Source organism: Cavia porcellus, unplaced genomic scaffold, assembly GCF_034190915.1.
Source record: "Cavia porcellus strain 051 isolate PalLab524CR breed Dunkin Hartley unplaced genomic scaffold, mCavPor4.1 scaffold_1, whole genome shotgun sequence".
Taxonomy (NCBI): domain Eukaryota; kingdom Metazoa; phylum Chordata; class Mammalia; order Rodentia; family Caviidae; genus Cavia; species Cavia porcellus.
In genome coordinates this window covers 142,538,239-142,610,327 of record NW_026947484.1, presented here as the reverse complement: position 1 = coordinate 142,610,327, position 72,089 = coordinate 142,538,239, and the positions used below count along the sequence as shown (strand labels likewise).

The window sequence follows — 72,089 nt, the reverse complement described above, 5'->3', positions numbered from 1 at the left end:
TAGAGTCTCTAGTTTTATTGCTCGCTCTGGCTTTGGTTTTCCATTATGAAACTCAAAACTCTAAGCCATCTTGGTCTACTAGCATTTCAAAGAAACATTGTTACTGAATTTTTTCTCCAGCCTGGTTAGTTATAAGATATTGACCAAAGTTTGGAGGGTAGGGAGTTCAAGAGCAAAGTTTCAGTTGATTCAGTTTCCACCTCCTAATGAGCTTTCTCTTCCTGGCTTAAAAACCACTGAGTAGAGCAAGGGAAGAAGGACCCAGCTTGTAAGAGGAAAGAGAAGAGGGAGTGAGACAGAATTAATGATCTCTGTCTTGTCCTCATATTGCAGAGAGAGAGAGACAGAGCACTCAGGGCTGCCTTCTCTTTGTTATGAGGACACTAATTTCAATATGAACCTCCCGGGGTTCCATCTCCAAACACCACTGCATCGGGATGAAGTCTGCAACAGAAGAATTTGGAAAGAACGCAAACCTGCTGTATATTACAACAGCTGCTGAGGCTGTTGAGGTGTGGTTGCTGCTGTGGTAATTACTGGTTTGGGAAGATTTTTGTTTTGTTTTGCTCTCAGTCACCCCGGTAAAAGACTGTTTCTAAGTTTCTTTCACTTTTCAGAAAGACTTGTTTCAACCTAGTTTCAAACCAGGGACTTACACATGTGAGACGAATATGATAACCACTACATTACAAAGAATTCTAACCTGAGGTTTCTAAGTCTCCTCCATGAAAATCTTGCTACTGCTCAGAACATTCTAATACAAGAAGACAAACTGCATCCTGATTTGGCACAGAAAACAGAATAAGCAACAACAAGATTCCCAGGAAACACCAGTGATCCCTCACTGGTATGCACACTTCAGGTTCTGTGCTCACTCGAAAAGCCAAGAGCCAGAGCCCCACTCTCTGAGGGCTGGACAAACATTTGAAGGAATATGTGACTTTCAAGGGTTGGCAGTGCTTGCCATCAGTATTTTGTTGGGGTGCTCTCAATTCAGAATGAGTACTCTGATTTAGATGCATTGGGAGTAAGTTGTCTTTAAAAAATACTTATGGAAGCTGTGCCTAGTGGTGCTGTAATCCCAGCACTGGGGAGGCTGAGGTAGAAGGATCATTGCAAATTCCAGACAAGCCTGGCCTACAAAGTGAGCTTAAAGTCAGACTGAAACCCCATAGGGAGACCCTGTCTCAAAAAGACCAAAACGGAACAAAACAAAACAACTTATGGTTGAAATATTGACAAATTGTATTGGTGTTTTGGTGAAATGCAATTAGGAAAAAAAATTCCTGTCTCGGTTTTCGTTGGAGAATTAAACTGAATAACCCAGAGAGCACGTTTTGACCCGAAAGTCATGAGTCTTTAAAAGTTAGGAATTCTGATCTATGATTATGGTTCTCTTGTTGAGCAGCCAAGCTTGGGCCAGGCTGCATCACATACTGGAGCTCAAGAAGGAAATCAGCCTCACACTGACATTGCACTTCTTTGGCTCTCAGTGCCCTCTGCCTGGCCCTGGACACTCAGCAGCTCCATCTGCATGTAGCATCCCAATCTGCAGATTCCCACATCTCTTTCTAAACTACAACCTATTCTTTCTCTTCTGGACTCCCAATTCACAGGCCAGTGCTCCTGCGCACCTCAGTTAGGAACGCTAAAGCTCAGCAGGTCAGTGGGTGCCTGTCATCAGGTCCCACCATCCTCTACATCCACACCCAGCTCAGCATCTCCAGGAGCTGGACACTGATCTCAGTAGTTCTGCCAGTCACTCTGATCCGTGTGTGTGTGTGTGTGTGTGTGTGTGTGTGTGTGTGTGTGTCTTGTTGCTGGTGTTCTAAGGGCAGAACTGAGGAGCTGTTTGTCCCTGAACCATGCCCACACAAGCGCTGAAGAAAGCTCTTATTTTCCAGAGGAGAAAAAAGTAAAACCTTGTTTGGACCCTGAAGGGGGGGGCGTCTTTGACCTGTTTGTTAGGGGAACCTGATGACCACTAACCTAGGGAAGCCTCCAGGTTACCTTGGGTAACAGGATTGAAGACACCTCTCACTTTTTGGTGGGGGCTCAGAGGGGCGGTGGGTGGGGTGGGAAAGGAACCAAAACCTCAGGACTCTTGTTTCCGCCCGGTTTCTAAGCGGGTACCTTTCGCGCGTTCCGGGATCCTGATGACCTCTACACTGCGGAAACCACCCTGAGGCATCCAGGTGTCTTCCGCAAGGTCTGCTTTGCGCTGTGTGCCCTCGGTGTCCAACACAGGAGACTCCGGTCTAAAATTTTATGGGGAGAGGGAGTACCGGAAAGCGGAGAGGCGGGGGGCAAGGAGAGTGCGGCTCGCGATGGGCTGCACCGCGGCCCAGCACAGGGAAGGCCCGGGCCCAGGCTCCGGCTTCGGACCGGCCCCTCCCGCAGGGTTTCGGGTCAGGAGCGCAGCACCCTGCTCCACGGGGCTCCCGGGCTGACGCCGCGGCTCCCAGAGGCGCAGGAGCCCGGGTTTGGGGCGCTGAGACCCTGGTTCCCCTGCCTGTAAGGTTTGGGCCCCAGGCCACTCTTCCTCCATGGCCCCGCCCCCCGCGCCTGTGCCTCCTCCTCCTCAGGCCAGGTCGCTGGAGTTTCTCTGCTCTAAAATAATACCAAGAACCAGCCCTAGCAGTGCCTTCCACTGGCGATCTTTGCTGCCTTCCTTTGCGGACCAGGCCAAGAGGCTAAAGATCCAGGAACAACTGACTCGGATTTCCAAATGGTCCAGTCTACTCCTGGGATTTTGAGAGTCCTTCTCAAAGGACAGCTTTTGTTTTATCCTTTGCAATGCTCGACTAGTCTTTTATTTGCTTTTTAAGCTTTATTCAATGGGTCCTGACTTTGATGCCTCTCCCCACCCCTATTCCAGGATTGAACCCAAGGCCTTTACACAAAACTCTATTCCCTGGCCTTTTCAGTTTTTAAGACTGAAAAACTCGCTAAATTTCTCAGAGCGGGTATTAGCTAATTTCTTGCCTCAGCCTCCCAGAGCCCAGGGTTGTTAGAGTTGTGTGCCACTGCTGAGAGTTTAGTAGTCAGAATTTAGCCTAGGGTAGATAAAGTGGTAAAGGTGGTTTTCATCAAAAGCTTGTATCAGGGTCAGTTGTCAGGGTCATCTCACAACAGGAAGAAAGCCATCCATCTCCTCTTGGATCCCTTTGCAGTAAATGTTAAGACTTCGAAGTGTGTTCTGTTTTTTGCCAACCCAGTGTCCTTTGCCACGAAGTTCACATTCTCCCCAACTTGAGGGCTCCCAATTGGTAGTTTATTTTACAATTGGGTAACCTGACTGACACATGAGGTTCTTTATTTGGAATGTGAAAGTCCTGGGCCTTTACTTCCAGAGAAAGACAATGGCCCCTAAGTAAGGGTCTGTGAGCTGCTTAGGACTCATTTGGCTGAGACCTTGTTTTAGTTCTTTCTGAAGATCTTGCTCCTGGTATATAATGCAGTCCAACCTTGCACATCACAATCTTTTGAATGAAACCCTTAGGTTTCTACTAGTTTATAGCTAGCTTATGTTCCCAGACAGAAGAGCACCAGCAGGGGATTCACTTTCATGAGTCTCTTCAGGGCATCCTACTACCTACCACGCGTGAAAGTGTGAGAGTTTAAAAAACCTTGAAGGGACAGGAAGCTCAGAAGTCACATGCCCACAGGTCACACAGGGGAGGTCAGAGAGGGCAAGGAGTGGAGTCTGGTTTTGGGGCTTCAGGAAATTTGCCTTTATGGGATCCAGGGAATTATACAAACAGATTTCTCCTGATAGGACTTTAATTGGTGGGTTTTAAGCAAGCAGGCACAAATTTCAAGAGGTCATTCTACGACTGAGATGTAGTTCCTTTAAGTTTCTGAGAAATGTCTGGTTTATGTAAATAAATATTGGGAAAGGAGTGAAGCCTGTAAGTGGGAGAGCTGTCTCTAAATTTTTATCTCTGGCTACCACTGGAGCCATTAGTGTGGGTTTTGTTAGAGTTTTCTGGTGCAATAGAGAAACAGAAAAAAGAAGAGTGTGAAAGAGGCCATTTATTTGAGGACATGGAGAGAGGAGAAGAGCCCACAACTGTAAGGGTTTGCCTTTCTCCTGCTGGCAGGATACAGAGGGTTAGATGACCTCTGCTTGGAAGTGGTACATGGAACTGGCATTGATGACGTGTGAGGAACTGATTGGCATTTTCTTGGCATACAAAGGGAAAACCATTTTGGGCTTCAGGGGAAGAAAGAAGGAGTGGCCATCAGGGCAAGTATTTCCACTTTGGCCTTCCATCATGTTAGATCATTACCATAACTGTACAATAATTTATACCAGAGCAAGAACCTTTGAGGTATAGTACCAGAAACTATTGAGAGTGACTGCCCTCGTTTTGTCATGATAAAGCTAACTTATATCTTAAGATGGATGTTAAGGCAACATAAAATTCTAAGCACTCAGGCAGGGAATTACTTCAGTGTCTCAAACCCTTTCTTGCCTGGTAAGTGCAAGGTTGTGAGTTCAATCTCCATTTCCCACAAATAAATAGATAAGTAAATAAATAAAAAATTCTAATCATTCTACACGTGTCCTAAACTTGTGCACGCTGCACATCACTGTGAGTGCTTTGTGAAGGGTCGTTGGCTCTCATGTGGAAAATGTCTGTTCAGAAACTGAGTATGTCATTGGACAAGGTTCTAGAATCTTCCTAAACCCATCATATTAGATAAAGTAATTTTCAGATTCACTGACTCCTTTCAACATTAAAGTACTTGCCGGTTTCATTTTTTAAAAATTTTAATAAAAAACTTAGTTTATCCAGACATGGTAGGACATGCCTATAGTCTCAGGGCTGGTATGCCTGAGGCACAGGAACTGCCCTGAGTTTCAGACCAACCTGTGTGTATAGTGAGTTTCAGGGCAGCCTGGACTATCTAAGGAAACATCTCAAAAGAAAAAGAAAGGAAAGAAAGAAAGAAAGAAAGCCTGTTTACAAATTAGGCAGAGGAACAGACTAGCAAAAATAACTAAGAATTTAATAATTAGAACAAATACTACAACAAAAAGTATTTCAAATGTATAAATTGCTTATCTTGGGATTTTGCTGTTTTTCAGGTTCGAGTTGCTTATTGTGACTAAAACAGAAAAAAGTGAAACTGTGGGTAAGGGGACTTCCATAAAGTAAGGCAAAGGTCATCACTTAGTCATCCAGGAGACCTCAGTGGTTCATCCAGGGCAGCATTGAAGACCTGATATTGCTCATCCCCAAGCATTCTCAGATCTATTAGAGTGTTGGTAATTGCCTTCCCTACTTTCACTCAGTGTGGAAACCATGTGGGTACAGAATCTGAATGTGCCCGTACATCTGTTTCATAAGAATGAAATACCTTCATCTCTTTCTGGTTTAATGATGTTCAGTTCTCATCCTATGATCATGGAAGTGTGCCAAGAGACTATCAGCTAATAGAAGATGATCTACAATATACCTCATATATTTATGATCTTAGTAAGTGTGCAAGGATACACACCTATAACTGTGAGACAAGTGAAAGTACAGAGAAGAGAAATACCAAGACAGTTATTTGGGAACCAAGAAGACAGTTATTTGTGAAGCAACCAGAGTTCAAACGGCAGAGCAGATAGAGATTGGAGGAGCTGGCAAGATGGCAGCTGTGTGATTCTGGATACTCCAAGAGGGCAATGTTGAGAAAGACTAAATATACCAAGACTTCACTAGGTAAACTGCAGGAAGGAAAGGAAATAGAACAGAGATCTTTCAGGCCATGGAGCAAATTTGAAGCAAATGAGGAAGAAAGGGAGAGAAGTTTGACTGGAAACATGTATAACTTCTGGCCATGGAGGAACCATTATGGATTCACTGGGGCAAAATCAGCCAACAGAGTCTCAAGTGTCCCCGGAACAAGTCTACCTAAGTCTCTCCATTGCATTTAGGTATTGGCAGGAAGCAGCTCTTGGGCGTCAGTGGTGATTTTAATCCATAGTGCCTGAGGTCCCATCAGTTAAGTTCCAGATAGTAGTAGAAAGATCTGTAAGATAAATTAACCCAGCTCTCACATTTGCTTAACTAAGAATAGATGGAAGAGTTCATCAGAATGCAAGCTTTTGGCAAGTACAGGGATTAGAAAAAAGAGCAATTGTATAAATGAGCTCTAAGGGGCAGTAAAGAATAAGTGGATTCAGTTGCCACAGGTCTTATTTTTATTCCGTGGACTAGAAGAAGAGTTCGATTTCATGCCAATCTCCTGAGGGGAAGCATCTTGTGGACAGCATCTCATTAAAAAAACACTATTCTTTATCTGATAAATATGGCAGGCTTCCTGCTTAAGCCTAAGTGGTAGATGAGCATATGGGCAGTGGGTGAGACAGAAGGGATGGCTCAGATTATGGAATCCCAGGTGACTAGAAAACCAGAGGAAACAGAAGGCATCACAAAACAGTACAACATGTTCTGAAAATAGAAGGTATATATATAAAGAAATTGGGTTGCTAAGAACCATGTCTACCCTATTTTTAAAGCCAAAGGAGATTGGATTGAGAAGGAATACTGAGAAGTGAAGCAAAGGCCTCACTGTGCCTTTCTGAGAACACTAGGTTGAGTCCAAAAGGATTGGAAAATGCAAAAATCTGTTGTACGTCAGCTGAAATAATAATGTGTATTCTTAAAACACAAGAAATAGACACTGTCTCAGTTACTGTGGTAGACTAACAACTGGTGGTCAGCCTGAAACACCCCACTGGACTGAATTAGTGTGGCACTGGTGTGGATGGCCCCTCAGGATTGTTGCCATCAACATAAATAGGAGAACTGGAAAGGAGGCAGTGTGATGTTGTTGGTTCTCCTGTTGTGGGTGGTTTTTCTGGAGGAGCTTGTTGAACTTCTTTCCTGATATGAACTTGGCTGTTCTCATTGCCAGAGGAGCTCAGAACCTTGTTATCACTGAGAATGGCTTCAGGTCACTTTGGGAAAGCTCTGCTCCTTATTCTGAGCATCACTGCCCAGCTCCAGTGCAAAACCCTTAACCTAACTGGCACAGATCCTTCACCCCACAGACATAGACTTTGTAGTTTCCACTGCTAACTTTTGGGCCTTGTCAGCACATATCTGTGAAACAGATTTGCACGCGACACTGTCATGGGCTCTAGGATTTCAGATGGACTTGTGATCGTCATTAGCTCCAGGTCTTCATCTTGACTCATGCAGGATATTGCCATAGGATCCAGGGCCTCAGCGGGATATTTTGGATTCTCAGTGTGTGGACAGATTTCCTGAATTTTTTGTGTTTGATTCATTGGGTGACTACTATAAAATAATCAAGATCCCAGAAATTCAACACAAGAACAGACTATAAAAAGCTGTTAGAGAAAAGAAAATATTAAAAGCTGTTAAGGAAAAATCTATAAAGGAAAACCTGTCAGCATCACCACAGACTTCTCAACACAAACAATTAAATCAAGAAGAGCTTGGAGTAAAGTATTTCAAGTCCTGAAAGGAAACAACTTGCAACCCAGATTGATGTATCATGCAAAACTATCTTTCAAAATTAATGAAAAAGCAAGATACTTCCATGACAAAAAACAACTGAAGGAATTCATGACCACCAAACCAACCCTGTAAAAAATACTGAAAGACATTCTTGAGATTAAAAAAAAAAAAAAAAGACCATGGTTCCAATAATAGGGAAGACAGTAGAATGGAGGGGAAAATTAGGCAGTGAATAGCAGAAAAATAGCATGGCAGAGATCAGCCAGTGCATGTTGGCCATAACTATTAATATAGATGGCCTTAATTCTCCAACAAAAACAAACACAGTCAGCGTGGATCAGGAGATAAGATCCATCAATGTGCTTCACACAAGAAATGCCTTTGACTTGAAAGGGGGTTCATAGACTGAAAGTCAAAGGGGAGAGAACAATACTCTCTGGGACAGGGACTCCGAAAGAAATGGAGGTAGCTTGCCCATCGGCTGCAGACTGCATAAGAAAGCCATGGCACTTTTATACAGTGGAAAGCTACTGAGCTATAACGACAGATAACCTTGAGGCTCTTTGTAGATAAATGGATACAACTTGAGATCATGATCATGAATGAAATGGTTCAGAGTCACATGGGTGAATATTGTGTTGTTTCCCTAGTATGAAGAACTAGAAGGGTTGGTGGGATACAAAATGCACAGTACATACTGTGAAAGTGAAAGGGGAGGAAGTATCTAAAAAAAGTCAGTAGTCATTATTAATCTATTATGGTGATTTGAAACCCTTATTTTTCTCATTGTTCTATTTAGTTTGTATTTTTCTGTTTTGGTTTGTCTAATCTTATTGTATTTAATGGTATGGGCAGCTATTTCAAAGATAACAAAATATGGTAGCCATTATTGATTTCCTATTAGCTTGTTTTGAAGCCTTGTATTGCTTTCATTGTTTTGACTGCGTTTATTCCATTTTGTTTTGTTTGTATCACCTCTGATGGGATAGGCAACTACTTTGAAGATAACAAGTTGCAGTATGGTACCCACTATGGTTTCCCTATTATTTTGTTTTGAAGTCCTGTACTGCTGTCATTGTTTTTATTGGTTTTCTTCTGTACCCTTTTGTTATGCCTTTATGTTATATCTATTTTATTATGCTTGATGTTATGGGCAATTGTTTTGACAATACCAAGAGGCATTACAATAGCCATTATTGATTTTCTTGTGTTTTGCTTGAAAATCATGTACCATGTTCATTGCTTTGTTTTGATTGGCTACATTCTGCTTTATTTCATTTGGTTTTACTCTCTTCAATTGAAAATGATATGAAAAAAGTCAGGAACTGAACCTTAAGAGCATCTTTCTGCTCCTTTTTTTCCTCTAATGGACTGACCTAGCAATCACCCACCCTTAATCCCAACACCTTTATTCCCAGCATTGTACCTCCTATCAATCATACACTCAGCCACCTCCAAAATTCTCTGCGACCCTATGAGGTTTTCGGATGGCCGGGTATCCAGACACAAACCATAGCAGATATTAACTAATTGTGTATGCATGCCATTATTGGATCGATGATTTTTATATTGTTTGATATCCTGTAAATGTAATACTCCCAATAACCATATGAAGTAAATTTTATTACAGGTTGAGAAATTTCTTGTTTAAATACTTGAGACTCTAAACTGCTTGTATAAAGCAAAAACAAAATAAAAGATAATAAAAAATAAAAAATACCCCAAAATTAAGGCAGTAAAAAATAGGAATACTGTAGACTGATGTAAAAAAATAGGCAAGTATTATAGTAGGGTCCTACATGCTACTTGATTTGAATCTTTGGAGTCAGATATTTTTAAGGTGCCAGAATTTGCTGTTGTTTTAGGAAAACAATACAGAGCACAGTCTTAATATTACAGAAACTCCTGGAAAAAGATTATGGCTATATCCAGTCATCCAATGTATTGGGATCTGTAAACATAGCCCTGCTGCTTTGCCCTAGCCACTTTTGGCTCATGAAAGGGGAGAGAGCACATCACTTGAAGTGGTTATATGGAAGGACAGACATTCTCCCGGACTACAGATTTTCCTGTTGCCTCCCCTTCCAGTTCTATGAAAGCTCCTGAGGGTAGCTCCTTGTTTTGCCCTCCTTTCAAACTGAGCTCTTAATGCTGGGGTAAGAGAGGATTGCAAGGCCTTTCTAGGAACTCTGTCTCCTTGGAGAGCTGTAATGAGACAGGAGATACTGCGACAATTTCTCAACACTGCAGCGCTGATAGCTGAGACATAAGTCTAGTCACACCTATACTGACACTGAGATCTAAGGCAAAGGTGGAGGACAGGACCACTTCTGGTATCTGTGGTTAGGCTAGCTCACTATAGCCACATAAAGACCCCAGGAAGTACCTGCACTTCGCTGAACCCAATGCAAAAGAGTGATGCCTGAATCCCAGGCAATAGAGCTTAGTGCCCAGGCATAGGATGGTGATGTGCCAGGGATATCCATGGAATGTTGGAGAGTGGTGCAGGAGCTGGGGACATTTAGGAAAACCTCCCAAAAATGTAGTTCCAATAAAGATGATCTAAAAGCTAGGCAATGAAACTGTTTCAAAAAGTAAGACATGTGTATGATTTAAAGACTCATAGAAATCCTACAGTTGTGTTGTTGTTCCTCTACTAGGATAATGTCAAATGGGAAAGAGAAATTCTTCTTTATTTTTCAAGAAAGACAGAGATGGTAGAAACTAATTCTGTTTTCTGGGACCATCACTCCAGATGCCACACCTCAGTGCCAGTGATGCATGGACTGCAAGTAAGGGAAAAGTGTCTTTGTCCTTCTGCCATCTCTCAAGGCAGGGATGGGTTGAACGATGTGCTCCTGGGTAGCTGAGTTCAAGAATAAATATAAAACTCCCATTGAACCCTTGGCATAGATCTAGAACAGGTGAAAGATCAGAAGAGTAATGGATGTGAAGTCTTGCCCCAATTTGGGACAGGGACAGAAAGAGTCAAGAAAGCTGGCTCTCAAAGTTAGGAACAGAGGTATGAAAGGGGTCAGCCCCCTCCCTATTTCACACCTGACTGTTCATACTGCAGAGGGCAGTAAATAGGGCCTGCATTTCCAAGGCAGGTACAATGAAGCAAATATTACTTCAAGCTGGATGATCTTTGATGAGTACCTCAACATTGCTGGACCTCAGTACTCTCAGCCGAAAAATTATAACACTACCGCATTAATAGGAGACCATTGTGCCAGTGATACAGCATCAAAAAACATTTATGATGGCCAAAAATGTAAGCATAGTATGTGCTTTATAAATTCCTGTTTTCTCTTGAGCGCCATAACTGTAGGGGAAGTATTTTGTTGCTTTGCTCCTCTGGGTGAAATGAGAAATAGAAATAGTACCAGGTCAAACCGTTACATATGCCTAAAGAGTCAATTTAAGGAAAAAGGTCAGAGGTTGTCAGGACCTATAGATGTTTCTTTGTATGGCCACATAAAGTTTGATTTGTAAAGTTGCCTGACAATTGAAATACTATTCCCATGAAGGAAATTAATGAGAAAGCTGAGCAGGAGAAAATGAAGGTTTTGTTTGTGTTATGGATTAAGAACTGGTGTTCACTTAACGCCAGCTGGAGTACATCAGTATGGCCTTGGGTGAAGATGCTCCACCTGAGGAAAGTTGCCAGGATAAATAGGTGGAGAAGAAGGGAGGTGTAGAGAGTTGAGGTGTTAAGGAGGCCTTGTGGGTTCACCTACGAGTTGCTGTCTGATCTGTTGGTTCTCCTGGAGAAGCCTTGGTCATCACATCGAGCATTGCTTCCTGGCTTTGGAGGGGAACACATGTGCTTCTTGGTCTCCAGGATGAGATCTCATGCTGCTTTCTGGCATATACCCAACTGTGCTTGTCGCTGGAGGAGCTCGGGGCCTCCATGTCACTGAGGATGTCTGTGGTGCCTTTCAGGATAGCCCTGGTCTTTGTCCTGAGTGTGACTTCTCAGCTCTAGCATAGAACCCTCATCCCAGTAGCACAGCTGCTTATCCTGCTGGCATAGACTTTCTGGCTTCCACCGCTGACCCTTGGGTCTTCCCAGCATGGATCTGTAAAAGAGACTGGCATGACTCCTTCTTGTAGGCTCTGGACCTCCAGTTGGACTCCTGGAGGCATTGTCTGGAGCTCTTGATTTTTATCTGGACTCATGTGGGACATTGCTGTGGGGTTTAGGGGCTTGACTAAATAATCTATGTCTTTGGTGTTGCAGATAGATTTCTTGCGTTTTCCTGTGTTAACTTCCAGTGACCATTATAAAAAATTATAAGTTCTATGTCATAGAACCCCTAACTACAAAAGCTTCAAACTTTTCCTCCTATTTGTCCAGAGTGTCATAGCCTATGACCTCTAGATAAACAAAAACTACCTGAGACCCTCGGAACCTGTGCCTGGCAGGCACCAAAAGTAATTATGAATAATTATGAAAGCCGACAAGAGCCAAACACTGTATCCACTTCTAAAACATAAACAGAAAAACTTCCCATTTGTCATAGAAATACTTAATTTATCTTATTTTTCTAATTTATATAAATGGCCAGTGATATCCACAAATCAATTTGAGAAGTTTATCTTTTGAATTTTGAGGGACCTATTTTTGTCTATATTTCAAGGAAATATAAATGATACCTATTTCTCAGAAAACAATTTATAGTATACAATGAAATAATTCCTTCAAATTACTGAGCATTGTGAGGGAACTAATTATATAAAGTAACATCATTTAAAGTGGAAAAGAAGTAATAGTATCTACTGAAAATGTTTATTACCAAAGGAAATAATTAGCATGCTTAGCTATTTAGAGGGGATTCCTTGCTGAAAATCTGAGTAAATCTGTGAACTTTTTTAGTTTCCCGGGACCTTTTCAGGACATACTGCTTGTGTTGTCATGGAACTTTATCCTATTTAAAAAATTCGTTTTATTAAGAAATAATCTAGTTAACATACTACATACCGTTATCTTGTAATATATCAACTGGCACTCTTAATGTTTTTTTGAAATACTGTACATTTCTACATTTTTTCTGTTTTCTTTGTTGAAATAAAGAAATTCATTTTATTTTAAAGTAGGTAAAACAAAACATTACAAAACAGAAGAAAGGAGAAGATCAGAAGAAATCAATGTAAGTGACAGGATTTCAAAGCAAGACAACAGGATATCAACAGTGGCTACCATAATGCCTCTTATTTTCTTCTAAATAATAGTCTATATCGTCAAACACAATGAATTAGTACAAAACAAAATAGTATAAAACTGGTCAAAATAGGATAATAAAAGCATTACAGGCATTCAAAACCAGACAATAAGAAAATCAACAGTGGCTACTGTAATGTCTCTTGTTCGCTTCAAAATAGCTGTTCAAATCTTCATATTTGTTGAAATTTTAAAAATTCATTTTAAAGTCTCTTTTTTGGCCATTTTTTTAAAAGAAAGAACTAACTTTTTGTTCTGGCAATTATTTCAATGATTTTTAAATCTTAGTTTATGGAGTTGTCAGATGCCTCCATTTCATTCTCTGGAGAACCCTAATTAATATTAACCACATATTAATTAACATGTCATGGTAGTGTAATGACATAAATATCTTTTTCTTTTTTCTTCAGTCTGATTTGGATAACTGCAAACTCATTTTATGTGGGGAGTGGTTGAGCCAGGGCTGAGCTTAAGATAGGCAAACTCCTTGGAAGTAGAACAAGGCCGGTCCAGTAGGTGTCTGGCCTTGGTGTTCTTCCCTATTAACCATAGCACAGATAGCTCTGAGAATGTTTCACTTCCAGTGTCCTCAGCAAAACACTGAGACCTTGCACTTTGGGCCTCACTGGGTACTGCTTCTTTTTTTGACTGTGTATAAATAAAGACACCGAATGTGCTGGGTTGTCACTGTCTCTCCATCAGAGAGGTCAGGTCCCACACAGTCTCAGCATCCTTTTAGTGTGTGTTTAGTGTTTTTCTTACTCTCCCATCACCCTCACTCAGGATCTGGCTGGTTGTGCAGGTCATGACAATTTTATCATTTAGGGTCTCCGTATACTAAGATAGCAGATCACTGGACATCAGGAATCCAGTTTTCTTTCTGTTCGAGGATTGCTTTTAGGTAGAATAATTTCTTGAAGTCAGAGCTCTTAAGGGAGAATCATTGTGTATAAAGATCATTTTGTTAGACATTCCACTTTTGCAGAAATGGACACCTACTAGGCCTACAGGATTTCATCTATTATTAAACAGATAAAAATCACTTTTCAAGACTGCATAGTTAAACATCAGAAAATACCAAAACATTTAGATCAAATAGCCAGTCAAACAAAGGTGCATAGACTAGCTTAATGTCATGTACTTACCAGAGGCATCAGGTGGATCCCTGTTAACTACTCCTCAACAGAGATCATCTCCTGATGTTCATTTAGTAGCATAAAAACCAAAATTGCACATTGATGCCACTAATGAGAGAAAGTAATTGACAGTTTATTAATGGGGGATAAAAGAAGGCTTCCACTTAAGTCAGGAGAGCAATACTTCCTTTATTAGGATATCACAGATGTATAGAAGCTTTTTGTGCTAACAAGAATAGAAAGAAAAAGATTCTTTGAGTTCAAAACTAAATAGGAACATAAAGTGATACCCCTCCTATGGAAGGCAAATTTACAGGGTTTATCATTTAAGTTAAAAAAGGAATGATGATGATACGGCAGGAGCACTTCCAGGGCTCCATCCTATAAAAATGCTTGTACAGATAGCAAAAGATTCTTGTAGGAAAACGATAATTGCAGCATTATTTGAAATTATAAAATCATGGAACCAAATTGATTTCAAAAGAACACATAAATGGTGAGATAATAGTACAACAAAGGAAGAAACTCCTTTGTTGAAAATAATTCAGAAGATAATAAGGATCCTGACTCTACTACTAACAATATAGATGGAGCAATTACTAAAACTAGACACAGTCTCTAGGTATTATTGTTTACATACTACGAATAATATCTTCACATCCTAAAGTCGTGCTTAGATTACACTGCCTTTTCCCATTCCCTGTTACAAGGACTTCCTTATCTCCTCCACTATCTTTTTTCTTAGGACTTTGGTTGAGGTAATGGTGGGGGTGGGGACAACAAGTAACCACTAGATCATGTGAGCTGGTTAAGTAAGATATGTTTTTTAGATCTAACCTCTGAGGAAGTGACCAAACTCGTTGCCATCCCTGGGTGGGCTCAGACCACCAATCTTTCCATTAACAGCCAAATGTGCAAACCAGTTGCACCACAGGGACACTGCTGCCAGCTCCTTATCATTCTAATGGCCAGTAAACTCTCACTGACTGCTAACCAGTACCACTATCTATTGCAAGGCAACAGGACAAACTGGAAATCCTTGAAAAATTAACCTGAGCAATTACAGAGACAGTTGAGCTGTTGGTCCCGTTTGAAATTCTTACATGGAGTGATAGGTAAATGTCTTGACCTTTGTCTCAGAACCCAGACACCCCACAGACACCTGGTCCCAGGCCCACATTTGAGTGACAAGTGCCTAAGGCAAGCTGAATGGCCAGGGCGCTAGGTTGGGATGTGCTGAATTAGTACATTTCAGAGGCTACACTACTCAGACCATGTATAAACAGAAAGAACTCTTTAGTGCCAATCTGCAATCCCTTATCTACAATGAACAACCCAGGAAGCTAGCCTGCTATAAATCAGACTTGTGGGAAATCAGACTGTTACCTAATTTTAAAAAAGAGATAGATAGATAGATTCAGGAAAGTTAACAACTTCCCTAACAAGCAACTAAAAATAGCAGAACTTGATCAATAACTGACAGCACACCCTTTGTCCTCCTTGCCATTTAGGAACAACAAGGGAATGCCAACTGTGCACTCCTAACTAAAGGCATGGAATACCCCACGTTGTTTACCAGTAGTGGGGGCTGAGCCCAGAATTAGCTCAACTATAGGGTCCTCACCTCACAGCATTTAACAAGGCACATCTGAAGCCTCCTGTTTTTCTATTAGAAAGCTTTCCTGCTTCCATCTGCATTACTCTGTCAAATGCAAGCACAGGTGCCTCCTCCCTCACCTCAAGCCCAGTACACATTGCTTTGTTTTTCTGACCAGCTGCTCTTCCTTTATTTCCACGCTTTGCCACCTTTAAGCTACTCCTTCGGAGAATTCTTAGTGGAAAATACCGTGGATGAAAGGGTTTATTTTTGAAATTATTTTGATATACAAATAGGAAACACTTTAAAAGGGTGAAGAGAGAAAAGAAAAGATTACCACAAAGGCAAATTTTCACCTCACGAGCTTCTCCAACCCCTGAAAAGCCAAGAAGAAAAACGCCCTTCCAAAGTGATCACCATCCACAACGATGTTGTTAAATAGGGATCTGGATCAATTTCACAAAGCCCATGAATCCCTTCATAGCAAATCCTGTTGCTGTTACCTTGGCAATGTTCCACAATTCTTTTCTGTCTGATTTGGTGCATTTTAACCAGCCTAATGGAGTCCTTCACAAACTGCAGACTTGGTTCAACAAACTGCAATACCTGATCCATGATTACCTGTTCGCCATTATAGGAACATGTAGCAGATAAAAGGTTTTGTGAAAAGGAAATCAATCTTACAAAGATTTTATTCCTCCCAGCCCCATCGCACCCCCGCCCCCACATCCATTGGAACAGGTCACAGAGGGCACTGCACCCGAAGCAGAGTGGAAGCTCTGCGCACTCAGCCAGATTGCAATCCAGGGCTCTGCGTGGTTCCCCCTGGAGCAGGAGGAAGCAGGGCCGAACTGTAACCAGGAGGATAAAGGAACAGAAGCCAGGTTGAATTTAGGACCAGCCAGCGCAACCCACCTGGAAACGCGCAGGCACACTTCGCTGTGTATCCTGAGGATTGAGAATTGTTTTGTGAAAGAAAGACACAAGAACATCAGCCAGCCCGTAAACAAAGCAGGTAAATATTGAGTATATTTTCTCATAAAAATGTTAAAGGAAACACTCCCTTGTCAGCAGGGTTATGGCACGTTTTAGTCAATGAGTACGCCGCTGGTTTGTTGCTTGCCAAGATTTGGTGAGTTTTAGTTTCACTTTTTAAACCCTGCACCCATTGTGCCCGTTCTGTGGTTGGACAGCAAAGTTTTACCTTGGCTACCCACAGTTTGGTCAAATGGAAACCCCGCAGAGCACCTCCTAGTACCCGGTCTCATTAACTTCAGACTGACCAACAGACCCCATTTCTACGCATGCGCAGTAAACACCCGCTAAGGTACCAGGCCTACATTCCTGCAGCTTCCACTATTGTGATGGGGTAATAACTGTAAGCACTGTTTACTGGAGGTGAACCAGTTGGGAGCTTTTTTATAAGCTTAGTGGGGTATTTTACAGTGACGTCTATTAGGATAAAGCCTAACATGCAATAAAACCTAAACCTAGTGCTGTCCTCCAACCCATCTCTTTCCAATTTTTATTACATTAGTAATTCTTTGTTTTGACACCAGGTCTTACTAAGCAGTTCAGATTGGCTCTGAACTCCTGACAATCCTCTTGCCTCAGTCTCTCAAGTGCTGGGATTATAGGCATGCATGGCTGACACTGGTACATTTTTAACTCATAATTCTCATTCAGTGCACAGAAGGATAAATTTTGACAAGTGTCACTGATACAGTATCCTAACCTACTATACATCCAGTATGAGTTCACGTTCTCTAAAATGGAAGAATGAATTTTAGGAACAACAGAGGTTAAGAGCAGAATATATTTATGGACAGAAACAAAGCTTCTGACTGAGAGATAGAAAGGGGTCCGGAGGAGGTTGCCAAGGACCCTGTTTTTCCAGGGACTTTTATAGAGTAAAATCATGAGGTTAGATGGGTCAAAGATGGCAGAAATGGAAATTTGCAAGATGGACATAAGGCAGGACAGAATTGTGATCAACCAATAAGATTAGTTACTATGATAAAATGATTAAACTAGGAGCAAATGGGGGAGCAAGTCACATAGTACTCTTTGTCGCATTTGTTTAGTGATCATAAATTTCTTCAGTTGTTCTTTTTCATGGAAGTACCTTTTTTTCCTCCATCAATTTCAATATAACTTTACAGGGTACATCAGTCTGGATTGGAGGTTGTTTTTTCTCTAAGCTTGAAACACTTAACTCTAAGCTCTCTTTTAACTATAGGATTGTTGTGTGAAGTCTACTTGGATTCTGATAGGCTTTCCTTTGTAGGCGATCTAACAGCTTTTGATATTCTGCTCTTATGCTGAATTTCTGGAATCTTGATTGTTATATGTGTTGGTGTAGTTTTATTTTAGTTATGGCTATTTGGAGGTATATATACTTCATTTATTTGTATGTAAAATTCTTTATTGACACTTGAGAAGTTTTCTACCATTATTTCTGCGAAGAGTTTTAGGTTTTTTAATGACACTTGTACTGTCTTCCGCTTTCTCATTGATCTTTGTCAATCTTATGTTATTTTTCTTTGATTCATCTTGTAACTGTTGGATTGATTTTTCATAATCACTTGTTATTTTTAATATATCCTTCTTTTCATCATAACTAGGTGCAATTCTGTCTTTAGGATCTGAAATTCTATCCTCTCCTTCATTCAATCTGCTGCATATACTTTCAGTGGAGGTTTTAATCTCTTGGATTTCGGTTTGGATCTGTTTCATAGATTCCATTTCTTTCCTATGTTGGGTATTTTTTTGTTTCCATCATTTTTCTAAGTTCATCTATTTTTTAACCTGTGTCTTCTCTAATATTTTTGATTTTGCTTTAGAAATTATTTTCTTTATAGCCTTTTCCACTTATTTTTTCACCTCTGTTGCTATCATTTCAGAAATTTTCCGTGTTTAGCTTCCAGTTTCATCCATCCATTGAGTTCCAGGCTTGTCCTGGGTAGGGTGGGGAGCTAGGGTTGCATTTTCTTGTGTGTCTTGTCATTTTCCATTTTCTCTTTTTTGTTTTATTTTGTTTTCTATGTGGATGCTTGCCAATTTCTTATTATTATAGCTTTATCAGTAGTATTGAGGCTTCCTTAGGAGACGGCTGTTCTTTAGGGATGTCCTTTAGATATACATAGTTCATCATAACTATTCCCAATTTGTAAAGAATGTAAAATTTCTATTTGAGTTAGCTCCTAATCCTTTTGGTACTGGGCTGTGGTAATCATTATGACCTCGTACAGTCACAGTGTTATCATACAGGGGAGAGAAAATATTAGAAACATGTATGACATCCTGCTAAAGTAGTACAGTTAGATTTAGCAATAGTTTCAAGTACAGCTGTGGTTTCAAGTACAGCTGTGGTTTCAGGTACAGCATTACTATGATAACCTTTAACCTGCTAGCCAGGAGCAAACTCTAAGGTTAAATAGCAAATCAACCATACACCATACACCTGATTGCAGTGATTTTTCCCTTCGTAAAATGATATTTCTCTTCTGTGAGGGGAGGCTAAAATAGATAGGGGAAGGGCTAAAGTGATGAATGATCACTTTACAGATCACTTACAGTCAGATACAGAAGAGTCAAGGCTGGAGGTCAAAGGATTATCATTGATAAGGAGGCCACATATGTTCACTGGAAGAACAATAGTCTCTTCAATAAATGGTGTTGGAAAAACTGACTCTTCATATGCTGAAAATTAAACTAGACCCATACCTATCTCCATGTACTAAACTAAAATCTAAATGGATCAAAGATCTGAATATTAAAACAGAAACACTAAATCTGTTGGATAACAAATTAAGTAAAAATCTTGAAGACGGGGGCTGGGGGTTTAGCTCAGTGGCATAAGCACCTGCCTTGAAAGCAGGCAGTCGTGAGTTAGATCCCCGGTACCGATAAAAAGGAAAAAGACAAAAAATCTTGAAGACAGGGGTAGGTAGAGAATTCATGAACAGGACTCAAACCGCACATGAAATACTTCCCAGAATCAATAACTGGGATCATGTCTTATTAAAGAGTTTCTGCATGTCAAAAGAAATCTCCAGCATAGTGACAAGAAAACTCCTAAACTGGGAAAAAATCTTAGTGAAATCTCCCTCAGACAAAGCACTTCTGTCTAAAACAGATAAAGTTAAAAAAAAATCAGACGCCTAAAATTCAAAGACCTAATTCAAAAATTGGCATCTGAGATGAATACACAGTTCTCAGATGAAAAACTACAAATGGCAAATAAATACATGAAAAAATATTCACCATCATTAGTCATTAGAGAAATGCAAATTAAAACCACACTGAGATCCCATCTCCAGAAAGAATGGCCAGGATCAGCAAAACCACCAACAGCAAATGCTGGAGAGGTTGTGGGAAAAAGGAACTCTCCTGCACTGTTGGTGGGATTGTAGACTGGTGCAACCATTGTGTTGGTCATTCTGGCGAAAAAGCTGGGATTGGAAGTCCCATTTGTTCCAGCTATTCCACTTCTAGGCACATTCCCAGAAGAACTGAAAACATCATACCACGGTGATACATGTGCACCCATGTTTATAGTAGCACAAATTGTAATAGCCACATCTTGGAAACAACCTAAGTGTCCGTCAACTGAGGAATGGATAAAAAAGTTGAGGTATTTTTATGCAATGGAGTCCTACTCAGCTATAAAGAATGATCACATTGAGATATTTATAAATAAATGGACACAAGTTGAGACCATACTCATAAGTGAAATAAATCAAACTCACATGTATAAATACCATACAGTGTGCCCAATGTAAGAAACGGTAACAGTGCACAAGATTTGATGGTAATCATGATTCTACATTACATTGTTCTGAAGCCCTATAATGTTTCCATTCATTAGTTGGAATGATTTTACTCTGTTTTGATTATATTGTCTGTGATGGTATGAACAACTGTTTTGAAGAAAACAAGACATTATGACAGCCATTGTTGATTTGATATCATCTTGCTTTGAGTTCCTACCATGCTTTTGTCCTTCAGTTTCCATTGGTCCTGTCATGTTGTATCTTATTGGATTTTAATATGTGTGAGAGTATAAACAAGTTTTTTATGGAAAAAGAGATAATATTGTAGGCATTGTTCATTTTCTGTTATTTGGTTCTGAATGCCCTGTAATACTTTGATTCTCTTGAATGGTTTTTCACTATTTTGTTAGGTTTGTAAAGGCATGCTCAACTTTTTCAAAGAAAGAGACACTATGGTAACTACTGTTCATATCAGGTTGTCTTGCAGTGAAGTACTATGTTGCTTACATTGTTCTGCTTCAATCTGCTTTGTTCTGTTCTCTTTTGTCTTAATCGCTTTAAAATGAAATTTAAAAAATAAAAAATAGGGGCTGGGGATTTAGCTCAGCGGCATAAGCGCCTGTCTTGCAAGCAGGCAGTCGTGAGTTTGATCCCTGGTACCGATAAAAACGAAAAGACAAAAAATAAAAAATAAGAATTATCACCAGAGTTTTGAAAAACAGGAGGGAAAGGATAAAATAGAATGCAACAGAGTAATCAGAAAGGGCAGAGACAATGGTTACTCACTTGAAAGTTTAAATTCAAGAAGTAGTTGAGGACAAAGAGAAAGGGGATCAATGGAAGAAAATTAAAAATAAAAGTAAGTCTGGGAGGAGCCAACCAACAAGCCAACTAGCCAGCCTTTCTGTTAAACTGTGCAAGCCACGTGGGGCCCAGGAAGAGAGAAGTCAGACAGCTCCTCCCATAAGCTTACTGTAGGAGGGGCTGAGAATCACCAACTGCCCCCACCACTCTCCCTAAGAAACCAGCTGGTTCAGAGGACAGACTGTGTTGATAGCAACTGAGGTACAAAACACAACTGAATATTTCTGCTGTTTGGGTGACCTTGCAGGTCTAGGATCAGGGGTCTGAGCATTTATAGGGAGGAAAACAGTATGCAATATAGCAAGTATGGGGGATTTCCTTAATGTTGGTTTTGAAATCCAACATTGTTCTCACTGTCTTGTTTTATTCCCACTAATTGTTTTTGCTTAATTAAATATTCTATTTTGCTTGGTTTTAGTCTATTTTGTTTTGGCTTGATTTTGCTATATCTGATGGAATGGACCACTATTGTACAGAAAACATTATATACTATGAGAGTCATTGTTGTCTTCCTATTATCCTGCTTTGAAGTTCTGTACCATCTTCACTGCTTTGTTTTGATTGGATTTATTCTGTTTTGTTTTGTTGGGCTTTATTACCTTTGAAGTAAAGTAAAAGAAGTTTTTTTAAAAAAGAAGAAAAATAAGAAAACTGAACAGTGAACAAAAGGAAGATAGAGAATGAAAAAGAAAAAGGAGGCCAGAGAAAAACGGAAAAAAGTAACCCAATACAGAAATAACCACAGAATACAAAACAAGACAACATCTAACCAGATAGGAAAGGAATAGCGAATCAGACAAACAAGGAAGGATAAAAGGAGTTAAATACCTCTGGTGTTTACAGTTCTGTGATAGTGTCCATGCAAGATCCCAGAAATGTCCTGGCTATGGAAATGATCTTGGCCTTTGGATGTAGGGAGTGGGACTGGTCTTCTGTTGGTGGACTTCTCCAGCATCCAGCTGCTGGCTCCTCACTACTGCTTCAGACACCTCCACATTGCTGGTCCTGCTGATTGCTTTGCCCTCCAAAGGCGAGTGTGCACCCATGCTCCGGGGCTGGGTTGTTGTCCTGGATCTTGAGGGTCTGGTAGGTCTACCTGCCAAAGGCATGTGTCCTTACACTTTTCTCACAGGCCCCACTGTCCCGGGGACAATGGACGAGGCACAGAGCATGGACTCAGACTCTTCTTACAGGCCCCTGTTCAAGAGACAATTGCATCTTAAATTATTCATGCTTCTTCTAGAATTTCCTTGTAGATGGACTCATGTTAATATGCACAGCTTTATCCAATGCTTCCTGCACAATATTTCTAAGTTTTATTCCTCTTATTAATATACTAGATGTTTACTCCACTTTTATTACTGAATAGTATTCAGTTGGATGTGTATATCACAGGATTGCTGTTAAAAAACAGTGTCCTGATAATGCACATTTGGGTTGTTTGTAACTGTGGTATTGTGAATAAAATTGTCATTAAAAATTGGTGTTATAAAAATTTGTGTGTTATAAAAATTGGTATGTTGTGTGTGTGTGTTTTCAGTTATACTGAGAAAAATCTGGTTAAGGAATTGCTACAAACAAAGGACATTCGTATTTAAATCAGTGAGAGACTGTCTAATCAGAGTGGCCATCTTCACCAAGATGTGCTTTTTTACTTAATCATTCTTGCCACACTACTGCATTGATTGGTGTCTTAATGCAATTTGAATGTCTACTCCCTGAAAACTAATGCTTTTGAGTGGTTTTTATATACCAATTGAGTAAATTTTCTTTTCTCAAATATCCATTTAGCTTTTGTCCTTTTGTTTTAAATGAATGGACATCTAAATGTCCATGTTTTAATATTGAGCTTTTAGAGCTGTATATATCTTGGATACAGGTTCTTTGTCAAACATGTTTTGTGAATGTTTTTTCACAGTGTGTGGCTCGCCTTTCATTCACTCATTTACTGGAGTCTTTGATGAGAAGACATGTTTAGTATTAATAAGGCATAGTGGTTGACTGATTGTGTCGTGTTATATTTATTCTCTCTATTAGAACCCTGACTAAAATATAAGGTCTACTTTTTAATATTTTTATTTCTTTATTTAAGAAATACTTAAATGTTATTTAAGTGTTATGGCTTATACATAGATGTATTCCCCAAAGCCTATGGGCTCATAGGTGGGGATTTTTTGAGGTGGCTGGATATAGGTTGTATATTTATGTATTAAGGGTGTGTAACTAGATTAGTCCACTGACTGGATTAACATAGCTCTGGGTATGAAAATAGGAATCTCTACCCTAGATGTGGGTGTAACCAACCAAAAGACTTGTAGACTGGATGGTGTAAAAGGAAAGGGAGGCTTGCTGGTACTGCTTGCTGCCTCCTTCCTGCCCTGCTGAAGACTATTCCCCTGTTCTGATGCCCCGCTAATATGCTGCCCTGCCTTAGAGTCAGTTGACGATGGAATGAAAACTCTGCAGTCTGTGAGCCAAAGTAAACCATTCCTTTTTTCTCAGCAGCACAAGCACCTGCATAGCAAGTGCAAAGTTTGGAGTTTGATTCTTGGAACCAAGAAAACCCCTTTTCTTCTTTAAATTGTGGGTGTCAAGTATTTTGTCCCTGCAATGAGGAAGTACTCAAGTTATTTGCTTTCTACTACTGTAACAAATAACCAAAAAATAACCAACCTATAAAAAGAAAAAGGTTGTTTTGGCTCATTCTTTCAGAGATTTCTCCCTCTGGTTGCTTGGCTCACTGCTTCTGAGTCTATAATGAGATCCACATAGTGACTGGTATGACCAGGGGAGCAAAGCTACTCACCACTTCATTTACTTCACACCTGAAATTGCTTAATACAAAATCTGTCACAAATTATTGCGTTTGCCACAAGCTTTCTTCAAATAATTAAGCTATCGGTTATAGCCTTGAAATTTGTACAAATTTATACAAAGTTTGGACAGCCAGGCGTGGTGCTGTATGCCTGTGAGCTCAGCACCTGAAAAGCTGAGGCAGGAGGAAAATCTCAACCCGGAGGCCATTCTGGGCCACACAGTGAGTTCAAGGACAGCCTGAATTACAGAGTGAGATTGGGTCTCAAAAAACAAAACAAAAAAAGACAACAACAAAAAAATAAACCAAAATAAACAAATCCAAAACAAATCATATGCCATTTCTTATATCCATTAATGGGAACAAATAAAAACTGGCCTCCATACAGCCAGTTTTGTCTACTCCAATCCATGTGCCACACTTTATCCTGAGAGACATTCCACAGTGTACATCTGGGTATGTGTAGACTAATGTTGCTAAGCGTGTTATCTTTCTAGCACTATAGCAAATACTTATGATAGATAAACTTATAAAAAGGAAATGTTCATTTTGGCTCATAGTTTTGGAGTTTTTAATACATGACCTACTGGTACCATTGCTTTTTGCCTGCTGGTGAGGCCACATATTACGACCTGGCTACTTACAGAGTAAAACTGCTCACCTCTGGGCCAGCAAGCAAAAGAGAGAGAAAGCAGCTGGAGACCCGCTCTTCAGGAGCGGGTATCCAGTGACCTAAAGCCCTCTTTTCTAGGCCTTATACCTTAAAGGTTTTGCCACCTCCAATAGTGCCACAAACTAGGGAATCTTTGCAAGTTCCCAACTCAAGGATCTTTGGGGGACATTTATGATCCAAACAACAGCACTGAGCAATAGCAATCCTCTTCCCTGTAGTCAGTGGAGCCACAGAGATCCTGAGAAGTATCAGGAGGAAAATTGTCATGGGTCAATGCCCAGAGACATTGCATTCTGAATTTGAAACACAAGTACATATTGGAGAATCTCAAATCTCTGGAAGTGCTTAGGAATTAGAAAGGAAAAAGGAAAAGGAGTCACAGCAGTACATAGAGGGAGTCTTTCTTTCTCATTCACGTAACCATTTTACAAGCATTTCTTTGCCCATTCACTTATTGCACTGTACCAAGAAGATTGCAAATTCACCCACTAAGGCAATTTTTATGTTATGTCCTCAATATCACCTTACAAATAGTGAAACTCACACACTCAGGGTCCTGGTATCAGACAAGTAACTACTCACTTTGAATGCCATTTACCATTTCTAACAGACTATCAGGCAAGTACTAGCAATGTCACATATGAGGAAGGAATATGCAGAACTGGAATAGGCAGGCACGGCAAATGCAGAATGATAGCTGTTCAGAATGAGAGAGAAACTGAAGTGTGGCAGAAGCAACAAAGTGATAAAACTACTCAAAATTCCAGTAACTTTCACTGCTGACCACTCAATTAACAGCCACATTCCTTCACCAGTGAACTGCATGACCACTCTGTACACATGTGGCTGCACCCAGTGTAATGTGGGCACTTCCCTTGCCAAAGCAGAGTATATCCCTTATCTCTGTTTGAATTTGTGTGCTCCAGAAGGCTGAAGGTGCTAAAGCTTAGAAAACTTCAGTTTCTTTTTTGTATGCATAGAAAACAGAAGTGATTTAGGGGATAACAAAAGGGAAAGAACTAGGAAATGATGGCCACCTATCTCTGTGACCTGAGGAGACAAAATGAAGAGTGACAGGGAACTGATGTTTACTTGATAGAGTGCAGGAAAACTGTTCTGGCCCAAGTATTGTAGGCTATGGTCTAATCATACGGGAGGCAACTGGCATCAGAGGTGCCATGTATATGAGCTTTTGACTCACAACGAGAGACAGAAACTAAAGAGCACAGAGAACCGGGCAAAAGTCACAGCATTTGTGTGGTGTCATCCTGCGTTCTTTCCAGCAGTCTCCCACAGGTGGTTAAAAACTTGATATTTCTAAGGGAAAATTTTGACCTCAGGTAGGGCGGGGTGTGGTAATCATCCTGAAGCATAACATGACAATAATCACCATACAAAAGTTTTAGAGATAAGAAAACTTTAAAGTTTATTAGTTTACAACCTTTATAGTCGTAAGGTCATCATTAAAATATCAAAGTTGTTTGTCTAACAAAACGGTTCATAGAGATTTCATTATTTATTGTTAATCCATGTATAAGACATTTGCATGAAAGTCATTTAGAAAGTGATGGTTATACTCATCTGTTATATTCTGTAGTTATACATATTTCCTTGAATGCTTTGATGTATCCACCTTTTAGTTAATGTTTTAAATAATGCTCCTTTTCTTTTTTGTTATAATCTTTCAGTTATTTTCTGGTGTAACTGAAATTAGATATGTCTCCTGAATATAACATATAGTTAATTCATAAATTTAATCTAGCAATATTTATTATGTTATTGAATCATTTCATCCAATCTATATTTAATATACTTTCTGACCTATGTTAACTTTAAATCTATCATCTTTACCCCCCTTATGTGTCATTGGTCCATGTTTCTATTTCTTTCTTGTCTCTTTTGAATTGGCTCATTTAACTATTATTATACTTTTAACTGTTTTATATACTTTGCTTCATTTTTTCTGTGTTTTTAATTGTTTTGCTTTGTTTGTACTCTTTTAGTGATTACTTTAAAACTTATGACTTAACCATTAATTTATTAAGCATAGAGATAATCAATGTTCTTATTTTCATCCAAAACAATATAAACATCTTGTAGTTCTTATATTCTGATGGATCTCACTGTTCTTATGTAGTATTTGGTAGAGGTCTAACTATTTTTAAACTCTGTTGTAGTTTTTACCATCAGTGATACCCAAAGGCCCAAGTGTTGAAGATTTGGTCTTAATGGAAAGGGGTGCAAGCCTTAGTGGGTAGGTACAGTGGAAGAAAATAGGGCCTGCTCTTGATGGAGAGGTTGGATTCTCCTCTTTCCTCTCTCTCTGCTTCTTGGCCACCTTGAAGTGAAAGGACCACCTCCACATGTAATCTCACCATGATGTGCTGCGTCACCACAGGTCCAAACCAACAGGTGCAGATTGCAGCCTCCTAAACCATGGTCCAGAATAGGACTTTCTCCTCTGTAAGTTGTTCTTCTCAAATATTTTGTCTTAAAGTTAATGCTAAGTTAATGGTTATTTAGATTTCCCTATACATTGTATTTCTTTCTGTCTCTCTCAATCTCTGTCTCTCTGTCTGTCTCTTTCTATGTCTCTGTTTCTCTATTTCTAGTTCTCTTTCTCTCTCTCTCTCTCTCTCTCTCTCTCTCTCTCTCCCTCCCTCCCTCCCTCACTTTTCCATATAGAATCATTTCCTTTCTTCATGACAATCATCACTGAAAATTTTTTTCTTTTGGTTTGCTGCTGAGAAAATGTTCTAGTTCTTTTATTCTGAGTGTGAATCCACATGTCTGTTTTTGTAAACATACTATCGCGTTTTTGTTACTATTGTTGTGTAGTATATTTTGAAATTAGATATTGTTGTACCTCCTGACTTGGCCCGCAGTTCAATCCGGATCTGCAGGGCAGTTTCCTGGGGAAGGAATGGGGACTCACAGATGCAGGGCAGGAGACAGAGAGATGGAGACAAGTCGAGGAAATCCGATCAAGCCTCATTTATTGAGAAAGTAGTCGTGGCTTTTATAGGGCAGGGGTGGGCCGGTGGGACAGGAAGAGGCTATGGGGTGATCTCTGATGGGTCATCACGTCCGTGTACCTGACATGAGCGGGAGAGGATTATGGTTAATGTAGGCACATTATGTGCCCATATGAGGGAGAGGTGGGGAGACAGCAGTGGGGCAGTCACCCTGCTCCCTACAATCTCCCGCATTGCTGTTTTTATTCATGACTACTTTGAATGTTCAGTATCATTCGTGCTTCCATATGAACCTCAGGATTTGTTTTATTTCCTAGTTCTGTGAGAATGGCATTGCATAGCATTGGACCTATAGGTTGCTTTGGGTAGTACAGGCATTTTAGCAATTTCAATTTTCCCAATCCATTAACATGAGAGATCTTTCTAATTTCTAGTGCCTTCTTCAATTTGTTTCTTCATTGTTACAATTTTCATTGTGGAGTTCTTTCATATCCTCAGTTTGGCTATTGTGAATGGAACTGGTCTTCTGATTTCCTTCTCAGAGAGCTCATTATTGATATACAGAGAAACTATTGATTTTCATATGTGAATTTTATATCCTGCTATTTTGCTGAATTCATGTATCAGAACTAAAAGTCTTCTGGTGAAGGTTTTAGGAATTCATATGTGTATAATCATATCATTTGCAAACATGAAACGTTTGGTTTCCTACTTTCCTCCATGTGTACCTTTTATTTCTTTTTCTTGCCTTATTGCTCTGATTGGAATATCTAGTGCTACACTGAATCAGAGTGGTGAAAGTAGTCAATCTTGTCCTGATCTTTGAAGGAATGTTTTGTGTTTTTACACACACACTGTATTGGTTGTCAGTTTGTCATTTATAGCCTTTATTATTATCAGGTAGGATCCTTCCATACCTTATTTATTTAGGAAGGAATGCTGAATTTTGTCAAGGTTTCTTTTTTGCACTTATTGAGATGATCATGTCATTTAAATCCTTGGCTCTATTTATGTGCTATATATTTATTGATTTCCACATGTTGAATTATCCTTGCATTCCCTTCAGTAAAACCAGTTTGACATATTATATATTTTAATGTATATATTTTATGTGTCCCTGTGGGTGAGATGAGTTTCTTGTATATATCATCTTGTTGGGTTTTATGTGTGTATTCTGTGTGATTCTTTGTTGAAATTTATGCATATTTTGGGGTATGTATTTGTCACACTTTTATATGAATGCCTCTCAGTATGTGGCCTTCTTGTGTCTTGGAGTATCAATTTATTGTATCTATGCTAGTTTATTTCCAACTGGACTCTATAGTGCAGTCACCCTGAGGCCTAATGGGCTGCAATTTGTGAGTGTGGGCACAGAGCATACCATATCAGAGTCAGAGAGCTCCACTGTCTCTATAAGAAGTGTGAGAGTGGAAAAACTGTTACTTGAAGCAGATGTGGCATAGGCAGTAGAATGAATATACAGAATGTGTCCTCTGTGGTTACCCCTGCTAAGGTATCATCAGTTAGAGACTTCCTGTCTACAGTAGCTCTATTACTTGAAAGTAAACCTGTTTCAGTCATGTAAAAGGCCTGAAACTCTTGCCCTCTCATTGGAGAATGATGAAGATCTTAGTGCTTCACTGGGAGGAGGAAGGGCTCAAATTGTATCTCCTCCTTTGTGAAAATTACTTCAGTCTTATCAACCCAATTCTATCTTACCAGGAGTGTTTGCAACTGGGCATAGAATTGTACTTAAAATAACAGGGCAAATGTGGTGTCATCCATCATGTGGGGTTTTCTGCGTCTACTGTGGGGTATCTGCCCAGGAACAGGACCTCAGTCTCCTCCTAGATATACCTGTGACAGAAAATGGTCCCCCCAACCCAGTATACTTCATTTCTTAGTTGGTCAAGTAGTAGTTCCTGTTCCAATTCTGGTTGCTCCCGTGTCTTAGAAATGTCCAGCCACTGTGATTCATAGCTGGTCACTATGATGCACATTGTATAAACCATTCCCCAACTGACAAGTCTCTGCCTCTGTATTTTGTACTTGCTTATTCCAGATAAGCCCTAGACCAGGCTCTGATATTTTGAGAATGATCCTGTCCAGTGCCTATTGACATAAATAAAGATGCCTCCAAATCCTGGGTGTCAGTTTGTTGCTTCCACTTGCCATTGCATACCCACCTAGGAGCAGGTCAACAATTTGAATAGAAGTGTCCACCAGGAATCAAGTGGCACTTGGTTGTTGCTGAAGCTGGGCTTATCTCCTCTCAACTGAGCTGGAATTGTGGCACAGAGACAGAGCACCTGCCCAGTGTATGAGAGGCTCTGAGTTCAGTCCCCACTACTGAGGAAGTAAGGAGGGGGAACTGAAGAGAGAATACTAAAAGTAGAAATAAAATAACAATGAGAAAAATCAAAAATCAAATTAAAATAAGAAAAAAAATGACAGATAGAAAAGATGGAGAAAAAAATAAGTCCAAAATTTCTCCTAGCCATAGTGCTCAGAAGCACAGCAAAGGGTGAATTCTCCAATCTACTAAGGTTGGACTCTACCAGATATGTGGGTGAGGTATAGTGGGTCTGGGCTGCAGTTTGCTGAAAATACTTTCAGCTCTCACCAAACAAGTTAGGGCAGAATATAAACTGTGTCATGAGTTTCTCACTGAATAGGTTCTCAAAAGCTACTTATAAATTGATCCACTCTGAATCTATGGAACATCATCTGGAAAGCAGCAGGGTCAAGTATTTCTGGGCTCTTCTACAGTCTAATCTGCTCTTAATGACATCCAACATATTGGTTTTCATTCGTAGAAGCTGTGTTTGGGTCCTCTTACCAGTCTTACTGAGTAAAGACCCTTCAGAGTTCTCTATCACACATTCCATGAATAATGAAGGTTTTCTTCCTAACTTTTAGGAATTGACATCATTTCCACCTCTCTATGAATACTGCATACTGTTCTACTTAATCCTTTTGGATAGTTTTTCCCAGACCTGGTGTAGTTCATTCACAAGCATTATACTGCTGCTTTCTTGAAGGAGGATTCTCTGCAGATCTCTGCAATTCTCTCTGTTGACAGGTTTCTCTTTTCTAGTTGTTTGGCTTGTGAACTCCAACCATGCTGGTCTCTCCAAACTCTCAACCGTATCTTCCCAACTCAGGGACTCTCCTGGGCTATGCTTGAATCCCCTATCCCTGCACTACAGCCCAAGTACATTTTCTGTGCAGTAAGTGGGGGCAATCACAGAATTCTTCTCTTTTCATCTCCATCTCTCAAGGGTGACTGCTGCTGTTGCCTGATATTCACTGTTTTTAAGGATTCGTGCTTTGTTTTATTGGTTTGTTGTAGGTGAGGGAATAAATCCACCCTCTGTAACTCCATTTTGGGTGGAAACCTGGTATGCCATTCACAGCATTCTAGTTATTCATTTGAATGATTAATTCATAAAGATTTGTTTTATGGTGACCATTAACCATTCACAGATATATTATACATTCTTTTACTTGTATGAGACATTATACAACTTTTGTTAAGTTCAAAAAGCAAATGAAGTTTTTTTTTTCTCGGTCTGGAACATGATAAAGAAGTGGAAATAATCTGTAACCAACCTCTTAATTCACCTAACAAGACGGGCCAGCATTTACTGTCCCTGCTTACACCTCACTGACCAACAGCAAACTGGAAAGGGCAGAAATCCCTAGCCATCGCACATTAGTAAAACCATAACCAACAAGGCAAGAGGCTGGGACCTCCACTCTCCACCTGTATGGAAGAAACAAAAAACATGACAAAAGAAAGAAATAAAAATCCCCCAGCCTCCAATCCAGTGAATATTGATCCAGAGAGATGAATACAGAAGAGCTTGTGGGCAGCAAACATGTAATATCAGACACAGCATCAGCTGATATAAAGAGATATCTTTGTAACATCATAGACAAGCTCAAGAGTGAAATATTCAAGTAAAGCAAGATATAAAAAGATTAATAAAAGAAATGCTCAGCACCTCTCAAGAAGACACAAAAGGAAGAATGGAGGAACACACACAAAAAGGAGAGAATTGTTCGATGAAGAATACAAAGAACCCCTAGAACACATGAAACAGATTCAAAGAGATTACCAGGAAATTAAAAACTCCATCAAAAGCTGAAAAAATTGTCAGACAGAAACTAGAGATAGATTAACAAAACTTGAAGATAGGTTTGCAATGTCTGATCACAAAAGGAAAGATCTCTTAAAAATAACAAGGAAGGGCCTGTTGGTGTCCTCAGTTCCAGAGGCTGAGTGGCCTGTGGTGAGTGCCCTCCACCATCCCTCAAACCAAGGGAATTTGGGATCCTGGCTAGGGCCTGGCCAAGGAACTTTGCTGCTTCCTGCTGCACTGGACCAGCTCAGTGGGTCTTGAGCCCGCCTGCAACAACTGCCCGGCTCCTGCCATACTTGGTAGACTCTGGTGTCCCTGGCCTGCCAGTGCCCTCAGTTCTGGAGGCTGAGTGGCCTGAGCTGAGTGTCCCTGCACCATCCCCCAAACCAGGGAGTTTGGGATCATTGCTCCCACCAGCCAAGGAACTTCACAGCTTCCTGCCACACTCAACCTGCACCATAGGGCTTGGGACTGCCTGCTCCACCCCAGGGATTCTCTCTCAATCTAGGAAACTGGGATTCCAAACTCCCAGGAGCTGAGAGCATAGAAGAAGAGGATTTCCAACAGGCCCTGGGGGAGTCTTGGAATAACACTTGAAACACGGAAATATGGGAAAATGACAAAATGAAAGACCAAAATACAATCTCAAACCTCCAGCCCATCCCAAGAAACCATAGGAGCTATGTACACAGAAGAAAATATATGCCATACACCTTAACCTGACATAATAGCAATTGAAATAAAGAAGCTTTAAAGGAATTCAAACTAGAAATAATCTCCCAAGTAAAAGAAGAAATGATAAAAGAAATGTTGAACATATCTAAAGAAGACACAGTTAAAAAATTGGTGGAACTAAACAAAAAGGTAGAATCCCTAGAACAACAATATAAGAAACAGAATACATAAAGCAGATGCACAGAGATATGCAGGAAATCAAAAATTCCATCGAAATCTGTAAAAACCACTTCAATGAAAGTGAAGATAGAATTTCAGAGCTTGAAGACAAGATTGCAGCTAGCAAACAGGAAAGGAAAGATCTTTTTAAATATAACAAGGAATTATGAAATAATTCAACAGCTACAAATGATGCTAAGAAAAACAACATTCCATTGGTAGGGATAAATGAAAAAGAAGGGGAAACCATAAAGGATGTCAAGAGGATATTTAGAGAATAGCTGAATATTTCCCAAACATGAGAATAGAAACTGACAGCAGGATCAGTGAAGCATATAGAACTCCAAATTGCCATAACCAAATTAAAAGTATAGACATATAATAATCACCATCGCAGAAATCCAATATAAGAATAGAATGTTAAAATCTATCAGAGGGAAAAGACAGATCACCCATAAAGGAAAACCTATCTGAATCACAGCAGATTTCTCAGCACAAACAAAGTCAAGAAGAGAATGGAGTGAAGTGTTTCAGATCCTAAAGGAAAATGATTTCCAACCTAGACTGATGTACCCTGAAAAGCTGCCCTTCAAAATTGATGGAGAAATGAGATACTTCCATGACAAAGAACAGCTGAAGAACTTCATGATCACCAAACCAACCCTGCAAAGAATACTGAAAGAGAGATTAGATACACTAAGGAAAAAACCACTAAGCAAAGCAGACAATTAAGCAGAATGGAAAGATAAAGATGCAACAGCAGAAAAAAAACATGTCAACAATGAACCAACATACAACAGGTATAACCATTAATGTAAATGGTCTCAATGCACCAATTAAGAGAAACAGACTGGCAGAATGGGTCAAGAAACAACATCTAACCATATACTGTCTACGAGAAACCCATCTAACCCAAAAGGATACTCACAGACTGAAAATCAAAGGACGGAAAACAAATGCAACAGGAACCCCCCAGAAAATGGGAATAGCTATTCTGTTTGCAGGAAATGTGAACTTTAAATCAATAATGATCAGAAGAGATAAAGAAGGTCACTACACATCGGTTAGGAGAAAACATCAAGAGGAAGTGATAGTAATCTTAAATATATATGCACCAAATTCCAGAGCACCCGGTTATATAAAGCAAGTATTAACAAATGAAAAACCAAATTATCAGTAACACAATTACAGCAGGAGAACTTAACATACCATTGACACCCAGGGACAGATCAACCAGATCGAAAATTAGCAAAGAAATAACAGAACTGAGTCACACCTGTGAACAAATGGACTTGATAGACATATACAGAATTTTCCATCCAACAAAATCAGAATATACTTTCTCCTCAGCAGTACACGAGAAGTTCTCAAAAATAGACCTTAAATTAGCCCACAGAACATACTTAAATAAACACAAAAGAGTTGAAATTATTCCACGCATATTATTGGATCATAGCACCATGAAATTAGAAATTAATGATAAAAGATACTGCAAAAGTCCCACAAACACATGGAAACTGAATAACACAGTCTTTCGTAATCAGTGGGTCACATGGGAAATTAAAGAAAGTATTAAACAGTACCTACAAGCAAACGAAAATACAAATACAATTTATAAGAATCGGAAGAAAATTTATTGCACGGAGTTCCCAATTCGGGAAAACAGAATGAATAAACCTGATGCTGCACCTCAAACATCTAGAAAAAGAAGAGCAAGTCAAGCCCAAAGCCTAGAGAAGGGAGAAAATTATAAAAATAAGAGCAGAAATCAATGCAATAGAGACTAAGAAAACAATCTAAAGAATCAATGAAACAAAGAGTTGGTTCTTTGAAAGAATAAATAAAATTGATAAGCCCCTAGCCAAACTTACTAAAAAAGGAAGAAAAACCTCAAATTCATGCAATAAGGAATGAAAAAGGTGAAATCACTACAGACCCTATAGAAATACAGAAGATCATCAACACGTATTTTGAAAAACCTCTACTGTCAAAGGTTTGATAACACAGAGGAAATAGATTCTTAGAAGCATATGAAGTACCAAAGCTAGGGCAAGAAGATGTAAAACTGCTCACTAACCCAATTTCTGTAAATGAAATTGAAAACGTAATTAAGTTCTTACCTACAAACAAGAGCGCAGGCCCAGACAGATTCACTGCAGAATTCTACAAGAAATACACAGAGGACTTAATGCTGCCACTCCTCAAACTCTTCAATGAAACTGAAAATGAAACAATCCTTTCTAAGTCATTCCTGGAAGCAAATATTATGCTACTACCAAACGCTGAGAAGGACCCAACTGAAAAAGAGAACTACCAGACCAATCTCCTTAATGAACACAAATGCAAAAATCCTCAATAAAATATTGGCAAACAGGATGCAGCAAATCATGAGGAAGATTATACACCATGACCAAGTGAGATTCATTCCAGGCATGCAGCAATGGTTCAAGTTATGTAAATCAATCAATGTAATCCATCATCTCAATAAAGCCAAAAGTAACAATCACATGATCATCTCTATAGATGCAGAAAAAGCTTTTGATAAGGTCCAACATTCATTTATGATAAGAATCTTACAGAAAATTAGATTAAATGGTTTTTACCATTTAATATAATAAAGGCCATCTATAACAAACCAACAGCCCGTATCATACTAAATCGCCAAAAACTGAAGGCCTTTACCTTAAAACCAGGCACAAGACAAGGATGTCCCTTATCACTGTTCCTATTTAATATAGTACTGGAAATACTAGCCAGAGCAATTAGACAAGAGAGATAAATAAAAGCGCTAAAGAGAGGAAAAGAAGAAGTTAAATTATCATTGTTTGCAGATGACATGATTCTCTACACAGAAGACCTCCAAAACTCCACTCAAAGACTCTTAGATACAATAAATAAATTCAGTAATGTAGCTGAACACAAAATCAATACTTAAAAATCAATAGCATTCCTATACAGTAACAACAAAATCATTGACAGAGAAATAAGAGAAGCCACACCCTTCACACTAGCAACCAAAAAATGAAATATTTAGGAATTACTCTCATGAAAGAAATGAAAGACTTATAAGAGGGACAATTATAATACGCTGAACAAAGAAATTGAAGACAATCTCAGAAAATGGAAAGATATCACTTGGTCATGGATACAAAGAATAAATATTGTGAAAATGGCCATTCTCCCAAAACTATTATAGAGTTTTAATGCAATCTCAATACAAATACTGTCAACATACCTCATAGATCTCGAATAATCCTAAAATTCATCTGGAACCAGAAGAGACCTAGAAAAGCAAAGACAGTTCTAAGTAGCCAAGGCAAGGCGGGAGGCATCACAATGCCTGACTTGAAGTTATACTACAAAGTAACTGTGGTACAATCAACATGGTACTGAAATAAAAACAGCTGAAGATCAATGGAATAGATTAGAAGATACAATCACAACTACAAACAAACTCAACCACTTTATCTTTGATAAAGGAGCCAAACATGTTCACTGGAAGAACAACAGTCTCTTTAAGAAATTGTGTTGGAAAAACTGGCTCTCCAATTGCCGAAATCTAAAACTAGACCCATGCCAATCACCACGTACTAACTCAAAATCTAAATGGATCAAAGATCTGAATATTAAAACAGAAACACTAAATCTATTCGAAGACAAATTGGGTAAAAACCTTGAAGACATAGGGTTAGGTAGAGAATTCATGAACAGGACTCAAACTGCATGGGAAATTCTTCCCAGAAACAATAACTAGGATCACCTCTTACTAAAAAGTTTCTGCAAGTCAAAAAAAAAAAATCTCTAGCATAGTGAAAAGAAAACCTACGAACTGGGAAAAAGTCTTAGTGAACTCTCCCTCAGGCAAAGGACTTTTCTCTACAACATATAAAGTTAAAAAAATCAGATACCCAACATTCAAAGACACAATTCAAAAATGGGCATCTGAGATGAATAAACAATTTTCAGATGAAGAAATACAAATGACAAATAAATACATGAAAAAATGTTCATCATCATTACTCATTAGAGAAATGCAAGTTAAAACCACACTGAGATCCCATCTCACTCCAGAAAGAATGGCCAGGATCAGCAAAACCACCAATGACTAATGCTGGAGAGGCTGTGGGGAAAAAGGAACTCTCTTGCACTGTTGGTGGCAGTATAGACTAGTGCAACCATTGTGCAGGTCATTCTGGAGATTTCTCAAAAAGCTGGGATTGGAAGTCCCATTTGTTCCAGCTATTCCACTTCTAAACATATTCTCAGAAGAACTGAAAACATCATACCACTGTGATATATGTGCACCCATGTTTATAGCAGCACAATTTGTAATAGCTAGATCTTGGAAACAACCTAAGTGTCCATCAACTGAGGAATGGATAAAAAAAAGTTGTGGTATTTTTATACAATGGAGTACTACTCAGCTATAAAGAAGGATCAGTTGGAGATATTTATAAGTGGGCTCAGCTTGAGACCATAAGTGAAATAAATTAAAGTCACATGTATAAAAACTGAATAGTTTCCCTAGTGTAAGAAATGGTGAGAATACATAAAAGTATGTGGTAATCATGATTCCCCATCATATAGTTTTGAAGCCTTATAAAGTTTTCACTAATTAATTGGAATGCTTTTATTCTAGGCTGTTTGATATTGTCTGTGAAGATATGAACAGCTATTTTGAGGAAAACAAAACATCATAATAGCTAGTGCTGATTTAAATCATCTTGTTTTGAAGTCCCATTAAACTGTTGTTCTTCTGTCTCCATTGCTTTTATCATGTTCTATCTTATTGGATTTTACTATATGTGATAGTATAAACAAAAATTTTTTAGGCAAAGAAATAATGTAGAAACCATCATTCATTTTCTGTTAGCTGGTTCTAAATATCTTGTAATACTTTGATCCTCTTGAATGGTTTCACACTGTTTTGATATGTTTGATGCTACAGTATACGAAGTTATACACAATTAAAGGAAAGAGACACTATGGTAACTACTATTAAGTCGCATTATCTTGCGGTCAAACATGATGTTGCTTCAATTGTTCTGTTCTGACTTGCATTATTATGTTGTTATGTCCACTTTTATCTCAATCTCCCCCCCTTGTTTAACTTTTTTTTCATAATTTTTTTAATTAAAGAAAAAAAAATTTAAAAATTAGCAGGATGTATTATAGTAACTTTTTGATTTCCTATTAACTCGATTTGAAGCCCTGTATTGCTCACACCATCTTGTTTTGAGTGATTTTACTCTATTCTGTTCTGTTTGATACTATCAGTTTTGAGGATATTGGCAATTACTTTGAAGGCACTAAGTTTCACTATGATGCCCATTCTGGTTCGACTATTATTTTCTTTTGAAATTCAGTAATGTCTCCAATGTTTAGATTTTATTGGTTTTGTTATGTACTGTTTTGTTCAATTTTATTATACCTGATGATATAGGCAATTCTTTTTAAGGTAGCAAGAGGCATTATGGTAACCATTGTTGAAAACCTTGTATTCTATTTATACATCATGTACTATGTCCATCCTTTGTTTTGACTGACTGCTTTGTTTTTTCACATTTGGTTTTATTCTCTTCCAAAAAGTAATAACAACTGTGGGAGTAATAAAACCCAAAATGTGTAAATGTTATTGTAAAAAAGAGAGGAATACAAAGTGCTCTAAAGGACACAACTGCAAATGTGTTTACGTTTGTAAGCTAGATGACCATATTACTAAGTTTTTGTTGGATCATTGAACTCAACTGTTTGCAATCTCACTGTTTGAATGTCCACTTTGTATGCTTAATTTTGTAACTTGATCAAGTATTTCTAAGATGACACTATGTAATCTATTAACTAATGATTTCTTGGCGTTCATTTTTTTTAAATTCTATATTACTTGTACCCTTTTACTGTTTTGTTTTCTTTAAATAACAAGAGACAGACTGACATAATGGATCAAGAAATAATATCCAATAACGTGCTGTATACTAGAAAGAGGTGTAATTCAAAAGGAAATTCATAGACTGGGAGTCAAATGATGAACAGCAATATTCCATGGGACAGGAACCCAGAAAAATGCAGGGGAAGCTATTCTATTTGCAAACAAATAAATTTTAAGTGAAGATTGATAAAGCAAGACAAAGCAGGTCACTCCATCCTTGTAAAGGGAACAATTCAAGAAGAAGAGATAACAATCATAAATATCTATGCAAACAATACCAGCTCACACAACTGTATAAAACAAACATTAACAGACACGAAAAATCAAATAAGCACTAATACAATTATGTTGGGGGAATCTAAATACCCACTGTCACAAAAAGACTGATTAACAATACAAAAAAAATCAACAATGAAATATTAGAACTGACCCAGGTGTGTGGTTGTGAGCTTGATTCCCAGTAACAAAACAAACAAACAAACGAACAACCCCACTAGTACTGAAGCAAACTTTTGAACAAATGGACTTAGGGTAGGTCCACGGAGTGTTCCACTCCACAGCATCAGAATGCACATTCTTCTCAGCTACACACAGGACATTCTCCAAAATAGACACATACCAGCTCACAGAACCTGCTTAAGCAAAGGCGAAGGAATTGAAATTCTCCAATGCATATTATCAGACCATGGTACAATAAAAGTGGAAATCAAAGGCAAAGGAAACCACAAGAACTTCATAAACACATGGAAATTAAATAATAAAATCTTGAATAACTGATAGGTCACAGGTGAAATTAGAAAAAAAATTAGACAATTTCTCTAAATAAATGATAATCACAGTGCAACACATTAGATCATATGTGATATAATGAAAGTAATCCTACAAGGAAAATTTATAGCAGTGAGTACCAGTATTAGGAAAATAGAGCAAACTCAAATAAACAACTTAATTTTGAACCTCAAACTTATAGAAAAAGGAGACAAAATCAAGCCCAAGATGTGTACAAGGGAGAAAATGACAAAGATCAGAGCAGAAACTAATGCATTGGAGACTAAGAAACTAATACAAAAAATCAATGACTAAAACAGTTGATAGTGAGGACTTCCAGGAAGACGGCAGCACAGTAAGCAGCAGAGAAAAGAGCCACTCTGAGAGAAACAGTCCAGATGTTGGAATATATCCTTGTGGGGAAGACAAGAAGAAAGAAAGTGGGATGCCTTGAGCCAGGAAGGACCTAAAGTGAGAATCGAAGCCAACAGAGAGAGTAAAAAAGAAAACTTCAGTGAAGAAGGTGGTAGCTGGCAGTGCCTTCACCCGGAGCTGGACCCACTGTGTGGAGGAACTGTCAGAACCTGGGGATGCACGGTCACAATGATGGTGTTGGCTGGTAAGCCTGAAGGCCTCTGCAAAGAGACAGAGTGGTGGAGGGGAGTGGCAGATGCAGAGGACTGCACTGACTGGCATTAAGTGTAGGGGGCTCAGTCCTGTAGGCCAAGAGCCATTTTGGAATCCGGCAGGATAAGTCCAGAACCAGAACTGCAGCTGGCTCCCTCCAGCAGCTCCTAGGTGGGAGCAGACCTGTGGAAATTGCTCACACTGAGCCCTGCCCCCATGTGTACTCTAACAGACATGGTTGGGGGCTCCCTGCCCTTAAACAGCTTGGTAGGGAGGTAGCAGCTGATCATGCCCCAGACACACTCTGGTAACCCTCATTGTAGATGCCCACCAGTAACCAGCCAGAGGCAGCAGCCAGCCCCATGCCAGTGTGCACTCTGTCAGCCACTGGTGAGCCAAAGCAGGCTGGGAAAAGCAGCAGACAGCCCTGAACCAGTGCACCCAATACACAGGCTAGGAATACCAAACAGTCTCGCTTCAGAGAAATTGTACCCAATACAGGAAGTGCCTGGGAGCCCATCACCCACTTGTCTGGAAGAACCCAGAAATATGTCAGGAGGAAGAAGCAAAAGGCAGTCTCTGGCCTCCAACCCAAGCAGATCAGGTCCAGGAGATGTAAACACGGAAGAGATCAGGGTTACACACATGGAGTTTATGAAGTAATGGCAACTGAAGTAAAGAAACAACTTCATGAGGCTATAAAAAATTAGAACAGAAATACTATCTCAGCTAAAAAGACGAAATGAAATACATACTAAATGAAGTGCTAAGCACCTCTGAAGAAGACATAAATGGAAGAATAGGGAAGCATACGAAAATGAAGGAATCCTTGAATGTAGATTATAAAAAAGACTTAGCACACAAGAAACAGATTCAAAGAGATTTCCAGGAAATTAAAAACTCTATTGAAAGCTGACAAAACCACTTAAAAGAAACCAAAGACAGACTTTCAAATCTTGAAGACAGGTTTGCAGTTTGCAATTGCAAAAGGAAAGATCTCTTAAAAATAACAAGGAACTAGGAAGTAACATGTCAAAAGCTGCATAATAACCTAAAGAAACACAAATTAAGAATAATTAATGTTCTCCTCTTTTGTCTTAATCTCTTTAAAATAAAAAAAGAAGAATAAATGTAAGTGAAAAAGCAGAGGTTAGACATTTATTTACAAAAATAATTACAGAAAACTTCCCAAGCATAGGAAAAGGAAATGTCATTCAGATAGGGCATATAGAGCCCGAGCCTCTCATAATCAAAATAAATCTACACCCAGACATGCGACAGTCAAGATTGCAGAAATTCAACACAAGAACAGAATATTAAGCGCTGTTAGAGAAAAGAAACAGATAACCTATAAAAGAAAACCTGTCAGAATTACCATAGACTTCTCAACACAAACCATCAAATCAAGAAGATCTTGGAGTGAAGTATTTCAAGTCCTGAAAGAAAACAACTTCCCACCCAGGTTGCTGTACCCTGCAAAATTATCTTTCAAATTTAATGGAGGAATGAAGGAATTCATGACCACCAAACCCAGCCTACAAAAAATACTGAAGGACATTCTAGAGAGACATAAAAAAGATCATGGTTCCAGGAATAGTGGCAGAGGGGTCTCTCTAAGCAGGACAGACAATGGAATGAAGGGCGAAACTAGGCAACCAATAGCAGAAAAATAACAGCGATGAGGCGAAGCATATTGGCCATAATCACTAATATTGATGGCCTCAATTCACCAATAAAAAGAAACACAGGCAGAGTGGATCAGGAGACAGAGTCCATCAATATGCTTTATACAAGATATGTATTTAACTCACAAATGGTTCGTAGACTGAAAGACAAAGGAGAGGGAACAATGTTCCATGTGACATGGAACCAGAAAGGAGTAAAGAGTAGCTTGCCCATCAGCGGCAGACTGGATAAGAAAGCCATGACACTTCTATACAATGGAAAGCTACTCAGCTATAAAAAAAAAAAAGTAACCTTGAGGATCTTATAGATAAATGGATACAACTTGAGGTCATGCTCATGGATGAAATGGATCAGAGTCACATAGCATGTTGTCTCCCTAGTATAAACTAAAGGAATTAATGGGATCCAAACTGCACAATATATCCTATGAAAGTGAAAGTGGTGCATGTCTAAACAGAGAAGGCAGTGGCCATTATTAACTATTATCATGAGTTGAAACCCATATTGTTTTTATTGTTCTGTCTAGTTTGGTTTTAATCTGTTTCAGTTTATCTAATCTCATTATATTTAATGGCATGGACAGCTATTTCAAAGATAACAATATATTATGGTAGCCATTATTAATTTCCTATTAGCTTGATTTGAAGCCCTGTATTGCTTTTATTGGCTTTTTGACAGATTTTATTCCTTTTGTTTTGTTTGATTGTATCATGTCTGATGGTATAGTCAACTACTTTGAAGATAGCAACAATCACCATGGTACCCAGGGAGGTTTTATTATTATCTTGTTTGCAAGTTCTGAGCTGTTTCCATTGTTTTGTTTTTATTGATTTTATTTCTGTGTTATTTTGTTTGATTCTATTATGCCTGATGGTATGGGCCATTCTTTTGAAGATAACAAAGGCATTATGGTAGCCATTATTGATTTCCCTGTATTTTTGTTTTAAAGTCATGTACCATGTTCATCATTTTGTTTTGATTGGTCCTATTCTGTTTTGTTTCATTTGGTTTTATTCTCTTCCAAAAAAAGAATGGGAAGAAAAAAGAGTTGATTCTTTGAAAGATAAAATAAACTGAGAAACTGCTGGCCACCTTTACCCTCAAAAAGGGAAAGGAAAGACTCAAATAGATCAATTAGAAATGAAAAGCGTGAAATCACAACAAACCCGTCAGAAATCCAGATCATCCATACATACTTTGACAGCTTGTATTCTAATAAGATGAAACATGTGGGAGAAATAGACAGATTCTTAGATACATATGAATTACAAAAACTGAATCAAGAAGGTCTCAAAAAAACCACAGAATCAAGAAAATTGAAGATGTAATTAAAAATCTACCAACAATGAAAAGCCCAGGCACTGACAGATTCACTGCTGAATTCCACAAGAAATTTAGAGAAGACCTAATAACAATACTTCTCAAATTTTTTAATGAAATTAAAGTTAAGAAATACAAATTTATTCCTAGAAGCAAGAAGGACACTGATACCAAAAGAAAGAAAAAAAAAAAAAAGGACTCAACTAAGAAAGAGACCTACAGACTAATCTCCCTAATGAAGACAGAGATGCAAAAATCCTCAAGATACTGGCAAACAGAATGCAGCTTGTAATCTAAGAAGCTTACACATCATGACCAAATTGAATTCACCCCAAAGGATCCAACGACAGTTGAACACATATAAATCAATCAATGTAATACACTTTATTAACAGAACCAAAGACAAAAGTCCTATAATTATCTCAATAGATGCAGAAACAGCTTTTAACAAACTTCAGCACTCATTCATGATAAAAATCCCACAGAAAATTGGAATAGATGGTCTTTATCTGTTAAAAGCCATCTGTTACAAGCCAACAGCCAACTTTACACTAAATGGACAAAAACAGAAAGGTTTCATTTTAAAATCAGGACCAAGACAAAGATGTCCACTGTCTCCACTCTTATTCAACATAGTCATGGAAGTTGAGCCAGATCAACTAGAGAAGAGAAAGAAATAAGAGGAATAATAATAGGAAAGGAAGAAGCGAAATCATCATTGTTTGAAGATGGCATGTTACTCTACATAGAAGACCTCAAAAACCCCACCAAAAGACTGCTCGATTTTAATAAGTAAATTCAGTAGTGTAGCTGGATATAAGATCAACACTCAAAAATGAGTAGCATTCCTATACCAAATAACAAACTCACTGAGAAAGAAATTAGGAAACAATATTTTTCATAATAGCAATCCAAAAAATGAAATACCTAGGAACCAATCTAAAAAGAAGTAAAAGACCACTACATTGAAATCTGCAGTAATCTGAGAAGAGATAGAAGATGATATCAGGAAATGGAAAGATATCCCTTGATCTTGGATGGCAAGAACCTTTATAGGAAAGTGGCCACACTTCCAAAACCGTTTTACAGAGTCAATGTAATTCCAATCAAAATTCCAACAACATATCTCATAAAATTAGAGAAAACCTAAAATTCATTTGGAACCAGAAGCAGCCTAGAATAGCAAAGGCAATTCTGAGCAACAAAAGCAAGGGAGGGGTATGACAATCCCCATTTTGAAATTATACAGTGATAAAAACAGCACACACAGACCCAAGGATCAGTGGAACAGTTTTAAAAATGCAGAAAGAACTCCAGACATCCTCAGCCACCTTGTCTTTGACAAAAGTCCCAAACACATTCACTGAAAGATGGCCTCTTTAATAAATATGCAGGGAAAACTGATTTTGCAGATGCTGAAGATTAAAATTGGAACCATATCTTTCACATACACTCAAATAAATTCAAAATGGATGAAAGATCTAAATATTCAAACAGAAACAACAAATTTTCTGGGAGAAAGGAAAGGTAAAACTCTTGAAGATATTGGTGTAAGCAAAGACTTTATGAATAAAATCTCAATCTCAGAAAACTATCACAAATAAACAACAACTGGGATCTCATCTTATTGAGCTTTTCCACAGCAAGAGAAACCAACAGTCGAACTAAGAAACAACCCAGAGTTTAAAAATATGTATTCCAGCTGTTCCTCAATGGATTAATATCAAGAGCATATGAAGAACTCAAAAATGTTAGACCTTCCAAGCTTAAAGCCTCAATCCAAAAATGGGCATTTGAATACATAGTTCTCAGATGAAGATACACACAGACAATAAATATATGACAAAATGTTGAACATCACTGGTCATTTGAGAGATGCAAATTAAAACACTGAGATTTCACCTCATCCCAGAAAAAAAGTGCCTATTATCAAGAAACTAGCCAATAACAAATGCTGGTGAGGCTGTGGTGGAAAAGAAGCTCTTCTCTGTCATTGGTGGGAGTGTAGAGTGGTGCAACCACTGTAGAAATCAGAGTGGAGATTTCTCAAAAAACTAGGACTCAAGACTCCATTTGATCCAACCATTCCCCTCCTGGGTATCTTCCCAAAGGAATTAAAAGCGTCTTACTACAGCAATATGTGAATAATTACATTTATAGCTGTAACATTTGTAATGGCCCAATCTTAGAAACAACCCAAGTGCCCATCGACTGAGGAACGGTTGAAAAAGATATGGCATTTTTATACAATGGAGCACTCATCAGCCATAAAAGGGATAAACTGGAAACTTTCATAGGTAAATGGATGCAACTTGAGTCCATTCTTTTAAGTGAAATAAATCAGACATATGATGTCTGATAATGTGTAAGTACTGAATTATTTTTCTGATTTGAGCAACTAAAAGTGTAAATAAGGACCCAAATGTACAGTAGGTATTGCAAAATAGGAGGAAATATTCAAATGTGAAAGCAAACAAGGGTGAGGGGAAGGGGAAAGGAAGAAGAAGAGAAAAGCAAAAAAAATTTAGAGATGAAAACAAAGTTTTGTAAATGAGAGAAACAGAGGTTGAAAGGAGGGTAGGGGAATGGGGAGAAACAAGCAATATCATGTACAGTTACAAATTCTATATGATGAAGGTAATTATTATGTATATCTAAAATGTATCAATAAAATCTAATTTTAAAGCATATCAAATGATTGTTAATAAATCATTTTCTGTGGTAGAAAAAGAACAATATTTGTCAAAACACTTGAGAAAAATATGATTGTGAATCTACTTTAAAGATTGTCATTATGTATAAATTCTCTTCACGATTCTTGTGAGCATCCTGATTTTTACTGGCCATTTAATGCTGAACACTACTGTGTCTACATTAGCTGCATTTGCCCCCAAAGTCCTAGTTCTTTTTTTCCACAATTCAAATTGTATCATTAACTATTATCTTAACGTTTGGAGGCTACAGAAAATCACTTAAAAAAAAACCATTTCATCCTTCTAGGTCATAAATCTTATATTCCTCTTCCCCAACAATACTCATTCTCCCATCTCATCCTGATAAATTAATTGCTTTTACTTTATTTTCAAATCAGCAGCTAGAATTTCAAAGGATGAAGTGGGCACTGCTATACTCTGTTGGTCAGCTTATGAAACCAGATACCTGGCTTTGAATCTGGCTTCTACTTTTTATAAACCTGGGCAAATGACTAAATGCCTCTTTACTTAGTTTTATCATTTGTAAAATGGAGATAACAATGATGTCTACTCAAAGGTTATTATAACAATTAAATGCAAAATGAATATGAATCACAACTTCAGCATATATTAAGCTCCCTACATATACATGCAGTGGTGAGGATAATGGTGGACAATGCCAACAGTATCCAAAGTGAAAAAACATGTGTACATGTGTTTAGTCAACTCTATCAATTCTAGCAATGAGCCCTAAGGAAAGAGTAAGTTGAATGTTTAAAGGTATCGCAGTGCTGGTCATAACAGTAAAGAATCAGAAACAACCAGAAGAAGAGGTTTAATGAAATAAATTAAGGTACCTCCATAAAGTGGAAAACTATACTGAGAAAATAGTAGGAGTTATAAATATCATCTTTGAGTGTAAATTTCAGGGAGCTGAGGCATCTCTCTAGCACATCTTCAATTCTTTCCAGAGCTTCCTTGCTTTCTACTTGTACTGGGTACCTATTGCTGTATAAAAACCTTATAATCTCAGTGGCATATGTTATGGTTTGTGTTTAGATGTCCGCCCAAAGCCTCATGCAGTCATGGAGGCAAGATTTTAGAGGCAGCTGAATCTAGTTTATGATTAATTCATTGTCTAGTGCTGGGATTATGGATGTGAGTGCTGCATCCACTCTATGGTATGTAGCTTACATACAATATAAGAGACAGAAAGAGTCTTCTCTAGCACTCCTCCTTTTTGCTCTTCTTGTTTTTTGCTGTCTTCCATCTCCCAGAACTGTTGCTTTTCTGCCACATCACCCCGCCTTAGACGCAGCAGATTATGGGACTAAAACCTCCACAAATTGTGAGCTAAATAAACCTTCATTTCTTAATTTTAGGCATTGGGTATTTTGTATCAGTGATGAGAGAAAAGTAACCAACACAGCATACAAATATTTTTCACCAGTTTCCAGGGCAGCTGAGTCAGCTGTGCTTCAGGCTATGATGGTTGACAGTTTGAATGTTATCATTATAATCTTAAAAGTGCAAAAGAGTAAGAGATAATAAGAGGAGCTTTCTACAACTAGTTCTCAATTCAAAATTAGCACAGTGGTGTTTCCATTCACGTTTTACTAGCCAGTAAACATCACATGGATGATTCCTGAAAGAGTTAATTACCCTTTGCTTCTAAAGATATCATGTGGTCAGTGTACATTCAAAGCAATTAGAGCTAGTAAGTAGTGCTACAATTTTACTTATCAGTGTTCACTCTCTGCCAGGGAACTTGCTACCAAAGGTCCTTAGGGTTCCTGAGTTCATCCTAGTTTCTGTTTAGATCTCTTAACAGAATACCTAAAAGCTTCTTTATATCTTTAAAACTATGCCTCAGGAACACATTGGCATTGGTGATAGGAGACTTTCCTCCTGTAGTCTGAAACCCACATCCGCTCATAGGTGATATGAGTAATTTTTCTTCACTACAGTAGCATATACATTAAACATTTAATTTCTTTGCATTTAGCCTAAGAAAGTTCTACAAGTTCATAATGTCTTTCAGGAAGATGGCGTTTTATCATTTATGTATGTATGTACTTATACTTTATGTATACCTGTATTCCTCAGAGGAACACAGGCTGGTTTTTGCTGGGAAGCTCTCAAGTTCTGTAACTCTTCAGAAGCTTCAGAGAGGCTGAATTAGAGTTTTCAGGGTTCAGATTATCAAGCATTGACCAGATTTTGAATCAATTGTAAAAGTGGAATTTTTGCCATATTCTGGCCCTAAGAAGCAGACCAAATAAAGGGGAAATATAATCAGAATAGAATGTCATAAAAATTTAGTCCATCCCTCTGGACTTTGAAAAGTCATAACCTAAAAACCAGAGCTTCACACAGAGAGTGGTGCACCAAGGGAATATGAGAACAGGAAAAACATGCTTTGAAAATTAGGGGCATATTTCCCAGGAAAGACACATGATGAATGTGGTCAAAAGAAGCAACTTCCTTCCTCTTTTCTAGTCATTGCCCTGGGCCTCATCAGAACCTCTTTCACACTACAGGTTTTACGGCTCTCACCAGCTTGGCGGGAAGATGTGGCTTTTGCCAGCTCTTCTCCTTTGGAGTAAGTTGAACTCAGGGAAGTGGTTAGAAGGAGACAAGCTTCACCAATGAGGAATTAAGATTTTGTTTTCCTTTGATATATTATAATAGAAATCATGAGCATGGAGGCAACTGTATCTGGGCTTTGATGGTTTTTTTGTTTTTGTTTTTGTTTTTTTTTTTTTTTGGTGCTTACTACATTAAAAGAATGTAAAGGGGAATCCAGAGTTAGCATCACATCTGAAAATCTCATATTAACATCCTAATTGTGGGTAGGGTGCAGCTATGGTGGTAAAGCACTTGTTTGGATTGTGCCAGTCCCTGGGCTTTTCCCTAGGGAAAAAAGTAAATCAATGCCCATCAGTTCAGCTGATACTTGCTTTTGAGAAAGAGGGATAGAGAATCTCAAGAGACCTAAGGTATCCTTCTGAGTCTACATCGATTTCTATTCCCAACTTGCCTTTTATCATTTCCTACTAACAAACTGATGTTTCTATTCTCTGGTCTCTTGCAGTTCCAGTTGGTGGGCAAGTGGGTGAGTGGCCTCCAGCCCAACTTTACTTATACCACCTTTATACTCCCAAAGAAAATAAGCATCATTGACCTAAAGAAGAGGGTTTAGGGAAAGGGTAGATATGAGAAAGACTTGTAAATTATGTAAAATCCTCCCACATTCAGAGTCTGATTTTTTACAGAATCCTGATTTTTTAAGTTTTCTTGTTATTTGAGGTTTTCTGAATGACTCCTGACTGCTCAACTCTGTATATACAACAACAGGGATGAGCCACAACTGCAGAAATGCAGAAGTTGTTCTGCTGGGTTTTCCAACACACCCTAGCTAGACTAGTCCCCTCTGTAGGAGAGCCAAGCTGGTTTATTCTTTGCAGAGAGAGCCAGGACCACATAGTGATATCTTCAAAGCCAGGCATTTCTAATGCAAAAGCCTCTGAGGGTCTATGTTTTACCCTTAGAGATAACACAGCATCAAGGACAAGGAAACTGGCCCAGTCAGTTGTCCTATCTTAAATGCTGCTTCTACCTTACCAACAGGGAGAACCATGTCAGCAACCCAATGTTCCTCCTTAAGAACCCAATAGTCTCAACCCTGATATTAAGATTTGATAGCATAAACAAAGCTTCCTGAAGTGGGGCTTACATGCTCTTAAAGATGTAAATTCTAATTTGTCTATCTTTTCAAATTAATATAAAAATGCATTTTTCCTTGTGTTTTCCATGAAACTTTACTAATCACTCAGAGCCTTCCTTTCACTCCACTTGTTGATTATTTGTTTCTTGTTTTTATTTCTGTTTTATACACAAGCAGACTTCACAAAGGCAGTGATCATCTTGCAGCCTCCATATATCAATATGTTCCGAGAAGAAAATGTAGCCCTGAGATGTGAGGGACCCCAGTTCCCTGGGCACAGCTCCGTGCAGTGGCTCCTCAATGGAACAACCATTCAGATCTCAACTGCCAGACACAATATCACTGCGGCAAGTTTCAGTGACAGTGGTGAATACACGTGCCAGACAGGGCTCTCAGCACCAAGTGATCCTGTGCAACTGGAAATCCACGCAGGTGAATAAGGCATGACTAGAAATCAAAGTCTTCCTTTGTGTGAATGCCAGATGTGAGTGTTTGTGTACCTGTGTGTATGTGTGTGTACAATGCTCAGCTCTAATAGACAGAGACATGATGCTTTACAATGTGAAAGTAAGTCAATATACTCCAAACATTACCCAAAGGTTCCCCCATGGTGGGCCCCCATTGAAGAGAGTAACTGGAGAAAAATTCACACATGAGGATTTTATCGTTATTTAAATTTATTCCTGGGTACAGTAAATAATAATTCAGGCAAATGTATAAGGATGAACAATGAAGTCTCTAGCATTCCATGACCCTAGTCCTGAAGCTGCCTTCCACAGAAGCGAAACTGTTAGTATCAATTAGCTGTAAAAAACACTATGGTTGATAGAATATGGTACATCTGACACCTTTTGTCATATGAAAAGAAAGTCTCTATACTAATAGACATTTGCTTTTATGTGTTTGCTGTGCAACTACACCATGATTAACTTAACCATTCTGCTTGTTAGTAAATGTCTAAGATGTTTCCCTACTTTTACAAGTAATGCTACCATAAAAATATCATACACATAGTCTGTAAAATTCTAATAATATTTTAAACATGAAGTCATATGAAACTGTAATAAATAGAAACAAAAACAAATTCATCACCCTCTTAAATCTGTAATTCATTTTTATTTGTCAAGAGATGGAGACACAATATTCTTAGGGCAAAATGTTTTATTATTCTGGACAATATTTTAGATAGTTACAATTATTTAGTTAGTTAAAAGCAAGGAGCTCATATGTCTTTGTAATTGATAATATGAGGTACTACATGATAGAGGCAGAATTAGATTAATGCAAACTCTGTTGCTTTTAGAGCAAATGTGGTTTAGCTAAGGAAATGTTAAGAATGTCCAGGGAAGAGGAGATGTTCTTCGTGTCCACTAGGACTTTGAAAATAAGTTCTTAGTAATGCGAATGAGGAAAAGATGAGGATAGCTAATACAACTGTCCCAATAAGAAATGTTGTTTATTTTGGGCGGAAGTATTCCATGGGTCAAATGACAAAAATATAGTGTATGGCTGGGAAGAGCCCATTTTTTTCTTTGTATAAACTATAAAGTGCATGTAACAAACTTTAAATGTGCACCTCAGTAAATTTCACCATATAAACAGTGCCTAACTCCAGAAACACAATATCTCCAGGACCCCAGAAACTTCTAATCCATTTCTAGTCACCATTCCCACCACAAGTTTTGTCTCTTTTTGAACTTCATATAATGGAAATAGTACGGTACAGGAGATATTCTTTTGAGTCTGGCCCCTGTTTCTCTACATTATAATTGCAAATTTTATTAGCTAGAAGTAAATCGCTTTCATTACTCGTGCTAGTACATATTTTCTCCTTCTACTGATGGACCTAGATTGTTTCCAGTTTGGGCCTCTTACAAATAGTACTATTGTGGTCTTTTTTCACATGTTGTTTTGTTGTAGAGAAGTAACTCTGAACCTGTTAGATGTGTCAAGCTTGTGTCTCAAGATGCAAAAGAATGGAGTTGATGACAAAGGAGGTTAAGAGGATAAAGTTTTATTAAGAGAAAGGCCCTGAGAGGCAAGATGGGACCCAAAAGTGGGTTGCTGCTAAGGTTCTTTGCCTAGGGAGTTTTTAAGTTGTAAAATCACAGCATAGTTTATCTTGGGTTAACCTTCAACCTATAAGATTACAACTACAGTTACTTAACTAATGCTGATTTATAGGAAAACAAAGTACAGTGAATACCTATATTCCCAGCACTTGAGAGGGTGAAGCAGGAGGATTGTCTAGAGTTTGAGGCCAGCCTGGGTTACATAGTGGGTTCAAGGCCAGCCTAAACTACATAATAAGACTCTGTCTCAAAAAAAAAAAAAAAAAAAAAAAGACAAGAAAAAGGAATACAAGGTATGTAGCAAGGGTACCTAGCACATAGAGGAGCAAAGCATTTCTGGAAGGGATGAGAGTGAGGACCAGAGTGTTCTGCTCACCTATCTACATGTTTATTATGTTGTTTTTATGTGTTTGTTATATTGCTTAGGCTTATTGGCCCAAATGGTACTAGTTACACTGTACCTTTAAGCTGTTACTTATCTCTGAGGAGGCTTGCAGGCCATAGCCATTGTGTCTCAATCTTGGGACCTAGTTTCCATCAATTCAGCCCTTAACTATGGGCCTAGTTTATCTCATCTCTGTTTTGATTCTGTCTTAGGTCTGGTCTTCTTCTTTTTAACTGCCTATTAACTTCTATCTAATTTAACTATCTGTGTTATATCTTAACTCTCTGTAATATTTCAACCTCTGAAGAGATATCTCCGACTGCTGTTGGGGGAAATGAGTGAAGACACTGTAGGATGTTGTTGTTGTTGTTGTTGTTGTTGAAAGGGACTGCTGTTTTGAATGGCAGTCAGAGATGCTCTCAGGGGCCTATCTAGAGGCCCTCCACAGGCATTGGGCGTGGTGGAAAGCAGGTGGATACCTGAAAACCTAGAGGAAACAAAACCATGCAGGCAGGTCAGGACACAGGATCCAAATAAGATTGAGATAACAATCACCATTATTGTCAACAAGAACTTTTATCAGTCAGAGCCACTAAGGACCTTATATATAGAGGATATAGACGCGGCTTTTGGATTGAACATAGCATTAACTTGTTGGAGGTGATGGAGACCCATAGAGAGATTAGACAAAGAGTCAAAATACAAATTTAGCCTTGTGTTTTCCTTAAAATGTCTAGGACCTTCCAGTTTTGTAGGGCCCTGTCTCACTAACTGCACTATTATGGTGTCCTTTGTGGCCCTTTGGGTATAGTTAGTATCTCTATATGGTGCATGACAGCTTTTAGTCCCAGGGAAGGAACAAAGATATCCAAATGATCATACTGGTGAAATACATTTTGAGATCACTGGTGTGGGAGAGGGGTAAGTCAATATTTTTAACTCATCTGTTTTTTTTTTTTGTTTTTTTTTTAAATTTATTTTTTTTGTCTTTTTCCTTTTTATCGGTACCAGGGATCGAACTCACGACTGCCTGCTTGCAAGGCAGGCATTTATGCCGCTGAGCTAAATCTCCAGCCCCAACTCATCTGTTTTTTAACTGGGTGTTTTTTTAAAGAGCATCTCCCCATCTGTCCTAGCGTTAATGAAAAGATGCCACTGAGGGTACACTATCTAATTTTACCTGCATTGTTATTGGGTGTGTATAATGATCATATGGATTTTGTCTCATATACTTAATGACATTGGTCCAAGGTGAGTAAAAGTGATTTTTGTGTTCTTAATATAAGGAGACCTTTTGACTAAGGCATCTTGCAATGGGAGTCAAATACACATAGTCATCCCACGCCTAGAAGTATCTATCCTGATATCTGTCACTGTTAGGTCTAACAATGGGCCTTGGGACTTTGTACTGAGTTAGAAGGGGCTCTCGTAGTGCCTGTAGTAGGCTTCAGTGATATTGTTGGGGAAAGCAAATTATGTCATGGACCATAAAGTGTAAAATGTCTAGGCCATTTTGTCATCTGGTAAGCTATTTGTCATCTGTTGAGCTATTTTATGAGTTAAAGCGGGTTTTGTAACAATTTTGTAGTTTGTTTCAATCCTTTCCTGGAGAAGAAGATATCTACCAGGGAAGTCCTGAGGTATTTGACAAGGGAAAGTAGGCTTCCATCTCAGCAGGATGTTTGCTTATAAGACTTTCTATATTTATATTGAGCCCATATTAAAAATAAATTCGATTTTACATGTTTTTTGTTGCTGGGGTTTTTTTTCCTGAAAAGTTTCACTCTGCACAGAGGAGAGGGGCTCAGTGCTTGCGGCTGCTTTCCCCATGGCAGCCAGCATGCTGCTCAGCTCCTTGCATTTCCTCTTGGCATGGATGTGCATCCCCAATTTCTTGACAAACCGGAGGGACCGCCTGTCCTTGGAGGCCTTGAGCAGCTCACACCTCCCAGATCACGTCCCCAGAGGCTTCATGTGCTTGGTGAGGCACCAGCAGCAGCAGCTATACCTTGGTAAATGGCAGCTATACCTCATACTTTCCACCTTGCGGCCAGTGTGAAGGCCCGCAGTCATGGGATAGTGCAGAGCCATGGCTGGTGCTCTTCACTGGCTGCCTGATAACCCCCATTTTTAAAAATTTTTTATTTTTAACAGATAAAACAGAATAAATCCAGTCAAAACAATCCATTGAAAATGAAGCAAGAATCCCAAACAGTGAAAATGATGCAAGACTTCAAAACAAGATAATAGGAAATCAACACTGGCTGCCATAATGCCTGTTCTTATCTTCAAAATAGCTGTCCATACCATCAGACATATTAAAGTCATTGATATTCCCTTTTTAGGCTGTATAAGAATACCTATGAGAAAAGCAAAAAATAATATTTCAGACTATGTCACTAAAGGGGTGACTTATTTTTAACAGGAACTTTAAATTTTTTACTGGCTTACAGCGATATTTAGCAAATCACACTCGGTACTGACACTGGGTCCCATGGCTCAAGTCAGGTATGAGTTATATTGGAATGGAGATCAGCTACTTTGACAGCTGAGGAAGTTGACATGAGGATGGTCTTTTTCATGTTGGCCCTAGGAAAGGAGATGAGAAGGGAAAGACTTCTCCAAGACATCCAGGGTAGAATGTGGGACTTTTTAACTCTTTTGCCTGCGCCTTGTTAATTCTTGAAGGATCTGTTGGAATTCAGCTAATAAGATGACTTATTTTAACAAAGCATGCTTTTGTTGTTGTTCTTTTTGATTTTTTTATGAAAGAAATGATTGTTAGTGAGGAAAGGACACCCATAAAGCATTTTAAAAACTCAACATCTGAGGTGTATGCCTTATTTTAATGAAGCTAAGAGAAGCAAGTTAGGCCATTGTAGGTGGGTCTCCTGAGCCACCTACAAAGACATTGAAGGTGTCTCTAAAGGGTTCATCTAGTTTTTCAGTTTTTTTGATGACTGAGATCTCTAAGTACAATGAAGATGACAAAGAATGCCATGTACCTTGGAAACACCCTGAATAACTGCTTCCTTAAAGGAAGGCCCATTGTTTCTTTGTAGAGTTTAAGAAGAAGAAGCCCAAACCTAGGGAAAATTTTTGACACTGAGACCTTTGCTACTTCTTGTGCTCTCTTTGTCTTGTAAAGGAAAACTTTAATCCAACTAGTGAAGTATCCACCCAAACTAACAGGTATTGGAACACTTTATTTTGGGGCACATGGGGAAAATCAAGTTGCCAGTATTTGCAGGATATCTGCCAAGTCTCTGTGCGGCTGGAAGCACCATGGTTTGGTTAATGGAATTATTTTTTGGCACAGTTACATGTCTTATTCATTGCGTAGTTGGAAACAGATTGTTTTTTAGAAATAATTTTGCCATTTGAGAAGTTTTATCTCTTCCTAAGTGGATTGTTTGACGTATAGGTGTAACAGCCTTTCATTGATTGGCAGCTGGGAGAACTCGCCATCATTGGACTGTAACCACTCTGATGGAAGGAATTGGCACCTCCCCCACCCCAGGAAACAGCCCCCTCAATTTCTGATTGAGAGTAGGTTGAGTTTTGATCTAAGGGACTTTCCTAGATCATGGGAGCTTGAAGGAGGGGCCTTGGGCATGGTTTTTGCAGGTGCATTTACTCATCAGTTACCCTGTGATACGTTGCCAAGTCAGCAGGATGTCAAGGAGCTGAGTTCGAGCAGCAGAAGACATGCAGAGTGGAGTGTTACAGGCTGAAATAATCAGGTTCCACCTTACACCCAGAAACCAGCCTTACCTTCACTGTAACTAGCAGCACTACCCACTGACCCACCAAAAATTTATCACTGTCCTTCTGGGACTAATCAATACAGATGTGGGCTGTTCGCTCACTTTGTCTACTGTAAGGGCAGAGACACACCCTACAGTGGAAATTTATTTCTTTCCTTATTTTTTGCTTTTGTTTTGTTTTCCTGAGTTTGTTAGTATATGAGTGTGAATATTGTTTGTAGTTTTCGTGTTGTTCTGCTCTATTCTTGATTTATTTTTTTCTTCTCTTTCCATTGTGTCTTTTTCATCAGTTTCTGAAAGTCCGTATAATCTTCCTTTGTCCTCCAACCTTGCCTCTAATCTCGTCCTCTTCTTCTATTTATCTATCTTTTTCTTCCCAACCTCTCTTAAATTTCCTTTCCTAAGGGTAAAAGTGTAATATTGAGTGCATATTTACTGTGTGGAATTTTCTGGTTTCTTCTAGATTTTGTTATATAACCACAAATATACTTCACACAGTTAAAGGTGGAAAATTAATAGTTATCACAATTCAGTGAAACTTTGACTTATAAACTCAGATCTTTTGTGAAGGCTGATTGTAGCTACATTGTCAATTGAAGGCTCAGGCTCCTCTACACAGCCTTCAAAGTCTCTTCCCTGTAGACAGGCAGATCTCTGTTTCCTTAAAAAGACATTGGGCCATAATTTCTCAATTATCCCTATATAGGAAAAGATGTTATCATGTTCTTTCCAAAAATCTTTAAGGGTTAACTCCATATCTGAGACCAGAGATAGCTGGAAGCACAAGTTGTCAGCCTTCGGGTTATAACTTAAGACTTTGGTAATATGTTACAACTAAAATTCTGATCACAACACAAGTTGTTCATATGTCAGGCTAGTTGTAATTCAATGTTCTATTGCATGTCATTTTCTAAGATGTGCTTGAGGCTATCATTGCTGATTGTACTCCTTTAGGAAATGTAACAATTATTCTAATCAGTTATTCTTCCTCGTATGCCAACACTGAGATTATCTCAGGGTCATAAAAAATATAAGGCAATGCCAAAGAACCAGGACCCAGGCCACATAGGCAGCAACTTCTCATCCTCAATAATTTGAAGAGGTAGGGACTTGCAACAGATTCAAAACTCAAATCCAGCTACACACAGACATCTCTGAGAGGCAGTCATTTCCTAAAAGTTCTGAATACCACCAATAAAGCCATGTGCCATAAGCAATTTACAATCATCAACCCAGGAAGTAAACTAAAAGAAAGAAAAAGATGAAGAAGAAAAATAAAGAAAATGAGAAGGCACAAGCAAGTTGCAATGCCAGATTCCCAGCTCACTAAAAGCACACTCAGGTGACAATGAGGGAGAGCAATCCAAAAGCCACCTACTTGGACACTCTGAGATGGTAACAACAGAAGTACCAAGTAGATGAAAGAGACTCCAGAAAAAAAATTAAATCAGACATAGTTTCTCGTAATACTACAGAGATGATGACCCTGAGGAACACAGTTAATCAATCTAAAATAAACAATTAAAAAATAAAGGCATTTAGGAAAATGATGGAAACCATGGACACTTAACACAGGAAAAAAATATAATCAGATTCAAACAGATGTCCAGGAGACTCAATATTCCATTGAAAATATGCACAGCAGAATTTTCCAAATATGCACAGAGGAAAGAATCTCAAATATAGAAAACAGGATTTCAGTGAGCAATCATGAAAACAAAAACTGACTAAAAATTGTAAGGGACCATGAAAAATCAATCCAACAAAGAATAACATACAATAGATAAGAATCAATGAAAAAAACAAAGCAGAAAATAGCACAACTGACCAGCAGGGCATGGTGACGCATGCCTTAATCCCCGCACTTGGAAGGGGAGGATCATTGTGAGTTTGAGACCAGCCTGAGCTACAAAATGAAGTTAAGTCCAACCTGAAATGCATAGTAAGACACAAGACACAAAGAAGAAAAAAAAAAAAACTCTTTCATCAAAGAAATGGCAGAAAATTTCCCAAGGAGGGAAATGGAATTTGACATGCATATAAGTAAGGCATATAAAACTCCAATTAGTCATGATCAAAATAAGTCTACCTCAAGGTAGATTTGTATAATAGTCAAGATTCCAGAAATTTAACAAAGGAAAAATATTAAGAAACAAGTCATTCATAAAGAAAAGCCCATCAGAATCACAGCAGACTTCTCACAACCACCCACAAGTCAAGGAACGCTTGACCCAGATTGATATATCTTGCAAAACTATTTTTCAGAATTGTTGGAAAAATAAGATGTTTTCATGACAAAGAACAGCTGAGGAAATTTAGGACTACCAAACCAGTATTGCAAAATGTACTCAAGGTCATTCTAAAAAGAGATAATAAGGGTTACAACTCCATGAACCTCAACACAATAAATCCACCAGGCAAGATAAATAATTCAGAAGGGGAAAAATGACCAACAATAAGAACATAACATGTCAAAGATAAGTCAATGCATATCAGTTATAACCATCAGTGTAAATGGTCTCAATTCACCAAACTAAAAACTGACTGGCGGAATGCATCAAGAAGCAAGATCCATCAATCTGCTGCATACAAGAAATACATTTAATTCAGAAATAAATTTATAGACTGAAACTTAAAGGATGGAAAAACTGTGACAGGAACCCAGAAAAAAAGCAGGGGTAGATATTCTTTTTGCAGACAAAGAGTATTTCAAACCACTACTGATCAAGAGAGAGAGAGAATGTCACCACATGCTTATAAAGGGAACAATCCAAGAGGAAGAGAGAACATATATGCACCAAATACCAGCACACTCAACTATACAGAATATTAACGGAAATGAAAAATCAAATAAGCACTAATGCAGCTGTAATGGGGGATCTCAGTGCTCCACTATTACAGATGACCTAGGCAAAAAATCAACAAAGCAATATCACAACTGAATCAAACTTTTGAACAGATGGACTTAGCACATGTCTACAGTGTTCTGCCTCACATCAGAATACACATTCTTCTCAGCTGCACATCGGGCATTTCCAAAAATAGATCAGAATCTAGCTTAGTGAACATATGTAATTAAATGCAAAGACACTGAAATTAGCCCATGTATATTATCATCCCATAGTGCAATGAAATTGGAAATCACAGAAATATATGCTCAGCCATGTTTACAGCAGCACCGTTTGTATTAGCCAAATCTTGAAAATAACCCAAATGTCCACCATCAGGTAAATGGATAATGATGTGGGTTTTTTAAGACAATGGAATACTACTTTGCCATAAAGAAAGACACACTTGACATATTTCTAGGAAAACATGTGTATTGAGACCGTAACTTTAAGTGAAATAAATTGGACCCACAAGTGCAAATATCACATTGTTTCTTAGGTGTGAGAAAACAAAAATGTAAATAAGGACCAAAATGTGTAATAGGAACTATGAATTAGAAAGAAAACATTCAAATGGAGAGTAGAACAAGGGAGTGGAGGGGAAAAGGAAACAAGGGGAATAGACTTAAAAATGGGAAAAGAAGCAAAACATGGAAATAAGGTTTTTGTAAATGAGAAGGGGAAGAGAGGTTGAAGAAAGGTAGGGGGATACAAAAAAAAACAAATGATATCACTTGTAGATACAACTTTTCTAGGATGAATGTGATATACATATATGTATCTAAAGTATACAAATAAAATCTGATTTAAAAAGAAACTAGAAATCAGTGAGAAAAGAAACCACAAGAACTTCATAAACACATGGAAATTAAGCAATATTTGGAGCAACAAGTGGGCCACAGATATAAAGAGAATATTAAACAATTTCTACAATTATAATGCCAACCCAACATATTAGAATTTATGGCCCACATTGAAAGTTCCCTTACAAGCAGTGAATTCCTATATCAGAAAAACAGAGCAAACTCAAATAATCAAGCTTATGTTGAACTTCAAGCTTCTAGAAAAAGAAGAGCAAATTATAAGAAGAAGGAAATTAACAGCAGACCAGAACCCAGTGTGGTGATGCCCACCTGTTATCCCAGGACTCAGGAGGCTGACGCAGGATTGCTGAAAGTTCAAGGCCAGCCTCAATTGCACAAGGAAACCCTGGCTCAAAAAGACTAAATAAATTAATAAATAAGATCAGAGCAGAAATCAGTGCAATAGAGACCAAGAAAATAATACAAAGAAATCAATAAAAACAGTTGATTCTTTGAAAGGTTAAATAAAACCATCAATCCGTAAGTCAACCTTATCCAAAAAAAGGAAAGAAAAGTCTTGGAGCCATGCAGTTAGGAATGAAAAGGTTGAAATCGAAGCAGATCCTGTAGAAATCCAGAATATTATCCAAACCTACTTCAAGAACTTGTATTCTAATAAGATGTAAAAAGCAAAAGAAGTAGACAGATTTCTTGATACATATGAATTACCAAAACTGAATCAAGAAGATATAAAAATACGAAATAAACCAATATCAGTCAATGAAATAGAAGAAAAATACTAAATAGAAGAAAATACTAAATAAACCAATATCAGTCAATGAAACCCACAAGAAAGAAAAACCCAGTTCCTGACAAATTCATTGCTGTTAGATGCTCTGCTGAATTCTACAAGACATTTAAAGAAGACCTAATGCTGCTACTTATCAAACTCTTTATTGAAATGGAAAGGGAAGTGGTATTCCCAGAATCATTCCTAGAAACAAGAAGTGCACTGATACCAAAACCAAAGAAAGACCCAGCAGAAAAAGAGGACTATAGCCCAGTCTCCCTAATGAACACAGACACAAATATCCTGGATAAGATATGGTAAGTGGAATTCAGCAAATCATCAGTGGTTACACACCATGACAAAGAAGGATTCACCCTGGGATGGCTCAATATGCAAATATCGATAAATGTAATACACCATATTAACAGAGCCAAGGACAAAAACCACATGATCATCGCAATAAATGCAGAAAAAGCATTTGACAAAATCCAACAGCTGCTCCTGATAAAAACTACAGAAAATTGTAATAGGTCTTTATCTCAATCTGATAAAAACCATCTATGACAAACCAACAGCCAGTGTTATACTAAATGGACAAAAACTGAAAACTTTCACTCTAAAATGAGGAGCAAGACAAAGATGTTCATTGTTTCCATTCTTATTCAGTATAGCTCTGGAAACATTAGCCAGAGCAATTTGACAAAAGAAATGGAATACAGATAGGAAAGAAAACAGTTAAATTATCATTATCTGAAGGTGACATAATACTCTACATAGAAAACCCCAAAAACTCCACCAAGAGACCTCTAGGTTTATTAATCAAATTCAGTAGCATGGCTGAATACAAACTCAATAATCAAAAATTAAAAGTGGTCTAATATACAAATAGCGAATGCACTGAGAGAAATTTGTGAAACAGTACCTTTCTCAATAGCATCCAAAATAAAACCCCGCATGAAGTACATACGAATCAGTCTAATGAAGTAAACATCTTTACACTGAAAACTATAGTACCCTGAAAAGGGAGATTTAAGAGGATATCAGAAAATGGAAAGATATTCGTTGTTCGTGAGTTGGAAGGAAAGACCCAGGGAAAAAATGGAAACAAAGATTTGTAAATAAAAAGGGGAAGAAGGATTGAAGAGAGGGGAGGGGAATTGGGAAAAAAAGAAAAATATGTCGTGTACATGTACAACTTCCCTATGATGAATGTTATATTATGTATATCAGAATTTTAGCAATAAAAGGGAAACTAGAGTTGGCCTACAGCATTACATTATAACTGCTAAGCTAATACTGATCCAACAGAGAAGCCAGTCACATAGCAAGAGTACATGGGAAGAACAAAGGCATTTTGGGGAAGGGATGGGACTGGATGCTCTGGTCACCCACCTGGGGGACTGAGGTCTATCTGCACTTTACTTAAGCAGATGATACCAATCATAGTACAATAATAGTCTCAAGTTACTGTTTAACCATCAGGCATGTAGACTTGATCATTGCATCTTTACCGTGAGGCGTAGTCTTCAACATATGCCCATCAAGCCTGAGTTGTGATGCATTCTCATCTTCTGCACTGACTCCTTCAGGGGCCTAGTCCTGTCTCACTGCCTATTAATTTGTGTCTAACTTAGCTGCCTATAACAGTGCTAGATACGGCAAAGCTTTGGGCCTTTGTTGTTCATCTGTGCAGAGGCTTGTAGGACTCATGATCATGTATCAATCTTGGGACCAAGTTTCTATCCATTTAACCCTTAACTACAGGCTTGGTTTGTCTCCTCTCTGTTCTGACTCTATCTTGGGCCTGATTCCTTTTGAGCTGCCTATCAACTTCTAATTTTGCCAACTGTAATACTTTGGTGTACATATATGCCTATCACTGGAAAATTACTAAGAGTGGAATTGCTGGGTCACAAAATAGGTATATTTCAGCTTTCAGAGAGACTGCTAAATAGTTTTTCAGAGCTGTTTTACCAATGCATAATTTATCATTTTATACAGAGGTTAAGAGTTTTAGTTCCTTTCATGCTCACCCAAACAAAATGTTTCAACTTTTGCCATTGTAGTACATGTGTAGTAATAACACATTGTAGTTTTAATTTGTGTTTCCTTAATATCAACAGTTTTTACATGTCTATTATGTATTTGAATATTCTTTTATAAAGTATCTGGCAGATCTTTTGACAATTTTTCTATTAGCTGTCTTTTTCTTATTGACATACAGTGGTTATTTATATATCTGGAATAAATCTTTTTCAAGCATTGCACATATATTCTCACACTCTGTGGCTTGCCTATTCACTATGGCAGCATCAAACACTCTAAAAGTTGCTCTACATGTATCACTGGAATACCTGCCTTTCATTTTAGATATGTTCTGAAGGGAGAAAAGCCCTACTGTATATTCTCCTCCTTGTGTCTCTGAAAGTCTAATCTTAATTTATCTAAATGAATAGCCACAGGGAAAGAAAAACTAGGGGAAGCTTTTATGGTTATGTACAGAGGTGTATATTGAAAGGGAGAGCATTTGACCTGACATTTGTTTTGGCTGATGATATTGTGTGTGGGTATTCCTGCCAATTCTGTAGCTCACAGACATCTGGATATGATTGCTATTTTGTCGTAAAATATGTCACCCTATTAACAAGTATTGCAGAAGTTAGGAATACGTAATACATTTGGTTTTTCATTTTAGTGTAACAAATTATCAGAGACTTAAAAATTTAAAACAACACATTTATTATCTACTGGTTTCATGGATCGGGCTTAGCAGCATGCTCCACTTAGAGTCTCTCAAAGGCTCCGAGCAGGGTGTCGACAGCACTGTGATTCTTTTCGGCGTTCTTCCAGGGTCATCAGTCGAGTTTCCATCCTTGTCATTATGGACCTGATGTCCGCCTTTCTTGTCAATTGGGAACTCCATTGTTTTCATGAATTTGGGGTCTGTGTTTTTTCAACTTGGCTGCTGCTTCAGCCTTCCAAGAGAGTCCTCACTGAAGGAAAACCTTTGCCCTCGAGGTGTCATGGATGGAAGAATAAGCTGGTATACAATGTGGTTTTCTATCAAAAGGGAAAGCCTGTTAATTATTATCCAGATTCTGCACTCACTATTCTGAAAGCCAACGTGAATCACAGTGGTGTCTATCACTGCTCAGGCAAAGGAAGATCACCTGCCCCCTTCACATTGACAGGAGTACCTGTGATGGTGAAAGATAGTGTATCTAAATGGTTATAGAGCTATAGTTGTAAAGATCCAAAGGACCAGCATAAATCATCTAAACCCTCATTTCAATTCGTAAGAGATAAACTGCTTAAGTGAGTGGGCCCATCCGTTGATCTTTCCAGTATACCATGTCCTATCAATCACAGGAGCTAAACTCAAAGTCAGGACATAATGAAGACCTATTTTATCAATTTGATTTTAGTTTGCAAAGAACAGAGACTCCTTCAAGGTAGCTAGAAAAGTTATTAGAAAATAGCCCAGTACAATTTCATGAATGCTCATGGAAGTTGAAAGCAAGACATTAGGAGCTGGTTTCATCTGTCTCTCTAGGACAGTACAGCTTTCTGATCCTACTTCTCTCTAAACATCTGCAAACTAAGCACCTTCCCCTGTCCAAGTTTACATGTAGTTCTTGCTCTGACCATTTCATGATCTTTCCGGTTAGCACCCATAGTCATCGGTGACATTTTCCATTAAAAAAACATTCATTCCTGTGGGAACGAAATTACTATCTCGGATTATTGTTTAAGAGAGGAGCACAAGTAGGGAATCACTGAACTGGAAAGGATGTGAGCTATTGCCTACTCTGGGCAGATCATTACCAAGAGGGTGCAGTTATATAATAACATGGCCATTCGGGGAAATTTGGGCCATATAAAAGAATTCTCCTATATGGATTCAAGCAAGTTGATAGCCTTAATTATGTCTGTTAGGTAACCCCCATAGTGACTCTCTTGTAAGCGGGAAAAATTCAGCTTATGGATGCAATTTCTTGGGGACAAGTTTCCAAGGTGGGAGAGGGTATGACCTTGTGAAAGAACCTTGATGCTGAAGGAGACAACTCTGTGCCCTATCAACTTTCTCTTCAGAGTTGTTTCCAGCTCCAGTGCTAACCTCATCCTTCGGTAGAGGATCCCCACCTCGGCAGAGGAAACTCAAGCTGAGCTGTGAGACAAAGTTGCTCCCACAGAGTTCTGGCGTGCAGCTTTACTTCTCCTTCCACATGGGCAACATGACGCTGAGTTCCAGGAATACATCCTCTGAGTACCACAATCTAACTGCTAGAACAAATGGTTCTGGGTCCTACTGGTGTGAGGCAGCCACAGAAGATGGAAATGTCCTTAAGCGCAGCCCTGTGTCAGAGGTTGAAGTGCCTGGTGAGTGAGGATTGGAAGCCACTGGCAAAGGAGAAGGGGCCATTTGCTGCCATGGAGCTGAGGCTTGTTTAGGGGTTTGATGATGGCCCAGCCAGAAGGAGCAAGTCTTTCTAGGAAAAGCTTGGGGTTGGGCCTTTCCACCATTGGTTGAGAACTTTAATATGCTCTTCACAGACGTCATTGTTTCCCTTCCTGCCTTTTATTTTCCTTCCCTTCATCTCATTCTTACTTCTTTTCTTCTCCTTCATTTTCTGTTCACGCTTCCTGTCACTCTTGTGCCACCTTTTGGCCCACTTAACCATTTCATCCCTGCCCTGTCCCTCACCAACCATCTCACCAGAAAATATTGAGCTTCTCCTGTCTGCTGCTAGTGGATCTGGGAATACAGACACTGGGGTGCCCATTTTGATTCGCATAGTGTATTTATAGGAAGTGATCTTGTAGACAGCACAGAAGAACCTGCCCGAGTGTCTGTTAAGAGAGGTAGTGAAATGGTGAGTTCAGGAGGAAAGATTCTTGGGGAAAATCAAAATAAAGTTAATCCTCAACCCAACCATAAAAAAGTAGAAATAGCAGTGATCTCTGAAATTAAGGAGTAAATCCTTAGCTTGGGTCCCTGGTAGTTAAACTCTTCCAAGGAGTTTGTCCCTGGTGGACAGCATAGAGCCCAGCTGGAGCTCCCTCCAGTTCTCCAGGCCCCCAAATTGCCAGTGCCTCATGGGGACTAGCACACTAGGCCTCAGTCAATCTCATTCCAGACAGAACTCAGCCAGATCCCTCTGATGTCTAAGTAGTGTCTCCTCTTTTTTTTTCTGTTTCAGGCCTCCAGTCACAAATTTCTTTCTGGCTTCACATCCTTCTCCATATGCCATTGTGCATAATGTTTTTAGCAGATACTATTCTCAGTTTGAGAATATGTAAAGAACTGCCAAGCGAGAGAAAACAGAATTTAGAAATCTCTTCAGCTTCTGATCATGGCGAGGAAGTAACTTCGGAAAATCCCGAAGACATTTAGAAGAAGAGATGAAGTATCAGGAACAAGACCCACAGCAAGGAAGGACACATGGAAGCCCTGGCAGGGAGACAAGCATTTGCTCAGAGGGTGACCATAGATTTAGGGACAGCCCCTGCCTCTTCCTCACTGTGGTAGTGCTTAGGCATAAATATCTGAAAATTAAATGTCACTTTCTAAAGCTTATAACTGTGGGTTCCATGGCTTATACCTCTTAAGTAAAGCTGACTTCAGTTGAGATAAATGTAGAAATTTGGTAATGAGATAATTTAAGACGAGACCTCTAAAATGATGAAAAATTTGAAAGTCAAAAAGAAATTTAGAAGTCAAATCTAATTATTCTAGTAATTTGAAAACAGTATATTTTGAAGAAGAGGATAAAAAGTTGAGTGTTGGGGTCAGGGATTTAGCTCAGTGGCTCAAGTGCTTGCCTGGAAAGTGTGAAGTCATGAATTTGATCCCTGGTACCAAAGAAAAGTTGAGTGTATGCCTAACTACAAAGGATTAAGGCACAAAATGAGAGCGAAAAAGAAGAGATAGAGGAAGGCACGCTGACATGTGCACACGCACACACACTGTGAGTGGGCAGGGGGTCATCGAGATCAGAAGGATGGGTGGAGGGTGGAGAGAAGGCAAAGAAGAAAATAAAACTTACACACCTGTCACTTTTGAGAGACTTTGAGAAAGAAAGCTCACATCTCTGTGTTTAACATAGTTGCTTTGCTGGCTTTTCTAGTTAGAAGAGTACATTTCCAGTTGTGTTATAGGCATGCAAAGGAGAAAATCAGGAGAAATGGTCGTGTAGTTCGGGCCTTTCCATTTGAGGCTTGCTCAAACCCTCTCTCTCCAGAGACCCCAGACATCCTGTCGGTGCACTCCAGGCTCTGGTCTACAGGAAGGCAGAATGTAGTTGCTGTTTTCTGTAATTAACCCAGGTCTCTAAGAATAGGCTCCAGGGAATTTCAAGCAAGGAAAAGCAGTGAGAGCATAAAGTCCTGGCTCTTGCCTTCAGAGATTTACTCTACTCTTCTGATTCCTAGTTGGATAGTAATCTGAGAGCAAAACATTTTCCTACTACTATATAACACAGCTGACACTGAAGACTGAAATATGTGAATAATATTTTAGTAGAAATTTAGGGATAAAAAAGAAGTTGAACAAACATAGCAACAAAATGTAGCTTATTTGGCAAAGAGGGATCATCCCCAGCAACCATCTACCCTGGCTCCATGTGGCTCCATAAAGCTCACCTTTAATACCAACCTCCTGGGAACCTCCCTGAACAACAAGCGGCCTGAGCCCACTGCTTGTCATCTGTACAAAAGTGAACAGTCTTCTCTGCTCACTTTTAGGAAAAAGGCACAATTATTATCTCCAATGTTCGTGTCATTTTATGTGATATCAGCAGTTGAACCCAGCTCTCCTGCCTGCCAGGCAAGTTCTCTGCCTCTGAACTACATCCCCAGCCACCAATGTTTGTATAAAAGAAGTGACTGAATATGGTAGCAGAAGTTTTGTTGATTACACAGGTTTGGTGTTACAGGCTGGAGAAACAGGCAAATGAGAACTGAAGGGAATCAGCCTCAAAGGAAAGAGTCCCAAAGACCCTCAGTAGTGACACTATCTTTAGAAGACTCCACCGGAATCACAAGCTGGAGGAAGGAGTGCAGTTCACACTCAGAACAGAAAGCGCTGCCTACACTCACAAGGTGGACAGAAATCTCAGGGAAAGGGCTGATGGGAAGGAGAGCAGACACAGATAGCAAAATAGCATAATTTCCTTCCCATTGTCAGCTTTCATGCTCCTTTGTCAGGCTTTTCCACGTTTATATCTTCGTCACAGTTTTTATGGGACTTTATTGTGTGAATCATTCATTTGACCACACAAATTTCTTAATTGGGCAATTTGCATTTCAGTCTTTCCTTATTTCTGGCTTATAGCTGTGCCAGGAATAGGTTCTTCAAGCCCACCATGTTCCTGTCTGCTCTTCCAGCCTCAGGGCCTTGGGCCACTCACACCTTCTCCAGGTAAGGTCGCAATCCTCTACTTCTCATAGGGGTTGCTCCTGGCACTCATCCCTCTCCATCTGTGTGTTCATTCCTATTTATTTATTTCTATTTTTATTTTTATTTCACCCAGTTCTGAAACATACTTGTTGACTCTGTTGAGAGAGGCTGAAAGGACCCTGAAACACTTCTGTCTCAGCATTTCCCACCTCTGGCAAAGCCTATGTGTGGATTTGGATTTGGTGGTGGTTAACTCTACTTGGGAACAGGGAGACCAAAGACAGGAAAGCAGAAATGTCTCTGGGTCAGCCCTTGAGCAGATGCTCAGACATTGACAAGGAAATTTTACCTTAGGGTATCACTTTTGGAGTCACTAAATTTACTTTCAGACATAAAGACAATGCACCGATCAGTTTAAGTCTTCACACCAAGTTTTCAGTTTTCTAAGAGAACTAGAAACACCAGACATGGTGCTCACCAGAGCCTTTGGAGCAGGCCACCTGGCACTAGCCTAGAGCATAGCCGTTCTGTGCCTTGGGACTCACATGCCACTTTCAGTCACACTCACCTGCATATACCAGAGAACACCGAAAACCAATTAAAGTCTCAGGATGGATCCTCAGTCAATAAAAATAGGAAGCTGGCAGATAAATATCGTGTACTTTGTCAACCCTCAATTGGGACTGTATTGTATTCCACTCTGTGTCTCAGAATGCTCTCTAAAGGACTAACTACAGGTCTCATAGTGACAATCTGCTCATTAGAGCCCCTTTTCCATCTTTCATTGCCGTATATTTACAGAGGTTAGGGACAGAATTAAATGGTAGATGTGGATATAGTAGCCCCTCATGAGATATTCTGAATGTTAGCATATTGTGGAAAGGTGGGGCAGAATTTATAACTGTTTTTACTTAAGGTGTTTTTGGTTTTGTTTTTGTGGTACAAGGGGTTGAATTCAAGACCTTCCCTGTGAGCTGCTTCTCAGCCTCCCCTCCTTTTAATACAGGCTCCTTAAATCCCTAAAGCATTTGTAAGGTCCTGCCCCAGTCTCCCGGGTGCTGGGATTACTGCCATGCAAACCTGGCTTCCCATTTAAAGACCTTACCTCTTTTTCTTTCTGAAAATGCTTGGTTGCCCGAGAGACTCTCATGAGAACAAGGTGGACAGAGGAAGGGAAATAACTACCCCTGTGGGTCGCAAACAGGCACAGCTCTGTACCTGCTCTAGTCATGCCTGAATTAGGCTGTGGCCAGATAGGCCCAGGAAATTTACATTTCAGGTAAACACTGCATTTCCAAGGAAAGGAGTGTGCTGGAGTTAAATTCCCGTTTTCTATTTTGTCGAATCATTTAGAATAATTGTTTCATTTTGCCTAAAAAGCACTGGATACCCTAAACCCATGTTCATATTATCACATGAGCACTTATTATCAGTCACTTATCTGTTCCTAAAAGGGATGTGTTAGTAGGTGCTATTGTAATTGTTTGCTGTAGTTGACAACCATCATTATACATAAACTTGAGCTTGTCCCTCCTTCAGAACCTGGGATGGAAAAATCACTGAAGGCTCAGGGCTCCTCATCAAGATGTCCCTTGGCGGGGGTCCCCTGCCACCCCCTTGTGCCCCCCCGGCCTGCACTACTGACCTCAAATGCAAGCTTTTCTGCAACAGGCTTTTTTTATTTAAAGAGAAAAAAAGAAAGAACATGAAAAACAAAGCAGTAAAAGGGTCCAAGTAATAGAGAATTTCAAGAAAAAAAAATACACGTAAGAAATCATCAGTTAATAGGTTACATATTATCTTCCCAGAAACAGTTGTCCAAATTATAAAATTAAAGCATATAAAGTGGACATTCATACAGTGACATTGTAGACAGTTTCGTTCAATGATCCAACAAAAGCTCAGTAATATGATTTTCCATTCTACATACTCAAACATACCTTCGGTTATATCCCTTAGTCCACCTTCCTTTCCTTTCTTTTTTACAATAACAATTAGACTTTTTGGGTTTTATTACTCCCACGGTTATTACTTTTTTTGAAAAGAATAAAACCAAGTGTGACTAAGCAAAACAGAGTCAGTTAGAACAGAAGTGTGGGCATAGTACCTGATGCAAAAATTGAATACCAGGTGATCAAAAGTGGTTACCATTGTGCCTCTTGCTATTTTTAAATTGAGTTGCCTATATTATCAGGTATAATAGAATTGATCAAACAGTATGAAGCATGCTGGAACCCCGAGGAAGGAAAATTGTGCTCTAAGTGGAGCAGCAGGGGGATGGGAGTGGGGAGCTGTGATGCTGATGAAAGACCAGCAAGCAATCATTCTGGTCTAGTAGTCCTGGTGCAAAGAGGGGCACCAAACTTGTGGGCATCCATACAAAATCCCAAGACTGCAGGGGTGACAGCCCAGTGGCAGGAAGGAAGCAGCCCTGGAGCTGAACAATCCTATTTAGATCCGGGCGGCGGGTCCTGCTCTGTACTCCCAGCACACCGCCTTGGAGATCGTAGCCTAGACCAGCCCTGGTGCAGGGGTTTCTGCCCACCAGGGGCACGGGCCAGGTGCAAGCCCGGCAGGGCGGCCCCCCTCGGAGGTGAGGACTCCAGACCACTGCCACAGAGCTTCCAGGAACCAGCTCCTCGGCCTGTTGCGAGGGACCCAAGCAAAGGCAGCCAGAGGAAGCGGCGGGACAGAAACCAAGTGCAGTGGAGATGGCTCCCTGCTGGCCGCCTCCTATAGCTCCTTGTGGACCCTGAGTGAGCAGAGCAGGTCAGCTGCCCTCAAGTGAGTGAAGCACAGAGCGTTGTCTACCAAGGTCCCTGGAATCTCCTGTCCTGGATGTCAAGTTTCCAGGCCTGCAAGAGGCCCAGGAAAGGACCTGAAGACAGGAAGCAGCTGGAGGCATGGCTCTGGCTGCACTCCCAAATTAGATAGAATCCAATGTCCTGGCCTGGAGGCTTCATTTGCAAGGATCTTGGTCCTCTGTAGTTCCCAGAACATTTTGTGGTTTGGTTTTCTGTTTTAAAGACAAGGTCTCTATATTCCAAATTCACCCACTCATAGTGAGTTCGAATTCATCATGTAGTCCTGCTGGCCTCAAACTCTAGGAGATTCTCCTGCTTCATCCTCCCCAGTGCTGGATTTACAGACCTTTGCTATCATGATCTGCTCGGCCTTCTGAGCCTAAACCCAGTGCCCCTCAGTGGACAGATGTGGAGTAGAACAGGCAACCTGTTGGAAATGAAGTGTATCAGTAGGGTTATCTGTGCTGTCCAGTCATGGTCTAGAGAACCCTGAACTCTTTTGGGGAGCACAGATGCCTCTTTTTTTTTTTTTTTTTTTTTTTTTTTTGTCTTTTTCCTTTTTATCGGTACCAGGGATCGAACCCACGACTGCCTGCTTGCAAGGCAGGGCCTTTATGCTGCTGAGCTAAATCCCCAGCCCCTCACAGATGCCTCTTTATGAGAGTCCTGGCCCATTTCAGAGCACTCAAGTGTCCTACTTTGTTTTTAAATTTTTAAATTTTTTATTTTAAAGAGATTAAGACGAAAGAGGACGTAACAAAGCATATCAAAACACAGCAATGTAAGCAACACAGTTTTTCACCACAAGACAAACCATAAGTAACAGTGACTACCATAATACCTCTTTCTTTGAAATAGTTGAGCATACCTTCATATACAATCATATCAAACATAACAAAATAGTATAAACTGTTGAAAAGAATGAAAGTATTACAGGGCGTTCAGAACCAAATATCAGAAAACAAACAGTGGCTACTATATTATCTCACTGTCCGTAAAAGTTTGTTTATTCTACCACACATATTAAAATCCAATTAGATAAAACATGACAGAACCAATGAAAACAGAAGAACAAAAGCATGGTAGGACTTCAAAGCAAGGTGATATTAAATAAGCACTAGCTATTATAATGTCTTGTTTTCTTCAAAATAACTGTTCACATCATCACAGATAATACAATCAAACAAACCAGGATAAAACCATTCCAACTAATGAATGAAACCATTATAAGGATTCAAAGCAATGTAATGGGGAATCATGATGACATAAACTCCTATGTACTCTTAACATTTCTTACACTAGGGAGACTAAAGTATTAATGCATGTTAGTTTGATTTATTTCACATAAGAGTATGGTCTCAAGTTGTGTCCATTTATTTATAAATATCTCAATGTGATCATACTTTTTTTAAAAGATTAAGCTAAAAGACGATATAACAAAACAGATCAGAACACAACAATTATAGCAACATAGTGTTTCACCACAAGACAACCCGACATAACAGTAGCTACCATAGAATCTCTTTTCTTAAAATAATTGAGTATACCTTCATACACTATAGTATCAAGAGAGTATAAAACCATTCAAGAGAATGAAAATATTACAGGGCATACAAAACCAACAAACAGAATATAAACAATGGTTACTATATTATCTCCTTGTCCATAAAAAATTTTATTTATATTATTACATATAACAAAATCCAGTGAGATACAACATAATAAAACCGATGGAGACCGAAGAACAAAAGGTTGGTAGGACTTCAAAACAAGATGATATTAAATCAGCACTAGCTATTACAATGTCTTGTTTTCTTCAAAATAGCTATCATACCATCACAGACAATAA

At 38.9% G+C, this 72,089-nt stretch overlaps 1 protein-coding gene and 1 long non-coding RNA gene across 2 annotated transcripts; both read left to right on the top strand.

Annotated features, from left to right (window-relative positions):
* The first annotated feature begins 2,132 nt into the window (after positions 1–2,132).
* Positions 2,133–9,123, top strand: LOC134477823 (uncharacterized). Its single transcript, XR_010050051.1, has 2 exons — positions 2,133–2,209; positions 5,096–9,123. It is a non-coding gene; the product is annotated as an uncharacterized LOC134477823 (long non-coding RNA).
* Positions 9,124–48,176: 39,053 nt separating this feature from the next.
* On the top strand, positions 48,177–70,224 carry LOC100722313 (high affinity immunoglobulin gamma Fc receptor I-like). The gene is made up of 7 exons (XM_063253065.1): positions 48,177–48,207; positions 48,700–48,720; positions 49,510–49,768; positions 62,996–63,252; positions 64,130–64,417; positions 64,847–64,911; positions 69,985–70,224. The coding sequence occupies exons 1-7, from the start codon at positions 48,177–48,179 to the stop codon at positions 70,222–70,224; spliced, it is 1,161 nt and encodes a 386-aa protein (XP_063109135.1).
* The last annotated feature ends 1,865 nt before the right edge of the window (positions 70,225–72,089 follow it).

Coding starts and splice junctions, on each gene's coding strand:
- LOC100722313 (XM_063253065.1), top strand. CDS start 48,177: ATGTGGCTTTTGCCAGCTCTTCTCCTTTGGA. Junction 48,721..49,509: donor TCCAGTTGGTGGGCAAGTGG/GTGAGTGGCCTC, acceptor ATACACAAGCAG/ACTTCACAAAGGCAGTGATC. Junction 64,418..64,846: donor GTCAGAGGTTGAAGTGCCTG/GTGAGTGAGGAT, acceptor GTGTATTTATAG/GAAGTGATCTTGTAGACAGC.